Genomic DNA, 61,459 nt, shown 5'->3' with positions numbered 1-61,459 from the left:
CAGAACAAGAGCCCCGAGTGCTGATGAGAAGTTTTCTTCTGCATTTACAGCTCTCTATGCCTATAGAAAACTGCCAGGCAGAGAGAGAGAGGAAAACAAAAACCATCACACACGATGGGCACTTAGACTCACATTACAAAATATGTGAGAAAATCCAACACCTTGAAGAATGGCTACCATCCCAACATGTGGAAGAATTTACACCCAAGGAAGCTGAAACAGTTACATCCTAACAGGCTTTTAAAATGAGTGTTTGTTTTATTACCACAGAGATAAAAGAGGGACTGAGCCCCATGTCTCAGGAACAGGGATTAGGCACGAGGAAGATCTGTTTAGAAATCTTGGAAACAAAGAATGTTTATGAAAATAAGCAGCACACACACACACACACACACACACACACACACACACTCAGCAACTCACTGGAGGAACTAAATAATAACAAAGGAATTGATAAATTGGAAGGGAAAGCTGAAGCTCCAAAAGGTGGCAGAGAGAGAGAAAGAAGAGAGAGAGGGCGGGTTGAGAACCTTGACATACTGCTCGATGGCCTTTAGTGGGCAGGAGATGGAGAAAAGAAACCTGGAGACAGAAGGTACTTGAAGAAGGAATGGCTGACCACGTCTGTTTCTGGCATCACAGTAGAATAGTTGCCTGAACTGATCCTCCCTTTGCAAACAGCTAAAAACACTAGGTAAATAAGTCATTACAACAAATACTTTTTAAATGCATCACTGATCTGGCAAGAAAGTCAGGAACACTCAAGCAAGAAGGTAAGAGAAGCAGCAGAATGCTGAAGCCTGACCTTTGCCTTGAAGATACGTAACAAACCAGGTAAAACCAGTCTTGGTTTTTGGGGTCCTCGGTGCCTGGGGCTAAGATGACGCAATGCCTGTGCATAATGAGGGGCCTGGTAGGAGAGCCCTCCAGAAAGCTGGGGCCCCCAAGGGCAGCTCCCTCTGTGAACGAATAATAAATCTGCTGTCTTGGCATCCCAAAGGAAAACTGAACCTTGCCACTGACTGAACTGAAGAAAGGTCTCCCTTGAGAATTGAGCTGGCCCTCGTGTGGGTTTGCTCATGAGAAACCTCCAGCAAAGAATATAAATGGCTCCAGAATGTGGTGGTCTCAGATGCTTGATAGAAATGCAAATCCTACCTGAATGAACCTTGATTCATTGCAGTCCTTAACGAACGCCTGTTGATAAAGTTCAGGAAAAGTGAGCAGCTTCTGGAAAAGGTCACCCACCAAATCTACTAGGCAACAAGGCACAAGAAGCAAAGGACATGGGCAGGGATGTGGTAGAATCAGACTTGCAAAGGATTCATACATTAGAATGACCAGGTAGATGATTTAAATGTTTAAAAATGATGCAAGAATTAAAAGACAGGCTTGAAAATAGGAACTGATTTGCCAAAAACCAAAGTGATGTTCTGGAAATAAAAATTATTATAGCAGTTAAAAGCCCTGCATCTGTGAATTAGAACTAAGGAAGCGGTTCATGTACAGGAAGCTAGGCCTGAAGAGGTCTTCCAGAATGTAGCAGGATAAACAGATTGATAAAACCTAAAACAAGAAGCTAAGAGAGATGGAGGACAGAGTAGGAAGAGCCGACATGATGTGTGATCGGAGTCCCAGGAGAGGAAAAAAATACAAAAATGGAGTGGAGGAAACACTTTTTTTAAATGACTGTGAACTTTTCAAAATCACCAGTCCACGGATTCAGCGAGGCCAGCAAATCTCAAGCAGGGCAGAAAAAAGAAACCAACACTGAGATGTCCCATCTCTTGATGTGGATGGTGATTAATTAGGTATATTCACTTTATGACTATTCGTCGAACCACACACATATGATCTGTATGCTTTTTGTATGTGTGTTAAAGCTCAGTAGGCAAGTTTACTTAAAATGTTTTCTTGGACCAATCCTCCATCACTGTATACAAATTACAATCAAAACCCAGTGGCTTGAAACAAACCTTTACTACTGGATGGTTTCTGTGGGTCTGGAATGCAGGAGTAGCTCACCTGGGTAGTTCCAGCTTGGGGTCTCTTTAAGGTTGCAGTCAAGACATCCCCCAGAGCTGTAGCCACCCAAAAGTTTGGCCGAGGCTGGGGGGTGTGCTTTCGTGATGGCTTCCACTCCCAGGAAGGCTCATGGAAGCATGCCGTGTGCACAGGTCCTTGCCACATGGATCTCTCTGGCAGGCTTGCCTGCGTGTTTGCGTGCTGTGGCAACTGGTTTTCCCCAGAGTGAGCGAGCCAAGACAGAGGCAAGTGGAAGCTTTAGAGCCTTTTTTGACCTGGTCTTGGAAGTGATGTGCTGCCACATTATATTGTGAGGAGCAAGTCACTACATCCAGACCACACTCAAAGGAGAATTAGTTCTACCTCTGGAAGGGAGGTCTAAGGATCTGTGGATGTATTTTAAAACCACTGCATGGGGCGCCTGGGTGGCGCAGTCAGTTAAGCGTCCGACTTCAGCCAGGTCACGATCTCACGGTCCGTGAGTTCGAGCCCCGCGTCAGGCTCTGGGCTGATGGCTCAGAGCCTGGAGCCTGTTTCCGATTCTGTGTCTCCCTCTCTCTCTGCCCCTCCCCCGTTCATGCTCTGTCTCTCTCTGTCCCAAAAATAAATAAACGTTGAAAAAAAAAGAAAAATTTAAAACCACTGCATACCCAGACACAGTGCAATAAGTTGGCAGAATGAAAAGAGCAGAAATGATGTTAAAATTAGAAAAGATTTACTCCCTTTTAATGAGCAAGACAGCAGATGTCTCAACCACAACCAGTGTTAACTGGGGAGATACCTTCTGGTATCAGTGTTAACTGGACGAAAAGAAATTGTCAACTTAAAATTCTATACCCAGAGAAAATATCTTACAAGTACAAGATAGTTTCAGACAAGCAAGCCCAGAGCATCTATTACCAGCAGACCCTCATGAAAAAAAAATCGATTTTGGGGGTAGTGAAAATATTCTACAGTGGATTATGGTGGTTGCACACATCTGGAAATACGCTAACAGCCATTGAATTATACACTATCAATGGGCAAATTGTATGAGGTGTATATTATATCTCAGGCTGTTGTTAAAAAATTAAATAGGGGTGCCTGAGCAGCTCAGGCAGTTAATCGTCCAACTTCAGCTCAGGTCATGATTTCATGGTCTGTGAGTTTGAGCCCCATGTTGGGCTTTATGCTGACATATCAGAGCCTGGAGCCTGCTTCTGATTCTGGGTGTCCCACTCTCTCTGCCCCTCCCCTGCTCATGCTCTGTCTCTCTCTCAAAAATGAATAAATGTTAAAAAAAAAAAAACTAAAAATGAAATAAATAAGCATTCTTAAAAAAAAAAAAAAGTTCTACAGGATGTCTTCAGATTGAAATGGGACTGGATCCCAGATGGAAAATCTGAGCTAGAAGTAGGAACAAAGAGAAAGAAGGTGGAACTCTAAATAGGTTATAAAATGAGAATGTTCCATGGAGTGAAAGTAAGACAAGGGCTACGAGAACATGTAACAGCAGTGGTAGGTACATACTCTTGATTGGAATTACAGCTCTCTACGAAGCTCACGGGTGAAGAGACAAAAGACTCAGACTCTGCTACACAGGCAGGCTGACACTTCTGCAGTGACCCTAACGATAGAAAAAGAGTGTACCACTTCCAAAGCAGTTGTTAAAAAAAAAAAAAAAAGAAAGAAAACTACCCAAAAGAAGGCAAAGAGAGAAAAGTGGGACAAGTAAATTAATCCAAAATACATCAGTGTACTAAACCACCTTATTTTTTTTAAACTCAGTCTGATGCTGTTTAAAAAAAAAAAAAGCTTAAACCCAAACCTAAACTCAAAGAAAGATGGAAAGTGAAGGGATTAGAAAAGCTCTATCAAGCCCAGAACCAACAAAGGTAGCTGGGGTAACCTCAGACGGGGAGACGTTCAGACAGAAGTGGTATTAGCTATGTGAATGTGCTGTGCAGCACTGGGGGGCTGTCACTTGCCGCCCAAAAGGTGTGACCACTTTGGAGAAGCGGAACACGTGTACAAGCTGTGAGCAGCAATTCCAGAAGTAGTGTCCTGGGGGACCTTGGCACGGGTGTGACGCTTGCAAGAGCGTCATTCATCACAGCGCATGTGCACACATCCACCACATTGAAACACACTTGTAATAAGCTGTGATTCGTCCGGCGGAAGACTCTGGCAGTGAAGTGAGCTACAGCCACATGCGATGTCATGTCCCAGAAGAAAGGGAGTATGAGCCACTTCTGTGGTGTTACATAGCAGGCAGTGAAAACAATATACTCTCTAAGGATACACGTATGGAGGGTAAAGTGGGTGCAGAAAAGCAAGGTGACAGTCCTCAACACTAGGCCTGCAGTTCACTCCGGGAAGGAGCCCTCTGAGGTATTGATAATGTTCTTTAACTTGGCTTGAGTGGCAGGAATTCGTTTTATTCTCTATCCGTTCATTTTATATACTTTCTTGGTATATATTCTGTATGTCACATGCATACTTGTTTAAGGAGAGAGGTCTCCAGAATTCACAACCAAATTACTCGCTAAGTGTGAAATTTTTTTTTTTTTTTTTTTTTTTTTTTTACTGTTTATTTTTTGAGAGAGAGAGAGGGACAGAGTGTGATCAGAGGAGGGGCAGAGGGAGAGGGAGACACAGAATCGGAAGCAGGCTCCAGGTTCTGAGCTGTCAGCACAGAGCCAGATGCGGGGCTTGAACTCGTGAACTGCAAGATCAGTCAGACGCTTAACCGACTGAGTCACCCAGGCACCCCAATTTTTTTTCTTTTTTAAAGTAGGCTCCATGTCCAGCTTGGAGCCCAGTCAGGGGCTTGAACTCCCCCTGAGATCAAGACCTGAGCTGATATCAAGGGTCGAACGCTCAACCACCTGAGCCACGCAGGCACCCCTGAAGTGCAATTTTTTAATGACCATGTCTGCAATTTCACTACAATGGTCTGGGTTAGAACACTGGGGGTAAAGAGAAAAATCATACAAGCACACGGAAGATAAAACAACCTATGAATGAATGCATTCTGTTTTCATCAGTAGTAGATACTACAAGACAAGATTTTCCTGAGTGCTGAGGAAACAAATGTCCACCTGCTTAATTATCGGACATAGCACCAGACAGACATTTTCGGGCTTCCGATACCAAGTGTTTACTCTGCACAGATCTTTGCTGGAAGAACTCGAAAGGAACGCTCTGTAGTGAGAGGAAGCATGGTAGGAGCTGGGAGAGCAGGAGAGAATCGGGACTACATCTGGTGGACACTCAGAAACAGGATCTTCAACCAGGAGGCTTTGCTGTTCTTGTGTTAAGTCCATGGGGATGCGGTGGCTCCAGGGACATGGTTCCCCGTTGTCTCCCCAGCTGCCGTCCTTAGCTCCCCTAGGAGTCTTTGCACCACCGGGTTGCAACTACGGGCAGGAGGGGGAAGGGCAAGGGGCAAGCCAACTAAGGAAACTGTGGCTTCAAGCCCAGTCCACCAGGCTCGCCTTCACATCCACCAGCCATTACCATGTCCGATCCAGCCCGAGCTGCAGACATGTGGGGAGTAAGGGTATTTTAAGCTGGGCACATTGCCACCGTGATTGGAATTGAGGTTCCATGAGAAAAGAAGAAGGGTAGAAAGAGTCCTGGGAAGGCAGCCAGCAGTGCCTGCCACAGGATGCAGGAAGAAGTGGTAAGCAAAGAAACTGGTAAACATTGCAAAAATCAATAATTGACTAACCTCCAGCAAGACTGACAAAGACACAAGTTACGAATATTCAGAAGGCAGCAAGGCTGTCACTACCGACCCCATAGACCTCAAAGAGACAATAAGGGGATACTGTAAATATCCACATCAATTTGAAAAGTTGCTGAAATGGACCAATTCCTTGAAAAGCACAAACTACCACAGCTCACCCAAGACGAAATAATTTGCATAGCTCTATACTAAGGATATTGAATTCCTGACTTAAAAAAACCCTGTAATCAAGATGGTGGTGTTGGTGGAAAGATAGGCACAGAGAACAGTGGGAAAGAGTAGGGAACTCAAGTAGCCCCAAACAAGTAACAGCCGACTGATTTGCTTTTTTTTTTTGTTTACTTATTTTGAGAGAGCATGTGTGCTCGGGGGAGGGGCAGAAAGAGAGGGAGAGAGAGAATCCCAAGCAGGCTCTGCACTGTCAGCATGGAGCCCCACATGGGGCTCGAACCCAGGAACCGTGAGATCATGACCCGAGCCGAAGTCAGATGCTTAACCAGCTGAGCCACCCAGATGCCCCACTAATTTTTAACAGAGGTGCAAAACGAGCTCAATAGAGGCAAGATACTCTTCAGCAAATGGTGCTGGAGCGATTGGATCCCCACATGCCGAAGAAAGCCCCAACCTAAAGCCCAGTGGTTATTCTTAAAAACGTAAATTCCAAAACTTAAAGAGGATCATAGGTGTAAACATAAAATGTAAAACTATGAAAGCTTTTAGGAGAAAATATTCAGGACCTAGAGCTCGGTGAAGAGTTCTTAGACACGAGACCCAGAAGCGCATTCATGAAGAAAAAAAATCGAAATTTGATTTAACTGAAACAGAAAGCTTTTATTTCAACAAAATCTGTTAAGGGGTGCCTGCGTGGCTCAGTCGGTTAAGCATCCGACTCCAGGTCAGGTCATGATCTCATGGATTGTGGGGTCGAGCCCTGCGTCGGGCTCTGTGCTGACAGCTCAGAGCCCGGAGCCTGCTTCACATTCTGTGTCTCCCTCTCTCTCTGCCCCTCTGTCCTTGTGCTCTCTTTCTCCCTCTCTCTCTCAAAAATAAATAAAAACTTTAAAAAAAATGTTAAGAGAATGAAAGGCTACAGACTAAATTGCAGACCCTGTATCTGCTAAAGGACTCCTATCTAGAATATATAAGGAACTCTCACAACAGAAGGAAGGAAGAGGGTATATAAATTGCAGATAAGCACAGGAGAGCATCATTGGCCATTAAGGAAAAATGCAAATGAAGGCCATGATGAGCCATCATCACACACCTATTAGGATAGCTTAACTAAAAAAGAGTGCTGGGGCGCCTGGGTGGCTCAGCCGGATAAGCGTCCGACTCTTGGTTTCACTCAGGTCATGATCCCAGAGTTGTGTGACTGAGCCCTGCATCAGCAAGGTTCCAAAAAGAGTGCTGACACCAAATGCTGACAAGGCTGTAGAGAAGCTGAATCTTTCGTACATTGGTGGTGGCACTGTAAATGGTACAGTTACTCTGGAAAACAGTTTGGCAGTTTCTTAAGAAACTAACATACACTTCCTGTGTAACCCAGTAACCACGCTCCGCCTGGGCATTTATTCCAGAGAAATAAAGCCTGTCCACACAAATGTTCATAACAGCTTTATTTATAATCACCGAAAGCTAGAAAAAAGCCAAATCTCACAAGTATTATTGGCTTATTGAATGCTAGATCATTTGAATTTGTTGTCCATCCAGGATATGTCACTTAAAAACAACAACAACAACAAAAAACAGCCCAGATCTCCAGTTTAATGGAGGTTTCCAAGTCATCAGATGAAGATCAAGGTCTTAGTATAATTCCCCATCCTTCATTTTGGAATTAAAATATTACACAAAAATGGGTGAAATAAGGATATGTGGTAATACATTTCTGACCTACGGCAGTGGAAGAAGGCATTACTTCACTTGGTCCTGTATTTCGGGGAGTAACGGAATGGAAAATTAAGTAAGCTTTTATTCTATGAAAAAAACAAATTAAACAACCACAAAATGTCCTGGTGCCTGGTTTAACTGGTGCATCCCATACCATGGAATACTACTCAGCAGTAAAAAAAGGAACAACAAACTTGATAAAAGTGAGTGGCTTGGATGAATCTCGGGGGCATTAATGCTGAGTGAAATTTACATATATGCATCTATCTTATACATATAAAAATCACATGCTGTACAATTCCCTATCTATAATATTCTTGAAGTGACAAAATCCTACACATAGGGAACAGATTTGTGGGTGCAAGTGTTTAGGAATGGTAAGGGGCAAGCATGGCTGTATATGACAGGGTAGCTTGAGAGTGCCTAGTGGTGATAGAATAGTTCTTGGTCGCACTGGTGATTATGCAAATCTATATATGTGGTAAAATGGGATGGAACTGTACACACACGTGCCAATGTCAGATTCCTGGTTTTGGTTTTGACATTATGCTATAGTTTCAGAAGATGTAGCCATCAGGGGAGACCGGGTGAACAGTACACAGGACTGTGGTGTACTATCTTTTTTTAACTTCCTCTGAATTTCTATTCTGTCGAAAAGTTTTAAGATGTCTTTAGTGGTGAACAAAGAAAATGGTAACACATGTTAATAAATTGTGTGATTTTTTTTTTAAGAAGCACTTTAAAAATAAGACACAAGTTTTCTGGATCCACAGACTTGGTCATAGTGAATCTTGGCCTTGGTTGGAGGGGCAGGTTGGGGGCTCTCGGGCCCCAGCAGCCCCTGTATCACAGAACTGAGGGAATGACAGGTGGCAGTGCCCACCTCTGTGGATGGAGGGAGCTCTGGTGTGCCCCTTGCTGCCCAGCTCATCAGGTACCTCCCCAGGACAGCCCTGACTGCCCTCCCAACACTTCATGCCCCTCCTGCTTGCAATCCTTGAGGACATCTGGCCGCTGGGTCATCTCTGGAGAGGTTATCGGGCCTGAGCTGCAACACCCCTTCCCCAGCAGAGGACAGGGGGATGAGGCCTGCTGGCCCAGAGACCCAGGCTTGGTGCCTCTAGGTAGGAAGGGCAGCAAGAGGATTAGGAGGAAGTTGGACCTGGGATTGCAGGGATGGGTCCCCGGGGGCTGGTACAGGGCCTATACCACAGTGAGGAATAGCCGACGGGGTCAGAGGGAGGCACAGCCCCTCAAGTTACGAGGGAAGATTCTGCCTAGCCCAGCAGGCTGCAGTCAAGAGTGTGAAGGCACCCAGTTTGGGCAAATCTAGTTCCGCGGAGTTAGCCTGGCCTTGCGGCCAAATCCCCTGTTGGGGTTCCACACTGCTGCTCACCAGCACTGCTAGTGTTCACACTGCTGGGCTCTAGTGTGAGATGTCTGCTCACCTTCATCCAGGCATCCTCTCTGCGGGGCTCTGAGCCATGTCCAGGACCTGCTGCAAGGCCGCCCACCCTATAGGACCTGGGGATTCAGATCTGCTCCCTGAGTACCCACCTGGTGCTGGGCACTATTTCAGGGGCTGATTGTATGGCTGTGAATCCAATGATACCCCGTCCTCTAGGAGCTGACCTTCCTCCGGTGGTGGGAGCCAAACTCCCTCCCTTAGACCCGTCTGAAATTCCTCGCTTCCCCCAGAGCCCTCTGGCTAGGCATTAGTGGGGCATCGTAAGTGGTGAGATCTGGGGCTTCAAGGGCCCCGCAAGTCCACTCAGCCTGGAGACTGCGTGGACAAGTCTCCGGGCAGCCTTTATTTCCCCATCTTCACATGGCCACTGGGGGGCAGCAGAAGACATCAACCTGGGGCCCCTGAGAGGGAGTGTGGGTCAGCTCAGCCTGTTTTCCTGCTGCTCTGTGGGTCTTGTGTAATGCACATCTCGCCACCAGGGAAAGCAGTCCTTCCTTTCCCACAGGGCATATGTCATTTAAGTGACTGATGTCCAAGATGGTCCCAAGAGTGGTGCTCTGTTGACCTGAAGCCCAGAACTGTGGGGGCCCGCTAGGAGAACAGCACCCCAGGCCCCCAGTCCACACCAGCCTTACTCAGGTTCCAGGCACCAGGCACCACAGCTCTAGGGGCAGCACCAGCCCTGTCAGGTCTCAGGCAGCCTCATTCCTCCTGGGGAAGGGTCTGCACCCGTGTGAGGCCCATATGTACAGAATACCCAGGGATGTGGACCCTGTATAGTCTGGCTGGGAAAGGGACTCGCCTGGAAGGAAGGTCAGGGTCCCTTAGCCCCTGGGCCAGACCTCACATGGCATCATCTGCCATCCTCTGAGCCGGTCCTGAGCATCTCTTGTTTGAAGCCAAGTTCCCAAGATGCCTGTCTTTGTCCCAGGGGCCATCCGGGCAGCACAGCCCTCACCTGATGGGCCTGGGTGGGCAGAAGTGGGCAACCCACAGAACGGGGTGCGTGTGCGTGCTAGGTCCTAAGGCTGCTTCCCTCCCCAGCTCAGGCCTGGCCTCAGGGCCTCTGGCAGCTGTGGGCTGGGCAGGGGTGTCCAGGCAGAGTTTCCCGGCCAGCCTGCCCCTTCTCTATGTACTTACTGGTTTTCTTTAAATGTTCCCATTACTCAGGCCTCTGGTCGGCACTGAGACAGAAATAAATCCCACAAGGCAGCCCAGCCAGAAGCTGGGAATCCAATTCCCCATCAAAGGCCGGAAGAGGCCCCTATGCAGAGCATGCCAGACCACAGTGGCCCACACACTCCACATGGCCACGAACACAGCCACGCACACCCCCCCATGCACACACACGTGCGTGCATTCACACACATATACCCCCACATGCACACGCAGGCACCCGCATGTCCCCCGTGCACTCAGATTGGCCTGATGCACACACTCATGCCTTCACACTTACCCTATTCACACAGACTGACCTCACACACACATATGCATTCACATGTACAGCCCCACATTGCAGACTCAGTCCAGGTACGTGCTCCCTGACAGCTGGGCTCACACTCAGTTGTGACCACATACTCTGGGGTCACAAACTGAGTCATCCTCAAGGTGCCGGTAGGCAGGTAAGTGGGGAGGGTGCGGAGGACAGGAGGATGGGCACCCGTGTGTGGCGCTGGAGGAGAGCAGCCTCATGGGAGCACAGGCCCAAGGCTGCCAGGGCTTCTGAATTTTTAAGAGAAACTGAAAAGCTGAATTTTTATGTGAAATATCCTGATTTTTAAATGTTGGCTCAAGACGTTGAAAATATTGTAGGGGCCAAACCAAACACGTCTCTGGGCCAAATTCCACCCACAGGCGGCGTTCTCAGACCACAGGTCCACACAGACACACACACACAAACAGACACACACGTATACACAGACATACACACAAATACAAATAGACACATAATACAGCCACGCAAATGGACACACACACACACACACACACACACACAGATAGGTATCGTTTATATACAGATAGAACCACAAATTGACAATACAATTAAGACACAGCAGACATATATGGCTAGGCACATATATGAACAGGCACACATGTTTATAAATACACATACATAAATACTAATAAATACACAGACACATACTAATATGCACACACAAATACAAATAAACATAGACCCACACAAATATGTACACACATAACAGCCCCACAGCATATCCCTCTATCACTGATGGTGAGCTCGTTGGGGGCACCCAGCTGGCCAGTGTGGCCTCTGGGCGGGGCCAGAGTATGGTTCCCATCAAGGCTGTCCCCGGACTGATACATGCTGGGGTTGGACGGTTCCCAGGAGGGACCAGCTGCCTTGGGCTGCCAGGAGAGCACAGCGTGGGGAGCGGGAGGAGCAGGGGAAGGGCCTCGAATGCCAGCACCTGAAGCGTTTGCAGCCACAGGTGCTGGGTGGCCCCAGGCCAGCCCTCCCATGCCCGGAAGCCCATCCTCCCAGCCTCGCCTCGTCCCCTCCTCCTCCCCATTGGGAAGCAAAGCCAGCAGGAGCCCATGGGGGCTGCTCATCTGCACAGCTCCCCACCCCACCCCAGCGGTTCCCTGGGAAGCTCACCTCTCTACCCCTCAAAGACTGCTGGGGGCCGGGGGGCCTGAACAGGAGGCACATAATTAATGCAGCTGCCTCCCTTCCCCCCACAGATGGAGAGCTGAGGCCAGAAGGGAAGGTTGGAATCTGGTCTTCTGCCTCTTTTGCCTCTTTTGCCTCTGAGACCCTGGCCCCCTTCCCCTCACCGCTCCCCCGGCCCTCAGACAGGAGGAGCTGCCCACAATCCACACCCACCATCTCTTGGCCCCCACTGCCTGCAGGACTGTGATATACCAAAGGAGGGAACCAGTCACTGGGGATATCCTGGCCTTATGTCCTGGGGGCCCACTGAGGAGTGGGACTACTGAATCCACACAGGCCTGGAGACCTGGACAGGGGCCTGACCACAGAAGAGAAGCTGAGGCTCAGAGAGGGAAGGCAGCTTGCCCGGGATCACACAGCACACACCAGGAGCCAGCCAGGGTCCAGGCCCCTGCCTGGCTCTGGAGTCCCCTCCTCTGCCCGAGAGGAGGCTCTTCCGCCCCAGCCAAGGCTTGTTTCAGTTGGCCACGGTAGCCTCAGGCGGGGATCATTCTCCTGGAATTGGCTGAGGAGGCATGAGGTACAGGCAGCTGGACCCAGCCCAGCCTGTGTGCCGGAGCTGAGCGGCAAGCCCCACTGCTCCTGCCCCCCCCCCCCGACGGACCCCCACAGCCAGACCTCTTCCATGAACCAAGGCAGAGGAGGACCTTGTCAGACCCCCGGGCAGGGTCACGGCCCCTCACACGCCATCAGAGCAGGGCTGTGTCCCCTTAAGACCCTCTAGGGCAGGGTCGTGTCCCTTCTGAACTTCCAGAGAACTCAGTCCCCTTTCCCCTGCGTCTGTTCTGCCCCCTCCCACCTTCCCAGGGTGAGAGCAGAAGGATGTGGGCTCTCCCAGCCTGCCCGCTCCAGGTGGGCATGGGGGGCCCGCTCCATCCTGGTTCTTAACAGGCTTGCAGGCTGAGGGTGAGCGGGGCCATCTCTTTGGTGCCCCTGGACCCCTAGGCCCCACTCTGAGCCGGGAGCTATGGTCTCACCCAGCCTAGAGGCCTGGCCTTGTGTTCCAGGGGGCCCTAAGAGGGTACCTTCCAATGGTCTTCGGAGGTCCCTGTCCCAGTCTGGGCCGAAGGAACACAGGCCAGAGAGGGCAGGGCCTCTCCACACGCCCAGGACAGGTGGGAGCTGCAGGCAGCCTCGCTGGCCCAGCTCACAGTTGATGGCAGCCCATGAGGTGCCAGCCGCTGTGGCCAAGGAGGCTGCGGAGCCGGGGTCTCAGTGCCCTCCCTGCCTGCCTGCTCCCGGCTCGCCTGCTGTTTACGTGTTCCCTGCGGCTTGGCTGCGCTGGGAGGCCTTGAAGGGAGAAGTGACCACCTGGCTCCAGCCCCTGCTCAAGGCAAACAGGGTCCTGACTGCCTGCCAGGCCCACTGAGGGCTCCCACTTCCTCTGCCAACACCTGGATGGCCCAGGCGCTACTCAAGGGCCTCTCTGAGTGGGAAGCCCGGCCCTGGCCCAGGGGCTTTGGGTCTGAGAGAGGAGGGTCCTGGCCTAGGGGCTTGGACTGGTATAAGGTCCAGTCCGGTCCTGGACATCCCAGGAATGGTTCCCAGTCTAAAGGGGAAGGCCTGGCTCTGTCCTGGGGTAGGGGTGTGGGGTATATAGTCTGAGGAGCACAGCCCTGTCCTGTGGGTATCTCACGTGAAGGGTGAGCACAGCCTTGTCCTGGGGTGGAGGTCCCTGGTCTGTAGGAAGAGACTAAACCCTGTCCTAGAGGGAATCCAATCTGAAAGAGGAGGCTCAGCTCTGTTCTGGGGCATGCCTAGTCTGAGGGGGAAGACACAGCCCTGGCCTAGGGATACCCAGTCTGAATGTTTCAGGGTGAGTGGGCCTCATGGACTCTATTTCAGAAACCTCCCCGGGAGGAGTCTGGGCTAGACGGTGGGGCCCCAGGGCCCAGCCCACTAGAGGCCTCAGTGCCTGCCTGCGGGGTGGGTGGGACAAGTTTCCCAGAAAGCCCAGTGGTCCAGAGGTCCCATAGCTCTGAGCCCTGAAGAGGGGCATCACACGGACACCCCTGGGAAGGGGATGGGGGTTCTCTTCTGCTCGGGCCTCCTCCCAGCCAGCACCTCATCCAGGGTGCTTCTGGCCTGCCACCTGCCTCCCACAAGGCTGCCTGTCCCCTGACCCCTAACTTCCTCTGGCCTCTCCACTGATGCAAGGACTCTTCTAAATGTGGCTCAGACCTTGTTGCTCTCCCTGTATGATTTCCAGTGGCGCCCGGTGTTCACGGGAGTCCTCGATGCTTAAAGTGGCTCAGGTCCTGGCCCGTGCGTCTCACGCCCTTCCAAGCACATGACACCACATGGTGCTCCAGGCGTGTGCCAGGCCTTGGGCAGTTGTTTGCCCTGCCCACCATCTAGAAGGACAGGCAGGGCCGGGCCTGAGGCTGCCCAGAGCACACCTGTGCCACCCGCTGCCCAAGTGAGTTTGCGGTCCCTCCCCCATGACCCCTCACCCAGCCCCCCGTGGTGGCGGCGCTGTTAGAGATGGGAGCGCCTTCCAGACGCTGAGTCCATGGAGCAGAACAAACGGGTGGCGCTGGGCTGAAGGAAGGGCCAGGCAGGGGTGCTGGCCTGTGTAAGCCCAGAGTCGGGCAGGGCTGCCTTCGGAATGGAGAAAGAAGCTTGTGCTGGTCAGAGCAAGGGATGGACACTCAGCTGGGTCAGTTCTCAAGGAGGTCATTCTGGGGCCCAGGACTGGGCAGTGCAGGGGCCAAGGGGGCAAGGAATGTAGTGGGTGGGTGACGGAGGGGGAGGCTCAGCGACAGCCTTGGATGCACAGGGAGTGGACATGCCGAGTCCTGCACGTCCTCAGCCCAGCCAGACCTGTGGGCTGTCCCCAGGCTCCCCCACAGCTCCCAGGCCAGAGCAGAGGCCGCAGCCCACCCTTCACTTGATGGCCTCGGCACGTTCCCCGCACCCTCACCCTCAGTCTGATTCCCAGGAGTGTGTCACATCTGGGGTGGGGGCTGGGACCATGTATGGAGGGCTCCCTGCGTACCCCAGCCTCCAAGGGGCCCAGTATGGCCACCAGAGGGGCAGGAAGGGGCCCGGAGCAGGGCCAGGGACCTAGGGATCTGCGGTTGGCCCTTGGTGGACAGTGACTGGGGCAGCAGGTGGAGAGCTGGCCCAGAGGAGCCTGGGTCCCCCCGGGGGCCTTGGTCCAACCAGAAGCATCCAAGGGTGGCAGGGAAAGGTTGGGGCCCGCCCCTGCATGGCTCCGCCGGGTCCCTGTGTGACCCCAGCAAACTCCAGCCACTGTAGGCCTCTCCCAGGTCTTTCCTGCTCCACTGTGCCTGTGGCCCCCAGAGTCCCTCCTGAGGTGACACCCATGAACTTCTCCGATGCTCCTGCCCCTCCCCTCCCAAGTCCCCAGTTCAGACCACAGGAAGCTACACGCTGCTTCCTTTTTCCCTTTTTTTTTTTTTTCCTGTTTTGTCTTCCCAGCCCCAGCCCTGAGTGGGCAACCGTCCAACCACCCGTCTCTTGGTCCGTCTGTCGGCCCTCATGTCCATGGGTCCCACCCTCAGGTCCCCCGTCACATGACTGTCTCCCACTCCTCCTGCAGCAGGGCAGGCGGCCGCTCCGGCGCAGAGGCCTCCTCGTCCATCCCCGAACAGGAGCCATTGAGGAACCCATCGTCCTTGGGAGCAGCCACGGCAGGTGGTGTGGTCTGGAGGGCCGGGGCCCCCGGTTTGGTGTGGCCGGGGAGCGGGGGGTGGCCGTTGGTGGTGGCGGCGGGCAGCAGGCGGGGGCTGAGGGGCAGGCCGAGTCCCGTGCGGGGGCCTACGTTGGTCACACTCGTGTGAGACACCATCGGGCCGTAGCTGTAGCTGCTGCTTCCGCTGCGTGCCTTCCGCTTGAAGTCCAGTGCCAGTGTCCAGCGGCTCCAGGATTTCTTGATCTCAGCCTGTACCTGGGGTGGCGGGAGGAGGGCAGGCCGTCAGGTAACCCCTCTGCCACATGTGCCCCCCCACCAGGCCCAGCCGTGCCCTCCTCCCTGCCTCTACAACACTCAGCACTGAATAGAACTGAAGGCACGGGATATCACTGGAAAATTCCAAGGCCAAGTAAAATCCCGTCATCCTCAGAACATGGTGCCTGGCTTCAGGCAGCTGACACGCCCAGAGTCTACAAGGCTCAAATGGCCCCAAGGGTGGCTGAGTTGTTCAGTCTGGATTACGGAGATTCAACTGTGGGCTTGGGAAGACACTGGCTATGCCAGAGATCGAAGAGCCCACAAATCCTAGGACGTCCCAAGCCTGAATCATCTGGAAAGACTCTGCTTTCACAAATGTCCTCAGGGATGTTCTTGGAGGAATATAGGAGGAGCCGAACAGAAGAACGGAAGGACAGGACTTGGGGGGCCCCTGGCGCTTTCGCGTCCTCCCTGCCTCGTACCAACGTTGCCCACCGCTTACCTCGCCGTTGCAGAAACAGTATATGATGGCGACAAAAAATCCCTGTGGAGAGAGGCACGTGGGGTCAGGGCCCGGAGGCCGCGTCCAGGGAGGGTGGGAGTGGACCCCCCTCCGCTGCCCTCCCCACCTTCGGCCGGGCCTTGGGCAGGGCCTGCGCACCTGGAAGGAGTTGAAGAGCATCTCGTAGTGCATCTGGACTTGCCAGAGCGTCCCTGAGACCTCGGTGTACGGCGTGGCCATGAAGACGATGTAGTGGACGCCAAAGAGCGGCATGAGCACCAGCGTGGATTTGAGCAGCTTCCTGGGCCGGCAGGGCGCGCAGGTCAGGAACAAGCCCCTTCCCCTCAGTAGACATGGTGCCGTCCCCACCCGCCAGCCCTAGGCTCCAGGCTTCGGGAGCCACTACGGGACCTGAGGCTCAGGCCAGGGCGGAGGACAATCCAGTTAACCTGGGACAACCACCCTTCGCTGTCTTGGCAGAGTGTTAATAGGGCCCTTTGGTGCTTGCACCTGCCGGTCCCCCTACTGGCACACACTCATCCCATCCCCCCTGCCCCCCCCCCCCCCCGCCTTCCTTCTTCTTCATCCCACGGCCCGTTCCTCAGGTCTTAGCTGAGCCACTGCCCTCTTGAAGCCACCCACGGCCCTCAGGCCCCTCAGACTTGAACGATCAGCTCTTTAAGGAGAGGTCTGGGTTTGTCTCACCCTTGCAGACCCCAGCTCTAGGGCAGGGCCTAGCACCGATTGGCCCAGGTTGGCTCTGGGGTGAGATCCCTGGGGCCAGCCAGGGAGTCAGGAGCTGGGTTCTCCCCCTGACACAGGCTCACTCCTGGGGCCTCTGTCTTTGCTTTTTCACATGGTGCCGGGGTCTGATGACCGCTGAGCTCTGAGGAGCCGGGGTCTGCCGGGCACAGCTCACCGGTACTGCTGCCGCGTGTCGCACCGGCCGGCATTGGTCTCCCGCAGCTTGGTGGCCAGCACCCGGACGATGTTGATAAAGAGGATGAAGTTGAGCTGTGGGAGGGAGGGAGGGCTGCATCTCGAGCTGCACCCCAGCCGGGGGTGGGGGCAAGGGTCCCGGGGCACGCGGCCCTGCCCGGACTCTGCTCTGCCACTGCGTCCCCAGGTGGGCCCTTGGTTTCCCCAGCGGACTGGGGTGGGGGGCAGCTGCTTCTCAGGCCTGTGGCTCCAGTCCTGGGGTCCGGGGAAGCCTCGAGTCCCCGTCACGGGCTGGGCACTGGGGCCTGTGGCACATACCCCCACCCGGGCCTGTTGCCACCCCTGCTCACCACGATGGAGGCCAGGATGGGCACCTGGATGATCCACTTCTTGTTCCCGGAGCTCAAGTCCCAGCACCTGGGGGAGGCCGAGGCATCAGCTCCCACCCTCCCTGTTCCCACCCTGAGCCTGCCCACAGATGGCCCCAGAGCTGGTCTGCTCTGACAGAGGACAGCCGACTGTTGGGGGTGGCCAGGCCTAAGGCCACCCTCACACGCTTCTTTTGCAGCAGCCTCTTGTGACCCTGAGGGAGCACCTGACTCAACGCTGGATACAAAACTGAAGCGGGGCCCACTCAGGGCCAGGGTACAGGAAGCCCCCTCACATACCGCACAGAGGAAGAGGGCTCCAGGGGTATTTCTGGCCTGTGTCGGAACCCCCCCGCCCCCGCTGGCCCCCTTCTCCACCTGGACCTACCCGGTGTTGGCCAGGCTGGCTCTCACACTGACCCACACGGCCACGAAGATGGCGGGCAGACCTGTGGGTGCAGAGCGGGCAGCGTGTGAGGAACCGTAGGTGCTGCCCACAATGTCTCCCCGCTCAGCCCTCCTCGCCAGACCCCTCTCATCCTTGAGGACCCCTAGCTTACCCAGTCACCGTCCCTGACCCCCCTCACCCTGGAGCCACGGGCTGCTTGGCGACAGAGCCACAGGCTGGCATGTGCCACTCTGCTTCCCCAACAGCCTCCTCTGAAGGCTCTAGTGCCCAGCGCCCAGTTCAGCCCTCTGCCCTCATCTTGGCTCTGCGTCTCCTACCCACACATGCAGACCTGCCAGGCACAGGGTAAAATAAGGCATCGCTGACTTCCCCGTGCCCAGCCCATTCCCCCCTGCTCTCCTCTCAAGGGCAGTGATCCGCACGGGGCGCTCTTGTGGGGAGGGGGCCCAGTGCCAGCATTCTTCTGTCCCAGCACGCCCCCCTCCCCAACACCCAGCGTGAAAGGCCCTAGCCCCCACGGATGAGACTGGATGGAGTGACAACCGTCTTTCCAGGCTGAGTAAAGTCCACAGGGGAACCTTGGTGTTCCCAGGCCCGAGTCAGCTCAGAATGCACATGGTACCTCTCAGTGAGCTCTGCCTCTAGAAGGGAGCCCAGGTTCCCACCCTCCAGACCCTCACACTTCATTCTAGGCCAGGTGAACTCTTGGGAGGGGCAGGGTGCGACCTGGGTTTATGGTGGGAAAAAGAGCTGTGACATTCTTGTGTCATGAAGCTCTGTGTGCTCCCAATCTGTGTGTTTCCTGCCCACCCTGACACCCTCTAGCCCCAGAGCCCATGTCAGTTCCTGGAACCAGGCCCAGATCTCCCCCAGCTCTGGGGCTTGCTGTGGGTGAGGACAAGGTCAGGGTGTGGCAAGGGGCTGTGGCTGTTGACCTGAGAGCTTCTGGGTGCTGAGTGCAGGGAGGAGGGCTTCAGCCACCGGGCCTACCCCTTTGCAGTCTGGCCAGTCGCCCCAGTCTGGCCAGTTGCCCCGGAGCCCAGCCAAGCTCGGGAGCTGCCAACAATAATGGACAATTATCGGTAACTCAATCCCAGAGCCCGTGGGGGAGCCGTGCAGAGCCCCAGCAACCCACTCTGCAGAGGGGCTGCTGAAGCTCAGATGATGCCGAGAGCCCGCCCTGGGGCTCTGGGTCATGGATCCTGCAGGCAGTGAGGGGGATCGGTAGGGAAACAGGGCTCAGGGTGGAGGGGGCATCCCAGATCCCAACCTTGGCCCTAGTGTGATCTCTGACCCGAGATCCCACTCTGATCCTGACCTGAATCTTAACTTGAGAGGACCCCCTCCTTCTCTTGGGCTGAGCCTCAAGGCCAAGTGAACCGCAACCCCGGGCTGAGCCAATCCCAGGTGAACCCTGACCCCTGGCCAAGGCTTGTTGCCTGAATCTGGGATGGGGTCAGACTCACAGAAGGGTGGATGGGATGGCGTATGCTGTGTGGGCACCTGACCCTTTGACCCTGCTGCCCATGGCCCCACCCTTGCCCCAGCCCCCGCTGTCCCCCACGCCTGCCTACCCCAGCCGAAGACCGTGAAGCCCCACAGATACTTCTTCTCTGAGAAGAAGGCCATGAAGATGAGGCTATGCAGGTACAGCCCCTCCACCAGAATCCAGTAGTAGTTGGTGGCCAGGAAGTAAAGGAAGAAGGTCACAGCTACCCTGCAGCCCGCCTAGGAGAGCAGTGGTGTTAGCCAGAAGGCAGGCCTGCATGTGCAGAAGTTGGAGATGGGCTGAGGGCTGCTCATAACATAGGACGAGTGGTGCTGGTCACGAGGGCAGGAAGGGCCAGGCTCTGGTCAAGGGCAGAGCTGGGGGTGCAGGGAGAGGGGGAAAGCCGTCGCCAGGGGCAGGAGGGCACTCAGGACAGTGGCAGGGGGCAATGTGAAGAGATGGGGTGGGTGGGCGTGCTGGGCTGAGGCAGGAGTGTTGAGGAAAGTGCCGGGTGGGAGACAGTCACAAAGCCCACGGCAGCAGGGGCTGGAAGCGGGATCGAGGGTGCCGGGTGGCTGTGCGTGGCTCACTCCAGTGGCATGGCAGGAGGAGACGGGCAGAGGGGAGGGCCTAGCGGCAGGTGGAGGTGCCGGGCGAGGGACGGCAGGGTGGGTCTCCCGCGAAGCCAGAGGTGGGGAGGTGGGGAGGGGGGCGCGGGCCGCCGGTGAGAGGGAGGGGCACTCACGTAGCCGGCGGCGGCGGCGGCGGGCGGCGGGGGCGCCTGGGCGATGGCGCGCAGCTCTTCCTCGGTGAGGCGCTCGGCCTCATCGAGCGTGGCCCCCGAGTAGAGCACCGCGTCCTTGACGAAGATGCTCACGGCGCGAAGCATGAAGGACAGGAATAGGTGCATGTGGATGTAGTTGCGCGTGCAGTGCAGCCTCCTGCGGGGCGCGCGACAACACCGTGGGTGAGGGCACGGGGGCGCGCGCGGCGGGGCGGGGGGGTGGCCGGGAAGCCAGGCTGTGCGCGGCCGGCAGGGACGCCCCGCCCGGGTAAGGGGAAGGGAGGCACCGGACCTCGGCCCCACCCACGCCCACGCCCACCGAGCGCGGCCCCGCCCCTCGCCCCGCCCACCTGAAGTATGCCAAGATGAGCACAGCCACGGTGAGGGAGGCCAGGGAGACAGAGTAGCCCACGGTGTAGATCATGCCCAGGCGGTCAAACACCTCCTGTGCCGGTGGGGACACACCGTTAGAGCCCTGGGACTCAGGTGAAGGGTAAAAGGCCAGGGAAGGTTGCCGGAGGAGTCAGGCCTAGCTCAGGGGTCACCAATGGGGAAGGGTGACCTTATCCAGGTCAGGTTGGGGAGGGGGAAAGCTCGCACCCGTTCACGAGTCTCATTGGTCAGGAACTTGACACACTCGCTGTAGTTGGCCCATGTCCGGTTGTGCCCAGGCACCAGTTCCCAGCTGCCATTGCGGTCACAGCGACGGTACGCATGGCCTGCGGGTCCATGGGGAGGGTCAGGGCAGGCAGAGAGGTCTGGAGCCCTGAGCTCCAAGTCCTGGCACCCCTGTGGTCCCCACCCTACTCCAGCCTGCCTTACCTTTGTGATTGAAGTCATAAATGTAGTCGGGACAGGGCACGGCCACCACCTCACCTGGTGCCCCCAGCGGCCAGCAAAGGATGTGGTCCCACTCGGGCAGGCAGGGGCGCCCTGTGCCCACAGAGACAGACAGACAAGGTGGGGGACACCAGTCAAGTCCATGGTTAGTGACCCAGAAGAATGAACACACCTGTGGTCGCTGGCTCCCTCAGGGACAGGTGTGCCCCAGGACTGGAGAACTCAGGCCTGGAGCGTTCTGGAGAGAATGTATTGAGCCTTACTACCTACTGTGCCCTGCACCCACCTGGCCTCATAGAATTCACCCACAGCCCCTGTATGCAGGTACTGGCATGGCCCTATTTTCTAGATTGACTGGTGGAGGCCAAGAGAGACAAGTGATCTGCTGAAGTCATACAGCCTAGGGCCCTGCCCTCCTCAGGGACTCAGCCCCTGGCCAGGCCTTTCTCTTTTTCCTCTACTCTTGGTCCCACCTCCAGGTGTCCCTGGAGAAGGGGAAGTTCCCAGACTAATTCCCTCAGCTGAGAATGCTTTCCGTGTGATCGTTGCCCAGGGACCATGGACAGGAGGCAGGAGGACTAGCTTCCAGTGCCAGCTGACCTCATGCAGATGTCCACCCTCTTTGTATTCCAGCTTCTTCACCGGGTAGCTGGGACTGACCGTATCAGCCTGTGCTTCCACCCCATCCCAGACCCACCCTGAGCACCTGCTACAAGACTCCAATGACCATTCGTAGGGAAGGTATCATCCCCCCAAATCTAAGTGCTATCTGTGGGATTCTACCCTACTTTAGGCCTCCAGCCTCACAGCAGAGCTACTAAGTGACCTTGGAGGGTCCCCGGCCTCTCAATCTTCTACTTTCCACCCCCCAGCTCCCTTCTTTCCCTCTGCAGGGCTCCAGCCACAGGACTCTCCAGCCATCCTGGAAGGCTGCCTTGATGGCTGGACCCACCCCAGCCTGGTGAAAGGCTCTCTGTCCTGGGCACCATATTCCCAGCCCCGCCTGGCTAGGCCCACAATTCCCTCTGGTCCCTGGGGAGCCACAGGGTGACCACAGCCTCCCAGATGTGGCCCATCTGGAATCTGCTGCCCACCCAGCCGGTTCAAACCGGCCCTGTGGCTGCAGCCTGGGCTCTGCGTTTGTCTCTCCTTACCTTCCTGAGGGACAACACTGCCCTGCATCTTCCTCCCTCTCTTTTCTTCTCCCCTCCTTGTCTCACTCTCTCTGGCCCCACTCCTCCGTGGCTACCATCCTCTCCTGCTCTGTGTCTATGGCCCAGGATACTGTTTCTGACGGACCCTCCTCTGACAGAGTCCCAGTCCCAGTTTGTGCCTCCCGGTCCCCTGTCTGTCTCTCCCTGTCTTTGTATCTGTCCCTGCCCGTCTCCCCGGTTCTCTGTCATCTCTCTCCATGGGAGGGGCCATAGCCCTGGGGCCACCGCTGGGGTAACGTGGGGCAAGTTCTCTGCCCAAATCTCCTGGGTGTCCGGGCCCATCCAGCTGCCGGCCCCCTCCACACCATACCTCCTGGGCTCTGTCTCCTCCCAGCCCCTCCCCTGCTTTCCTAAGGGAGGGGGCCACAGCCTCTTCTTTTCCACAAGAGCTGAAGAGCATGAGCTCACTTGCCGGGGATCGAGCGGCGGGGTGGGTGGGTCCTAGGTGGTCTCCCATGGATGCATGGAAGCACAGACATACCTCGGCGCCTGCTGCCAGTGGGCGCCTCCTTGTCCTCCTCGGACTCAGGGTAGAGCTTCCCAGATGGCTTGTCTTTCTTAGGCTTCCCTGATGTGGATGCAGATGCCCATCCTTTGTCTGATTCCATTATGTCAGCTGGAGAAATCAGGGCAGTCATGGCTATCAATTGTCCTACGGCAGGAGACCCAGGGCACACTCCTGCCTCAGACTCCCCCTTTGTGCATTGTGGGTTCATCCCTGTCCTGCTGACAGCCCAGGCCATTGAAAGAGCTGAGGTAACAGGTGAGGAAGCGCTTTACAAACTGTAAAGTACTTGCCAGGTGCAAAGTAAGCAGAGGGTATAGAGACTGTCAACAGGAGGTTCAAATGGGAACGAACACCACGCGGGCGTGGGATCAACTAGCCGGCCGAGCAGTAAACGTGGGCAACGCACGGGCAGAGGCGGTGTCCTCCGACCCAGGAGTCAGAGCCAGAGCCTGTGCAGGAGGACGAGGCCCCACCAGGGGGCGCAGGACAAAAGCGGACGGTAGGGGTGATGTCCACAGAGAGGTTAAACTGTGAAAACGCAGCCTGGCCAGAGCATTGTGCAGCTCAGGAAGCTGGCAGTGTGGACAACAGCAAGAGTGTGCAGCTGTCAAGGGTGTTCAGGTAAGTCTACCTACCCGTCCGTCCCCTGCCCTGAGATACTTGAGTTAAGGGTTCACAGGGTCCACAGAGGGACTCCGGAGACTGAGTTGGGCTGGCCTTTCTCTCCAGTAGAGAGATGTTCAAGATCTCTCTCCCTCGCTGAAAAGTCTCCCTCATTCTCTGACTTGTGTCCCTTCAGTGACAGCCTGAGCAGGACCCCCGGCCCTCCCGTGTCAGGGTCTGTGGCAGCAATGGGAAGCTGAGGGCAGACGCCCCAACTGGGATGGAATGGCTGTGCCTGATCCTTGGGGCATCAGCAGGGAGGGGGTAGCAAGATGGGGTAGAGCAGGAAGAGAGGGGCTCCATCAGGATGGGGCGGGCTGGGGCGGGGCAAGGTGCCTCCAGGCTTCCACAACTAGGAAGAGCGCTGGGACCCAAAGAGAGGGGGCCCACCTGACCCCCAAACCCTGAAGTCACCGGGGCAGGGAACCAAGGAGTCACCAGTGGGGCCAGTGTGGACAGGGCTGTGACCAAAGAGACCATGTGAATCCCTGTGACTGTGAGCAAAGTCCACGTGCTATAAAGTGTGTCACTGTGTGTTTGGGTCCCCGGCAGTCTGAGAGCCAGCTCCAGACAGGAAACTGTTCTTGACAGCCAGTCGGGGGGGGGGGGGGGGGGGGGGAGGGTGGGTCTGGGCTTCTTCCAGGTCCATGAGACTGATCAGACAGGCGGCAGAGGCCCGGGTGGGTGCTAATGAGCTCCCATCTTCGCTTCCAGGAAATGGACTCAGGGCAAGATAGGGCAGGAGGCAGGAAGGAAGGGGAGTGCCCCCCCTTCACCTTAGCACAGGTCCCTGGAGAGGCCGCACTGGTGGGCAGCAGCCCTCCCTACCTCAGATCAAACACCCTCTCCCGGACAGTAACTATGACTCAAGAGTCCCAGGTACCCATCCCTATCCCTCTGTCATCCTCCCCGTCCAGCCCCATGCACCCCAATTCTCCTGACCCTGGACACCTCAGCCTCGTCTTCTGACCAGGTGGCCCTCTTCAAAGATCTACTTATCCTTCTGGACCTTCCTTGGATACCTCCTCCTCCAGGAAGCTGTCCCAGCACACCCCAGTGGGATTTGGCACCCTAGTCAGTGCCCCTGATCCTGGTGTGCCTTGCCAGATCTAAGCCTGTGGGGATGATTTGGACTGTGGCTGCCTTCATACCGCCCTAACCCTGCCACGGGAGGGAAGGCTTAGTGCATTTCAGTCTGCTGACTTTGATGACACCTGACCCACCCCACTTTGGCCTGACCTCCCCTTCCAGCCCCCCCCCCCCCCTTCCCTGGTGCCACTTGGTTCCGCATCCTAGGCTCTCATCTTCATTTGGACCCTCCCTCCCTCGGACCTCGCTTCCAGACCCTCCTTCTTTGGCCCCGCCTCCCTCCGGCTCCGCCCCCACCTGGCCTCTGCAGGACTTCTTTGAGCCGCTTCTGGCATTGGGCCTGGGCACGGTGCAGCAGGAAGATCTGCTCCTCTTTGGTCATGACGTCATCTGCATCCACCTACCAAGTTGAACGTCAGACTGCAGGCAGGACTTACCAGCTCAGAGGCAGGTCCTACAACCATCCCAACCTCCCTGAGGGATTCCCGCACCCCCCCCCCCCAACCCTTTCCAAAGGCCCTGAGTCTAGAATTTGGGAGCTCTGCCTTACAAAGCTCCCATTTTACAGATGGGAATCTGCAGCTCCAAAGGGTAGGGCCTGTCCCACCAGAAGGATAAAAGAGGGAGGGGAATGTCCCCTGCCTGTCCGCTAGTGACCCTGTAGGCTGCAGCCACTGATACTCTCTGTGCAGTCTGTTCCCTAAGGGTACATGGGAAAGGGATGGAATGTCCCAGGATGGATCCTCACAGGATCCTGTCTGTTGGGGACCTGGTAGGGAGAGGGGGTGGATAAGGAGTGATGAACTCTGGGGAAATAAACCAGCCCTGGATTCTTTCAAGCCCTAGTGCCCTGGGGGACCTCCGGAGTCACCAATTTCCATCCTGGCCCTCTCCCCAGTCACTGCTCTCTGCAGTGAATGGTGAGTGCCTCAGCCGCTCCCACCCTTGTGGTCCCAGAAGCTAGAGGACTGAGGAATTGCTGGCCAGTGGTCTGGTTGGGCGGACACTCCCCTGCGGGCTGTGGGTGGGAGTCACCCACATCCCACTGCGTATCTGGAGGCTCCTTCCACCCAAGCCGACCCTGTGTTTTTTTCTTTTTTTAAGTGTACTTATTTTGGGAGAGAGAGCGGGAGACAAAGAGCCAATCCCAAGCACCTCTGCTCTATCAGCGCAGAGCCCGACACGGGGCTTGAACTCACGCACCGTGAGAGCATGATCTGAGCTGAAATCTCAAGAGTCAGATGCTAAACCGACTGAGCCACCCAGGTGCCCGACTGACCCTGTATTTTGACGGTGCCAACAAGAGAGTATCAGTTCCCACTGTTTCCTCTGGAATATACTTCCTTCTTTTCCTTCCAACCTGTGCACCCTGGGCACTCGCTGCCACCCACTGGGGTTCCCTGGAATCATTTTGAGGAGGAGAACAAGATCATCACGGGCATCGGGGTGTGGTCGCACCCTGAAGTTGTGTCCCCCCCGACAGGGTTGGAAGCGGGTCAGAGTAAAGGCAGCATGTTGCCCTGGGGACGGCTTAGTGTGACCAAGTCTAGCCACTTCCACGAGTGGGACCCACAGAGGTTAATACATTCCCCTCGCATCCCCCTCTCCCCCCCCAAGTTGGAGCCAGGTCCCCTCAGACACCAGGACAGGGTCATGTCTGTCCCCTTAGACCCCCTCAGCCCCAAGAGCAGGGCTGTGTCCCCTCACACTCCACAGGGCAGAGCCTGGCTCCCTCAGCCTCTCAACAGGCAGAGCTGCTGCCCCTCAGCAAACGCATGGCGGGCCGGTCCCTTGTCAGAGGGGAGCTTTGCAGGGCGGAGAGCCAGGGGGAGGCAGGGGAGGAAGGAGGCGGGCTGGGGAAAGGGCGGGCTGGCCGGGCGGGGCGGGTCAGGGAGCCCGGCTGCTGGGAGAAGTTAATTGACCGCGTCTCTCGGTGGCAGCAGCAACGGCTTCCAGGGCCAAGGAGTCTCCAATTGGCTCGGCCGGACTTGGGTTCCGCTGGTTTTACTTAGCGGAGCGCGTGCGCGTCTGTGCGCGTTCGCGTGAGGGGCGGCGCGGCGTCCAGCGGCCGCGCACCCACTGCGGGCCGGCTCGCGAGCTCGTGTGCGCCCTTGTCTCTTTGCGTTCTCACGTGGGGACTGTCCCGCATGCATCTGGGACGTGAGCCTCGGGTGTCTGGGAACATGCATGTGTACATGTGTTCCCGGGCAAAGGTCCGCGTGTGCGCCCCTGCAAGTGTGTCATGCGGCGGTTCCTTACGGTGGGGTGGGGTGGGGGGGGTTGTCTATCAGATGCCCGTGCTCCGTCTCTGCAGTCTGAGTTGGACCCTGAGATCTCAGCTGGATCCAGTGCCCAGGGCACCCCAGGAAGGGCTGGGGCAGATTGTCATGTGCTCCCTAGTGGCCCCCACACCTCCTGTTTCCTCCCGGCTCTACACGCTCCTCCCTGAGCTGCAGCGGAGCAGGATGGGGCTTGAGGGAGGACAACTGGGCCTGCCCTAGTTCACGGGGCTCCAAGGTTAACCAGAAGTTCTCTTTGTGCCTCTGGCATTGGGGGTCCAGGCTCCTGAGGGGTCTGATCCCTGCATAGCTGAGCTGCTCACCCCAACCCATGAGAGCACCCCTTCACTACCATTTCCATCATTACAACTGGCACCCCCATCAATAAACGCCACCACCATCACCACCACCAACCATCATCACCTTGACCGACAACGCCTACACAAACCATCACCACCCCCATCACCACCGCCACCTGCACCAGCACCATTACCACCACGAGCACTAATTATTACCAGCAGTGTGACCGCCATGACCACCATGAGCACCATCTCGACCAGTAGAGCATCATTACCATCACCGCTGTCACTATCCCCACCAAAGGCAACAGTAGCACCACCACTGCCATCACCATTATTGCCACCAGCCCCATAACCACTGTTGGTACCACCTCTACCATTGTCTTATCCTTACCCCCTCACCGTACCCCCCTCCCCACCCCTTCTTCTGCCCATCTCCATCTCTCTCAAGACAAACAGATAATGCCCCATCTTTTCGCCAGCTGATGGAAAGCTCCTGAGTGACTGAAGCTCCTACCAGTCCCCAAAGGCTGGCACACCAGCCCTCCTAATAGACAGACTAGCCCACTGATGTGAGCAGTCATGGGTTGAAAACTGCCCATTTGGCAAAGCGTGCTGGCTGGGTGATGACCGGGAACTAACCACACGCTCCCTCACAGGCCCAAGGCGTCCGCTCAGCCTCCACTTACTGCTGCTGCTTTATCCTCTCCATGGCCAAGGGGAGGCGCCCCTCTTTTCTGGAGTCTGGCTTCCACGGTGGGGCTGGGGACGCTCAGGAGAAGGGAGGCACCTCATGGCCCCCAAACTTCTCCATTTATCCACAGGGATGGTGGCCCCACCTCTGACCTCCCTGAAGTTGTAGGACCCATTGCCACTCAGGACTGCCACTGCAGCAAGAACCCAAGCCAGAATCAAGGAAGCACTTTCCCAAGGAAAAGAGGACAGTTCCATGCCAAGTTCATTCCCACTGCCCTTGAGTACAGCTCCCCTGCCCGCAGTGCCCCCATTCGTCCTTCCCTCCAGCTGTGCCCTCTCCTCATCCAGGGACATTCTGCTGGCCACCACTGGACCTTGAATCCCACCTCCACCACTGATGGGCTCTGTGTCTAGGGAAGTTGCTTAACCCTTGTGCCTCAGACCTGTGCGAACAGGGGGATGATAGGGCTGTCGCGAGCATTCAGTGAGGTACTGCATGGACAGCCTGGACAGGGGTTGGGTCGGGGCCGAGCTGGTCGCTATAACCGCTCCCGTTAGCGGCGCCACCACCGCCAAGTCGTGGCTCTCCCACTTGCTATGGGCTCCCCTGCTGCTGGGCACTGCAGGTGGCTCCAGGCTGGGGACCTAGAATGGCAGAGGGAGACGGGGTAGATGACTAAGTCCAGGGACCCACAGTGAGGGGTGGATGGGAGGCGGGACTCCAGAAGGCGGGGGAGGAGGGAGTCCAGGAGGGCCTGCTGGGTGAAGTGTGCCTGGTGAGTTTTTGGGGCGATCCAAGCTGGATTCCCAGTACGATTGCAAGTCACTGCAAGGCCCCCCAGGCTTGGGCTTGGCGGGTAACAGGGTCCTTCATCTGCCTCTGCCCTGACTGAGGAGGCCTTATCTCCCGAGTGTGATGGGGAAAGCGAAGGCAGCTCGGTTTCCCCTCCTGGCCTGTTGACTCTGTCTGCTCCTCCCTCCCCGGACCTAACCAGTCCTTCTTCCCCTTTCCCAGCAGAGTTCAGGCCTTTCTGGCCCAGCTCCTGGTGCGGGGGACTCACGCTGGTTCAGTTTAAATAAACTGAGTGGGGACTCAGTTTAGATCTAGAGTACTGACAGATCTTGGGTGTCAGGGGTGAGGACTGAGGGACCCAGGGATGGATCATAGCCAGGGGTCACCCACCAATGAGGGGGCCACCCAGCCCCAGCACCAGGTGCCCCAAATCCCCCCTCCCACATCCCTCTTATGGTCTGGAGTCAGGGCTGACTTCTCCTGACCTAACCGATATACGGCTTGGCTTCAGTGCCCCTTGCTGTAGCACACTCCCCATGGTGGACCCCCCAACACAGAGCCTTCCTCTGTGCACATGTGTGCACGGTGTGCAGTTTGTGAACACGCAAGGGGTGGGGTGATGCCCTGACTTCAGCCCTGAGCTGGAGGAATAGGGAGAGGGCAGCCTGGGAGCAATGAGCTGGTGTCTGTGGGGCTCCAGGCAGGGTGCAGGTGGAGGCTGGAAGCCAGTATGTTATTTACAAACATAGAAGCTGCTGTCCCAGGGAGAGACTAGTGTGTGGTCAAGAGGCCCGGATGTGTTTCTCATTTCCTGAGTTCAGAAGCCCAGACGAAGAGAAAAGGCCATCTGCTCATTGCCCCTCCCCTGGGGCGGGGACGGGGGGGGGGGTGGGGGGAGCAGTTCCTTCTACCTGAGCTCCCAGAGAAGTCCCACTGAGGACAGTCTCCCAGTTGGGGATGAGCGTCCTCGTGTGGTGGCAGTGGGGGTGGAGGTGAGGACGGGGAGGCCAGGGGTGGTGATGGAGGTGTGACGGTGACAGCGGTGGTGGAGAGAGCCAGTTCCACGCCACTGACCAAATGAGGGCCACTCCTCTCAGCTCCTCTCCTAACTGCCAAATTCCACACATTTGCTGTCTGTGATCCCAGACATGCCTACACTCTCCTCCAGGCAAAACTAAGAAGGAAATACAAGGGCTGCTTCTTCAGCTGCCGACACCCCTGCCTTTGGGAAAGGGGCTTCTTCCACTGAGTGGTGTCAGACTCGAGATGTCCTCTTGGGTCATCTCACCCATCCCTCTGCCAGGGTTCGCCCTGGTCCCGTGGGGGAAGGCGGCTGTCGGCTTCCTCATCACCTCTAGAGAAAGCAGACCTGCCTGGCATCTGTCTAGCCCCTCTGCCTATTGGCACCCACCCCGTTGCCCGTGGAGCTTTAGCTACATCTCCTTTATCTTCCACCACATCCCCATCTGACACATGGGGACACTGAGGCCGAGAGTCACAGTTAAAAAGAAGAGGGCCAGTCTGCTTGAGGAAGCACCAGGCCCCATGGATCCTCTAGTGCAAGCCTCAATTCCGGCTTTCCAGAGTCCTTCTGGATTCCACCTCTTGCTGCAGCAGGCAAGAGCCTCCCAGCAGAGGCTCCGAGGCAGAAAGGTAATTCAGGGGTGGGGGCAGACAGAGGCGACCACACGGCGATGGCGTTGGTGATGGCATCTTGTGCTCGGCTCTAATGGGACAGAGGACAGTTGCGCCCTGGTGTTCGGAGCGAGGAGAGCTGTACCTCCACAAAAGCCAGGAGGGGAAAACCTTGGCTCACAGGAGACCCCCTCGTGACCTCCTGGCCTTCTTGCACCTCTACTCCAGGTTCCACTACTGGGACCTGTGCTGGCACCCCTCGATGTCTCCCGTGCCAGCTGGCTAGGGACTGCTCCCCGCCCCTTGCTGCCCTCTGTCTGTCCGGCTGGCCCGAGCAGGCTGGGACGGGCTCCCTGCCGGGGACACTCCTGCCCCGCCACCGCTGACAAGTGCTGACTTTTCCTCCCCCTCTCCAGGCCTTCCTGAACAGGCTGCCTGTGTTCAGGGCTGGGAGGGGCCGGGGGGGGGGGGGAGGCACTGTGACGCCTCTCATCCTGGCCAGCGTGGACGCCTTCAGGGCAGGAGGTGGGATGGAACCCGGGATGGCGGAGTTGGCTGCTGGACCCGGTGGATCTTCACAGGCGGCCTCTACCTGGCCCGGAGGACCAAGGCCCAGAAGGATAGCACAGCCTAACTTAACCGTACGCCTGGTCAGCAGAATAGGATCCACCAGCTCTCACCTCCGCACAGGCCGGTCCCAGAGTTGGGGGTCTTTAGGGTTTGGAGGTTTCTGGTGCCTTTGCGAATCTGAGGGAGGCTTTGCACCCTCTCTCAGTCACACCATATTTTGCAGACAATTTCAGGGGTCTGCAAAAACCCCACCCCACCCTTTCTTTTTCCTAGGAACTCTCTCTCTGAAAGAGCTGCTTTCCTGATGCGGTGGCTGGACCAGGGAGTGTCCCCAGAAGGCCCACAACAGGAATCTGGGGGAGGCCACTTGACGCCTCATTAAAACATTCCGAAGAAAACCCAAGTTCCCGGGAGGGCTCGGCTCCCCTCCTCCTGCTCTGTCCACAGGCCGTTCCCAGAGCTGGGGTGTGTGTGTTGGGGGGGGGGGAGGTGTTTAAGGGCAGGTGATATAAAAAGCTTGAACAAATCAATACAAAAAAGACAAATGAGCTATGGAAAGAGGAGTGAGTAATGGCTCTGTGCAAGCTCTTAGAAGAGGGACAATAGACCAACATAAAGTCCTAAAGCTTATGGGTAATTGGCAAATTAAAATGACAAGATGCACCATTTTTCACCTATCAGAATGGCAAAGGTGAAAATCCTCATGCTTCCCCCGTGAGACAGAGGGTGTTGGGGAGAGACCCTCCTGATCCCTCCTGGTATTGTGAGTATAAACTTGCACAAGCTTTCTAGAAGCCAGTTTGGCCATGTCTATTAAGATAAAAAAACGTGAATGTTCTCAGACCCAGCAATGACAAAATCTAGAAATACCCTGCGGAGAAATGATCACACGGGGCCACGGGAGGGCGTTTCAAGGAGCTCCTCTGCCCCCCATCTGGAATCTTACACACACACACACACACACACACACCCCTATGCAGAAAAGATCTAAATATACATTTTTTGGGACTCCTTAATGCATCCCAGATTTTGGAATACTATGCACCATTAAAAAATAGATTTATGGGGGCGCCTGGGTGGCTCAGTCGGTTAAGTGGCCGACTTCAGCTCAGGTCATGATCTCACGGTCTGTGAGTTCGAGCCCCGCGTCGGGCTCTGTGCTGACAGCTCAGAGCCTGGAGCCTGCTTCAGATTCTCTGTCCCCCCCTCTCTCTGCCCCTTCCCTGCTCATGCTCTGTCTCTCTCTGTGTCAAAAATAAATAAAAACATTAAAAAAAATAGATTTATGTTTCCTGGCAAGAAGATCTCTAAGACATACTTTTATGCAAAAAAAAAAAAAAAAATGCACATAGCAGAGCTTTACCTACAAACAGACACCATTCATTTGACAACAAGCAGAAAACGACAGAACAAAACTGTCTGCTTTATGTGTACACAAAAAAGTACCTTTTGGAAATATACAGGAAAAGGTCTGGGAGGACACCCACGGACCCAGACTGTTAAAAATGATCTTCTCTAGAGGGGGCCCTGGGGCTTGGGAGCCATCAAGGGTGAATTCTGTTTACTCTGTACTATGTGACTCTTTTATAAGAAAGAACATATTCAAGTATCAGTTGTTCAATAAAAAAATTTTTAAAAAGTAAAATAACAAGGATTTTATGGAAGGAAGGAAGGAAGGAAGGAAAGAGGGAGAAGGAAGGGAGGGAGGGAGGAAGGGAGAAAAAAAGAAAGAAAGAAAGAAAGAAAGAAAGAAAGAAAGAAAGAAAGAAAGAAAAGGGAAAGAGGGAAAAAAAGAAGGAAAAGAAGGAAGGAAGGAAGGAAGGAAGGAAAATTAAATAACCCACAGTGGGACGTGGGGATCTTGCTTTGGAGGAAGAAGCTTGGTGCAAGAGTCTGAAGATGTGGGTTCAAGACCCACCTCTGCCACAGATTCACTGCCTGAACCTCAGGGCCCTTTCCCATAAAATGGGCTGGTGAAAGGATGGAATGAGAAAACATTTGTGACAGTTTCTAGCTCTGAATCTGAGGACAGCCATTGTTCAACACGTGGTGGTTCCTTCCTGTCTTTAAAAGAGGGTCCATGGCCACACTGGCTCTGGAGCAGGCTAGGAGGGCTCACCTGTACTCCCACCCACCACAGCCCCTCCTGGGTCTGACCCTGAGGTCGCATCACATCTCTGCACTCAAGGCCTGCCCCCCATACCGACCTGCAGTTTCTCGTTCACATGTCCTCAGGATGAGGCATCCCCAAGGATGCTTTTGCCCCCTACTCACAATCTGTGGGTCCGTCCCTTCCTCCAAAATCCACTCCACCTGACCCCCAGCTCACGGCTACTATTCCCCGTAAGGCACAAGATGGACCAGCTGAGTCTGGCCATAGCCGATGTCCTCACAGTGGGGCGCTTTCTGGCCCCCCCAAACCTGAGGTCCCTGGGAGCCCACTTCTGGGACTGGCTAGGCAGGCAGCATGCAGGTTTGGTGACAGGAACTATTCGCGGAGTTTGGCGGGCTTAGTGGGTCACAGCACAGATCTGGGTGAGAACGGTCACCCCGGGGTTCAGAAGAAGAAACTGGCAGGCTGTCAGTCTCTCGCTGGCTCCAGCTGAGCCCAGGGGGCCTACAGGGTATTGGGTGACGCTTGGGCCACATCCTCTAGACCTAAAACCTAGAAGGTCTTCGGGAAGGTCCAGGGTATACACAGTCTGAGTATCCCGCCACTGCTGTCCCGACAAGGTCTCAGGGCAGACCCAGCCAGGGCATCCCTCCTCCTGCCCTACCCTCAGAACTGCACCGGGGCTAAGCCAGGCCAGTTCTCTGCATGTGCCTCAACTTCCCCAGAAAGCAGTGAGGGGCCCTGGGGACCCATTACCCCCTCCCCACAGAGACACAGGGCTTGGCACCAGGTTGGCATGCAATAAAAAATGGTCATATTGATTGCGTGATTCAGATTACTTTAAAAATGGGAACAATAACAGAACCTTTTTTAGAGGGTTGTTGGAAAGATTAAAGTAGTTAATATTGTAAAGTGCTTAGAACAGTGTCTGGCAAGAAGAGAGTGCTACAAAAGCATCTATTAAATAGAAATAAGAAACAATAGACCTGGGTGCACATGTGCTCACAAAAGCACATGCACATATATGCACAACCACGTCCCTGCAAGTGATGTGCAGACCCAGCTTCAGACACATGTGAGTTGACACGCGTCTCAGACACACACTCACGGGGACCCGGAGAACAGCACGCCCCGAGTCTGGCTCAGCCCTGCTCTGACACACAGACATGCTCTCAGGACACTCACACCCACCCTCCTGTCTACCCCATATATGTGCACACAGGCCGCGGGCTGGCTCTGCACACAGCCTGGAAGGGGCCCTGGGGACCGTGAGCCTGGCCCAAGGGGGGTGTGGGGAAACAGCTCTGGGTCCTTGCATTTGCCTCCGCACAAGTCTCTGAGCCTCGATTTCCCCCATCTGCAAGTCCTCCTGTGGGGTGAGGTCTCTGGCTTTGGGGAGCCAGAGTTAAGAGGGCACGGACACCGGGGAATGGAACGTGCTGAGGCCCCCAGAGGAGAAGAGAGCCTCAGATCAGGGGATTCTTAGCCAAATAGTTCTTGCTGTTTTTTTACAGATGGGGAAACTGAGGTGTGGAGGATGGCCAAGGTCACATGGGCATTAGGCAGCTGGAGGAATCTCAGAGCTCTTGCTTTCCCGATGAAGGTTCTGCCTGGGTAGGGAGCTGGTCAGGGGGGAGGCAGCTGCCTGCCTGCCTGCTTGTCTCTCTAGAAGGCAGATGCCCCCACCCGGGAGGTACCAGGGAGGCAGCAGGGGCCTTGAAGTGGGACACACAGGCGGACAGTCTCCTCAGCAATGAGCTAGTCTCCCGGGACAGGGCTGCTGAGGGATCTGACCGACTCCCCGGGACCTGGCACCCAGACTCTGGCCCCGGACGATGATGCTTCCCTCCTTGTCTCCGGCTCTTGGCCTCCACCAGTGCCTGCTTTTCTGTGCTATTGTTGGTCTGTCTGCTGCTTCTGCTCTGGGGAGCCCTCATCCCCACCCCATCTGTCTCTCTTGCCCATCTCCCAGCCTGTTTCTTCTTCTCCCTCTGGTCCCCTCTTGGCCTCTGCTCTGTCCCTCACTCACCAGAGTCCCCCTCCAGCACGTTTCTCCTGGAGAAGTGTTCTGTGAGGTCGGTCTCCTTCAGGGGACCTCCATCCTTCCTCCATGCCACACACACCGCCTCCCTGGGCAAGAGCGTACGCGGTGTGTGCACGCATGTGATTGTGAGAGCTGGAGAGGACCCCTAAATCCTACCCCCTGCCTGGTTGGTTCTGACCTCAGACTCACAGCCCCGTGTGCTGGATTGCAAACAACATTTGCAGAAAACAGAGGCCCTGGAACAAAGTCTGTGGGACCCTACCTTAGGGCCAAAGCCCGGTCTACAGCTAGATCACATTGTCATCTCTGAGGGAGACACAGCCACGGGAGTGGTGCTCGCAGAAGCAGAAGATAGGGGAACCCCAACCATAGATTTCCAGACTTGGGACCCCAAACCCAGCCTTCAGAAATTAGGAGACCTTAGGCATCTGGCACCATGTCCAGACACCCCAGAGACAGCAGGCACCCAGGATCTCGGGTCAGAGAGGACGCTCACCTAGAGTTCAGATTACTCAGGGAACCTAAGACTCTGCGCCCCGGTCGGACCCACCCCAGGGACCGCAGAGCAAGCCCGCAGCCTGTCCTGGAGTGCGGGTGAGAGACTTACCAGTGCGTATGCGGAGCTGAGCACCGGGCAGCAGAGCAGGAGCGCCAGGCCGGGCGCGATCCGGGCGGCCCCCATCGCCACCGCCTAGGGCCCCGTCCCTCGGGGCAGCCGCCGCCGCCGGCCCTGGTGGTGGTGGTGGTGGGGTACAGAGCTGCGTCAGGCCGGGCTGCCCCGCCCGCGCCCGGGCCTAGGGGACCCCGGAGGCCCGGCGGCCCGAGGCCCCGGGGCCCGGCGCGGGGCCCATGCGCCGAGGGCTAGCAAGCGAGCGCAAAGGAGAAAGAGAGGGAGGGAGGAAGGGAGGCAGCCGGGGGCCGGGCGGGCGGCGGGCGGGCGCCGAGCGCTGCGGAGCTGCCCGTCTGCCTCGGAGCGGAGAAATCACATCCATATGGCCGGGCCCCCCGCCCCCGGCCCGCCCCCCGTCCCCCCCACCCCACCCCGCGCCGCCTTTTCTTTCTTTCTTTTTTTTTTTTTTTTTCTTTTGGGGAACTAGGAGCTGTGGCTTCGCCCCACGCCCAGTGGGGGAGGGGTCGGGGGAGGGGTTGGGGTCGCGGTCTGCGGGGGGCGAACCGGGCTGTTATTTTTAGCTCCGCGGGCAGCGCAAGGAGGGGAGGTGGGGCGGGGCGGGGGGCGCGTTTCGAGCCGCTCCGGGGCGTGCAGCTTAGGGACGCGATCCCAACTTTGCAACCACATTTTGAGCCCTTCGGCGATCGGGCCGCCGGCTCCCTGCCCCTCAGCCCCCTCGGATCCCCATCCTGTCCGCCGCCGCCTCCCGCACCCTCTCCCCATCCTGGGCCGGAGCCCCGCCTGCGCCCGCGCGGCTGAAGCACGCCTGCGGCCGGGACGCTCTGCCTGTCGGCCTGTCAGTCCGTCTCTAGCTCCCCCAGCCTTGGCCTCCGTTCTTCCAGCATCCCCGAGCTCCGTTTCGGTCACTCCCTCGCTCCCTCCCTCCCCTCCCCCTTCCCTCTCTCTACGAAAACATTTGCAAGTTTCCAAAAAAGCCACCGAGCCGAGCGGCGCGGGGCCGCCGGCTCCACCGGGCTCCGAGGAGGCGCCGCCGACTGACACCGAGACGGACCAGCCCGCCCGCCCCGGCCAGGCCCGGCGTCACCCCTACCCAACGCCGGCCCCCCTCCCCGAGGCGCCGGCCCCCGACCCCGACTTACTCCGAGCGCGCCGCCGCGGCCCGCGCCTAGCCATGGATGTCGGGGACCCCCCGACAGCCTCCCCAGGACAGCGCCCCGTCCGCGGCCCCGGGGGCACCTCATGGGGCTCTCGGGATCCCCTCTGGCCGGCCTGGCCTCCAGCGCCCCCCGCCCGGCCGCCGCTCGGAGCCGCCGCCCGCCGCGCGCGTCCCTCGCCTCGGCGTCTGCCGCTCCCCCTCCCCCCCGCGGCCGGGCGCCTCTTCCCTCCCCCGCGCCCTCCCTGGGCCTCTCCCGCCCCCGCCCCCCCGCCCCCCCGCGCCGCCTCCGCCACGGGTGTGCGGAGCTGCCGAGCCGAGCCCGCTGCCCCTGCCCCGGGACGTCTCTCTAGAGGCCGCGCCCCGGGTCGCCAGCGGCGGGATGTGAGTGTGGAGGGGACGGGGCCAAGGGAGCCCTGACATCGGGGCCCGGGAACGTAGCCCGCGACGCTGCCGCCGCTTCATTCTCTTCTCCGGGAGGCACAGACGTTATTTTTTCTGATCGGCCTGCCCGGGCCCGTGAATAGGGACCCTCAGCCGCGAAGCAGGACCTCTTCACGGGAGGTACCCCGCGCGCCCCCGGCCGCGGCGCTGTCTGTTCGCCCGCGGGACTCCCGCTCGGGCTGCACCGGGGTCCCTGGGGAGGCTGCCGGGCCGCCAGCCCCGAGCCTGGCTCGGCCGCCACGGCCCTCCCGCCCCGCCCCGCCCTCGCCTGGACCCCCGGCCTCGGGAACTCCCTAGTGGGTAGGTCCGCTGTGCTCTAGACCCGCCCCCGCCCCTGCCCGCGTCTCGGGGCTCACGTCCCTCTCCCACTCTCCCCGGTCTCTCCCCGGGTCCGGGTCTCTCAGAGTCTCGACCCTTCCAGACGCCGGCCCGGCCTCCACCCCTCCAGCTCCGCCCCTGACTCCACCCCGGGAGGCTCCAGGCCGCGAGACCCGGGGCTCGGCCGGGACCCCCACTCCGGAGCCCCGCGTCCCTCTCCACCCCTTCACATCTCCAAACACTCCAGGCGGGCTCTGGTCCACTGGGGACCCCCAACTTGGGGGAAGAGCGGGATGAGTCTGTGGGGGCGGGGTTACGAGCTCATGCCCGGGAGGGGACGCTGTAGCGCCGAGAGGAAGGCATCTCGGACCCCAAGCCTGCCACCTTTCAGCATCTGGCAGGGAAGCCGAGGTGCTGGGGAGGGCCTGGGACGCCTGGAGCGAATGGCTTTAGGGATGGCTTGGGGGAAGCTGCCCTGGGAAATACCTGAGTGGAGTGGCAGTCCCTGCTTACCCACTCACCTGTTGTATATCCTGCGCAGGACGACTTCCTGCTGTCTGGGCCTCAGTTGCCTCATCTGTAAACCGAGGATTTGACCAGCTGATTCAAAGGGCACTTTTAACTTTACTGTTTTCGTGCTGCAGAGGGTGGGTGGCCAGACCCATGGGGTCTGTAAGCTTCCCAGACTCAGCCTGTGGAAATTGAGCTCCTCAGAGCCCCCAAACCAGCCCTCTCCCCCGCCCCAACATTTCAGGGATGGCCCCTCCCCCCATGTGAATGGATCTGCCAGCCTAAACCCTCAGACTACTGGAATCCAGCTGCAACCAGCCTTTCTGTCAGCCCACCCTTCTTCAGGCCCAAACCCACCCATCTCCCATACTGTGTGCACAGCTGTCTTCATAGGAGTCTGTGGCCACATCCTCCTCTGTATCCCACTACCCTCAAATTTCTTGTCCTGGTGATTAAGGACTATGCTGTTGGAGGCAGTTTCCTCCAGAGGTGACTTTCCCCAACAAGTACTGTCCCCTAGACTCCTGGCCTTCTCATGCTCACTCCCCAGCCCTCGGCCTTTGTAGTTTACTGTGCTAGGATCATGCTATGCCTGGTGTAGAGAACGTCCCTCCCTCCTTGTGACACCATCTTCTCCATTACTGGGGGGCCGGTGGGGGGAGGGGCTGTGATTTGGGAGCTGCCCCCTATGGTGTGTGGGTTACTTAGGAACAGGGACAGAGAGGCCCAGGTGCCCAGAGTGGGTACCTAAGGAACATTTGTGCTTCTTCAGGGTTATATTTTGATAGTCTCACTGTTAAGTCTCTGTTCCTAAACCATTCTATTACGTTTTATGGTTCTATGGCTGACCACCCCTGCCCTGTGATAGGAAAAGAACATTCATGGAGGGATTGCAGGAATTAGGGGCTGATGTAGGGAGGCCTTAGATCTGACACCAGAAAGCTTGAGATTGGAAAACAAACAATATTTGTACTCGGGAGGACCGGGGTGGGCTGTGGGTAGGGCTGCAGAGAGAGGTCTGACGGGCGGTGGGCCCCCTTAAGGGCGTTCCTCTAGCCATAACTCCTGTGCCTCACCCCAGAAGCCCTTGCTGGATATTCCACCAGTGTGGGTGAGGCTGATCCCCTAAGTCACCTCTAGGCCTCTGGTTAAAGTACCACCATGGGGATTGGGTGTCACACATTAACTGGTAGCACCCGCCTGCCTGACAGAGCCAGCCTGCCCTTTTTGATAGGCAAGCCCCAGGGCCCCAGGGTCAGTTTCTGGTCAGTTTCAGTGGTTTGAAAAGGTCTGGTTGGGGGGGGTAGGGAGCTGCCTTTAGGGATTCCTGCCTCTGATGGGGAAGAGCCAAGATGGTTACTGGAGCTCAGAACTGGAGCAGAGACTGGACTCCGGCCCAGTGACCCTAAACTGGATTCTGCTGCTGCCCTTGCTGATGTGAGTAGGGCTCTGGCCAAGCTACACAGACCCTAGGGCCACGGTGGGCACCAGACTCAGGAAGGAAAGACAGAGGCTCAGCTCTTAGCTCTTCAGCCTGGCCTCACTCCCTCAGAAAACCCCTTGTCCCATTCTGGGAGCTCTGTGGGAAAACTGGCCTGCAGACCCTCAACACTTCATCCCCCAATCCTAGCTCCAAAGTCAGCTTGAGAATCCCTATCTCAACCCTGATCCCGGACTGAGCTTTATCCCCCACACGGAGTCTTTATCCCAGTCTGACCTCTGACCCCTAGCTGAACCCTGACCCCAGGCTGAGCCTCCACCACGCCTCAGACCTCTCCCTGGTTCCAGGCCCCTCTGGAAGTTTTTCAAGGCAAGGGGCTGGTGGGGGTGGGGATGGCCAGGCCATAAGTGAACCGAGGTGCCACTTTTACAGCCATTTTGCCTGCTCATAAACACCCCCCACCCGGATGAGTCACTGGAGGCTCCCACGGCAGCTGCTCGGGCAGCCCCCTCCCCTTGCAGCAGGAAGCCTGGTTTTCTCACCTCTCAGGAAGGCGAAGGGAGGGAAGCTGGGGGCAGAGGGGCTGGGAGGCTCTGCCCCAGGCGGGGAGCACTCCTGGGGCGCCTGGAGGAGGGGGGGGGCCTCCTGTCAGAGACCCCCTCCTGCAGTAACGCCAGATCCACAGACATCTCCACGCAGGCACGCCTTGTCTGCCCCACAGCACGACACAGGCACACACATGTACACACGCACGCAAACACATGTGCTAACGCAATGGGGCACAACAGCCTTGCCGCTCCCAGCTGTGCTCGGGTCCCAGGGTTGCCTTGGACCCCACTCACCTGGAGCCCACAAGGTCTTCCGGGTAGGGCCTGGAAACACAGAGCAGACTCAGGTCGGCCATGGAGAGGCCATGGATAGGTCTGAGCTGCCTCTGCTTCAGACCTAAGCAAGGATGTTGCTGCTGGGGACAGGAAAAGGCTTAAGTGAGAGCTTTCGCTTGAAAAGAAAAATTAATTATTTTTTACCAAGCCCTGCACCAGCCCAGGACTTTGTCCCAGACGCCTGGTGGGGGAGCAGAGGGAGGTCCAAGTGTACCTGTGTTCCGTGCCCTGAACTGGGCCCTCCCCCACCTCCATGGGTGTGACACAGGCCAGCCCAGCCCTTCAGGTGTGGATGTGACACGGTGGTCCTCTCCTTGCCCTTCCGAGCCTCTCTCTGGCTAACTCTTCTTCCGTCTGTTCTGGTGTCCCTGTCTGCCTCTCCCGGCCTTTTCCATGTCTCAGAAATTTCAGGCCACCTTGAGGTATGAGCAGAGCCCCTCTGAGTGACTTCGTTAAAGTCTTTGGCACCTGAAGGAATCAGATGGAGGCTACAGGTAGTTTATACCTAGCTCACAGGCAGAAAAACAGACCTGAGAAGGCCTCGCCTCTCAGCACTGGGTGCTCAGTGTTCTTCAGGCAGGTGACACGTGGGGACACTCATTCCACCCAGCCCTTGTCCTAATCCTGCAGCCCCATAGCCGCTCCGTATCTGACTCCTTGCCCACTGGAATGTGGGTTCTTGGCATGAAACCAGCCAGTGCCACTCAGGCTCAGGGTCTGCATATGCTGTTCCAGAGGCAGGGTTGTGGACAGGATGACCTTCCTCTGTGGTTCTGTGGAGTGAGCTGTGACGGAACCAGGGCTGGGTCACGACACCGAGAGCGAGGACGTGGACAGATGGGGTGGAAGAGGCCATGCAAGACCCTGGAGCCTCGCTCCTGCACCCGGAGACCCTGGCTGGAGGCTGCCTTTCTGCCTGAGCCCAGCCTGAGCTGGTTTGTGTCTGGAAGTCCCAGGCTGAGCCTGACGAGGTGTAATGATTCACGTGGCTGCTGCCTCTCAGCACATTCCAGCAGTAGCCCCCAGCGCCTGGCACGTGAGGTGGCTGGCCCCAGACCAACCCCAGCAGCTGGGGCGCGTTCCTGGGGCCCCCATCCTCAGGGGAGACCCTTCCCCAGGTCTTCCAGGCTCCTGGGGAGGACACCACAACTTACAGTTTCCAGAGCACTTTCTAGTTCACAGGCTGGAGAGGGAGGTAGAGAGCTTGTCCATACCTGGCCTCCGGGTGGGGGAAATGAGGCTGAGGGGGTAGACCAGGATGGCCAGGGGCCTGGAGTGAGACGATGACAAATTAGTGTTTTGGGGGCTCCTGCCCCCCGGTGCTGGGCTGCTCCTAGGAGCACAGCACCAAGGGGGATCCCTGGGTGCACAATGGGGACCAGATTTCAGCTTTGCAGGTCAGTTTTCCTCTGCCCTCTGTCAAGCTTGCTGCTGCCTGACTCTCCGCTCACGGAGCCTCTCCCTCCTCTGAGCCCCACACGCCCCTCTGCTCTTCCTGCCGTTCCCACTCTCTCTGGCCAGGGGAGTGGGAGGCTGGGGCCTGTTCTGCCCTGACCTGTGGGTCCCCTTCCTGCCTTGGTTTCCTGATCTGTCATTCACAGGCCAGTTCAAGGCTTGAAGGGGCTCCACAAAGTGTGCAGGCGCTCAGGGCTTGGAATCTATGAATCTGAAAACCTGAAGACCTCTCTCCCCTTGGGGGCCGCCTGTGCAGGCCTGGCTGTGCTCCTCCAGTGAGCCCCAGTCCAGGGCTCTGAGGGGCGAGTCTGGCCCTCAGCTCCGGGGACAGGAAGTTGTATTTTGGTCCTGGGTCCTCGGGAAGGAGGCAAGGGAGAATGGCAGCTCAGACCCAGTCATGTTTACTCGGGCCCGGCCCCCTCTGAGCTCAACAGGCCCATTCATCGGGAGCCCCATAAACCCTTTGGGGCTCCCTGAGGTTCAGAGCGCCTGGACGCCAGGACTGGCTACCGCCCCCGGACCTGCTGGGGGCCATGGGCAGCAGGTGGGGCGTGAGTGAGGCAGGCCTGGGGGTGGCCTCGGACAAGCCTCAGTTTCCTGACCTGTACGTTGGAGTAATGGTTCCTGCCCATGAGTGTTGCAGAGCAGTTGAGAAAATCGAGGGGGCTTTGGAGGCTGTGTCCCATCATGCCAGGCTTCTGAGAGCATGTCCTCAAAGCCTATGGCCTTCAAGGCAAACCCGAGACCCCACACCTGGCCTTGGGGTGGGCATGGGTGCACAGCCTACAGCGGTGGAGGGGGACCCTTGTTCTCTCCAGCACACAGGTCCTCATCTGTTCAACAGAGGGTCTCCATCAGAAGTAGAAACGTGAGGATTGGTTAGGGCGTTAAGGAATGAGGCTCCAGGGTCTGTCCACCCCCAGGTGAGGACAGGGATAGCTCATGCCTCACACTGTCTTCAGGCTTCCAACTCTGCTTTAGTCGGATGGGGTCAAATATTGTCCCCTGGTCCCTTGAAATGGAAGGGAGGCAGCAGCAGTATTTGTTAGGTGGGAAGAACTGTGGCTTGGGGGTCTAAATTCCACCCAGCTGCCGTGTGACCTTGGAATAGTCCCTTCCTCACTCCAGGCTTACCAGCTCTCACCCCCTCCGCACCCCTGCCATCATTGGCTGGGGTTAAGCCCTTAGGGTTCCCATGCTGGGCATCTGGGTGGGGACCTGGTGATGGAAAGGGCAGGGTAGGAGCAAGCCCTCCCACCCCAGATGCCTTTCAACAGCGTCCTCACATGCCTGGGCAACCTGGCCAAACTTCTGGGACCCTGGTGGGGGAGGCGGGACTAGAATGGAGTCTCCTTTCCCAGACGCCTTCCGGGTGGGGTGTGACTTCCCACTCCAGTGGTTGTAAAATCCCCTGAAGCTTGGTGGGTCCCTGGAGAGGGGGGGGTGTCTGTGCCTCGGAATACCCCCCTCCCAGGCGTGTTTGACACGTGTTTCCGCCTCTCCCAGCATGGGCTCCCGCTGCTGCTATTTATAACTTTTAAGAGCTCCTGCCGACTGCAAAGTTTTCTTAAACTCAAAATATCACCGAGGTCCTGGGCACGCGTTCCAGAGGCCGGCTGGGCCCTGCGGTTTGAAGGGACAGGGGGCCAGGAAGGAAGACACAGAAAGAAGGGGGTTAGCTCAGACACGGGGTCCTGGCTGGGGGTTATGGTGGGGAGATCTAGGGTCGGGGACCCCTAGGTCTTGATACTGGGCCCTGCTTGGACTGGAGGGGTGCTCTCTGTGGGTGGTCCTTGGTCAGGCTGGGCCATTTGAGGACGGCGGGGCCATCTCTCTGGGCCTCAGTTTCCTCTCCTGCCTCGGAGAACACTAGCCGGGTGAAGCAATGAGCTGGCAATGACACTGGGAACATCTTGGGCTGGGACCAGTCTGTGTCTGTCCGGCCATCCAGCACCCGGCACAGAGCCTGGCCCAGAGGCGCCGTGGACGTTGGCTGAACTGGCCAGAAAGAGGAAGCACTTGGGGAAGTTTATAAAACCGTGTGTGGGAGAACGATGTCCAGAGAGGGGCAATGGCGTGCCAGAGGTCATCAAACTCATTCAGACCAAGTACCCAGGTCTTCCCAACACCCAGGACCCCGCTGGCTGTGGGAGAGGCTGAAGGGTCCTGACTGGGGACCAGTGGGTCTCCACCTCGGAGGAGATTCCAGAGATAACAGGAGAGTGACTGTGCACACTTCAGAAACTTCCCCAGAGCTGGAAGGGCTCCAGCAGCTGCTTGGACCCAGGGAGGGCTGCTCAAAGTCACATACGGAGCCCCTGCCTGCTCCGGCCCACTGCTCTATCTCTGGGGCACCTCTGCCTCTTCTGGAGTGAACGAAAAGCTCAAGCCTCACTTCCCAGGTGGAAAGCAGAGGTCCTGGACCCCCACTGCACCCCTTTCCTTCCCGCCTTCCTGAGCCGTATCGGGGATGCAGAGGCAGGGAGCAGGCATGCTGACCCCTGGGCCGTCCAGCATGTCCTGTCCCCGCTCGAAACCCCAGGAGCCATTCCTGGCCTAGTGAGCTGAGCTGGGCCCCACGTGGAGGGAAGCCCTGCCTCTCCCACTCAGTGCTCCACACTGCTGTTCTGATTCAAGCATAACCACACGGGGCTATTGAGGGGCCCAGGGGGATAAGGGAGTGATGACCTAGCAAAGAAAGAAGTTGGAGGAGAGAGAAAGGAATTGTTCTGTAAGCTCAGCCCTGATGGGGCCACTCCTCTGCTCAAATGCCTTCCTGTGGCCTCCTGGATCAGATCACTCAGTCCCCAACACTTGAGAGCTTACTGTGTGTTCGGCTGGGCCCCCAGATGTGGAGGCTTTGCTTTGCTTCCAGGAGCTACTTCCCTGTTAACCCCCCTGGACTGGGGTTCCCGTTGCCTGAACCCTCAGTGAGCTCTCACCTTGGCCCCTGCTTCTTCCAGTCTGACTTGCCCTCCCTTCTCGGCTGGGAGGCTCTCCTATGCTCTTCTGATGTCCCTTCTTCTCCGAGGTCTTCCTGGATCTGCCCCCGCCCCCCCACTCCCCAGCAGAATGGGACCTCACTCTCCTGATTCTTGCCATATCCTAAGAGACAGTGAGCCCATGAGGGCAGGGACTGGGTCATCTCTGTCCCTGCTGCGTCCTCCGTGGTAGAAAAACCATCATCTTGTCCTGTATCTCTGCAGGAAGGGGGTTAGTGGCTGGACCTTTAGACTTTGAACCCTGTGCTCCTTCTTGTCCCCTCTCATCTCTCATCTGCTATGGGGAAGGCCTTCCCTTCCTGATCCTCAGTTTCCCCACAGGGAGGAAGGGAATCCCAGGATCTCAGAGGGGTCCTCCTCTGGCCCCTGGACAAGTCCCTGTCATGCAGTGTTAGAAAGTTCTCCTCCAGGGAGCCTTATGAAACTGAACCCGTCCAATGGAGAGTTCTTAGCAAATCAGGGAGCAGCCCAAGCATCAAGCTGGAGGTGAGTGGAGCCCGAAACCCAAAGGGGAGACTGAAACCTGGGAGGCTGGGGGACTGCAGGGAGGGGCCGCCCCAGTCCTCCAGTGCAGGCCAACCCGGCTGTCTCTGTGGCTGCTGTCCTCAGTGGGGTGATGGGGGTGGGGAGACTGGCATGCCCTCTCTCTGGACCCCAAGGTCAGGCAAGCGGGAGCCGGAGGTGGCGAGTGCTCTTGGCAGCCGCAATCAATGAGTCTCTTCGTGGTTGTTGACCCCAGACTGCTGCAGCCAGTAGAGGCCAGGCCGGGGAGAGAGCGTGCTGATGGGGGTGGGCTGTGGGAGCGGCCTGCTTATCCCCTCTGACCAGAACTCCTGAAGGCAGAACCCCTCTTCAGAGGGGCGGGGTTTGCCATCAGGCAAGGCTCTCTGAGGGCAGGGGGCGCAGGAAGTCCCCAGTGCCTCTCGCTTATCTGCAGCCTTGGACGAGCCCTATAGTTGTGCAGAATTCCAGCTGATTGTTCCCTTGATGACTTGGCTCGAGCTCTAAGCTCCAGCAGAGAAGCCTCAGCCTTCTGCTAGGGACTGAGACCTGTGCAGGGGGGTGGGGGGTGGGGGTGGGTGGGTGGGCAGAAGTTGGTGCAAGTGGGAAACGGAGGAGACTCGGGCCGAGCATGCCCCGATCTGACTATGCTGGGGACACTGCTTGCCTTTTGAGCTGACCCAAGACCCTGCCCCATCCTGCCAGTGTGTACCCAGAGGTCCCTGGAGGGAAGAGGCTCCAGGAGTCAGTGATGACACCAGGAGCAGATAACTAATCCCAGGACCAACACCTCATCATCTGCTTTGGATGGGGCATGATGCTTTCGTGTCCCCTAACATCCCAACCATCTCCCCAAAATAGCTTTTCCATTAGCCCTGGCTCCAAACCTCATGAAGCCCCCTGGAGCAGAGGGGCTCAAGTCCCGCCGCTGCAGAGAGCTGGGTGCCTGGCATTGCCCCTCTCCTTGTGCTCCGGCTGTGCACTTGGGCATCCCTGGGCTGGTTTGAAGGGTCACTCCACATTCCTGGGCATCTGTGAGTGTCTGAACCTGCTGTGTTCTCCCACCCTGGCCCTCAAGGCCAGCCTGATGAGGACTTGCCTGTCCCTCGGCCATTGCTCTTTCCCTTTGCCCTCACCCCTGCCTGCTCTGGGGTCCAGGTTCTGGGAAAGGAATGGGTCGGGAGACTTCCAGAGAGTCCTTTCCCACGAGAGCCGAGCTCTGACCCCCGTGCTTATCTGGCCTGGGTTTGCCAAGAATAACACAGATGCTAAGGCCTGAGAACCCCAAACCTGGGGACGCTGACCTCCCCAGGCCCAGCTGCTGTGCTCTGGCCTCTATTTTCCCTCTGTGAACAGGGGTGGGGGTGGGGGCCAAGGAGGAGGCAGTGAAAAGGTCCCAAACACCTGGACGCGCACACACACACACACACACACACACACACACTCACACTCATGTGTGCTCACATGATCTCCCAGACCTCATCAGGCAGGCCTGCTGTGGTTCCCCGATTTCCCTGATCTCTCCTCCTTCTCGCTGCTCCTAATTCCCACCCAGAACTCTTTCTGTTCCAGTGAGCTCAGAGGTGTGATGTGCTAGGTGTGCGTGTATGCGGAGGCACACGAGTGTGTGTGCATATGCGTGCGACAGGCATATGTGTGGGTGCATGTGTGCGCACAGGCATGTACACATGTGTATAAACATTTGTGCAAACGCACCTATATTGTGTGAGGATTTATGTTTACAGGTGTGCGCATGGGAGCGTGGTTGCTCTTGGTGCAAGCCCCCGTGGACGGGGCGTGTGTGCGTGTGTGCGCATACACGCTTCCGTGTGATTCCTGTTGGCCCTGGCGTTGGTGGAAAGGGACCAGGTGGTGTGGGGAGTGTCTAGGGCCCAGTGAGTATTTCCAGACAGACAGGGACTCACAGCAAGAGCAGGTTAGCCTGACTACGGTATTTCTGAGTGTGTGTGTGTGTGTGTGTGTGTGTGTGTGAGTGAGTTGTGTTTTAGACAGGGTAGGTGGGGCGGATATATAAATATCTGCAGAGGCAGGTACCGGAATTGACCCTAACTATTCCTGGCTGGGGGCTTGGGCCATTTTTATGCAGTTCCACACCCTGGGCCACAGAGGGTGTTTGTGTGGCCACTGGAGGCACAAGGACACAGCTGGTGCTGGGTGGAGTGTGTGGGTCTGGTGGGGCCACCACAACTAGGTGGTGTGTGCAAGGGGACGGGGAGGGAGGCCCTCCCAGTCACCATTGCCTCTTCTGCCATCACCACCATCACCCCCTAGTCACCCTCCTACCGTCACCTCCGCCACTGCCATCGCTGAACCCTGCGCTGCCTATATTCCCGCCACCACCCCCGCTGTCACGGCCGCCCGTGGCCGCGCTCTCTTCCCGCACCCTGGTCTGGGGCCCCTTTCCTGTCCACTCTGGGCTGCTCGCGGGTGAGTCCGAACCTGCCGTATCCCGGCTCCCAGCTGAGGGCCCGGTGCGCGCGCACCTCGTCTGGTGGCCCTGGGAAGCTGCTCCCACCCTGGGTTCTCTCTTTGTCTCTGGCTTGCCTCACAACCCTCCCTGCCCTGTCTCTGAATCCGTCCCCATCTCTGTCTCAGTCCCCGTGTCACGTCTCTGCTGCGGTCGGTGGGGGTCCCCGCCTCCAGTTTCCCCCCATGCCTGCATGGGCACGGAGTGGGGGGGGGGCCCGTTCCCCCTCCCAGCCAGCAGGGACTGTTTGCCTGAGACAGTCGGTCCATCCAGTCAAACAACCGCCCAATTCAGACTCCTCGTCTGACTGACGGGTTTTTTTTTTTTTCCCCTGCTAAATTTACTCTCATTTTTGACTGAATTGGCCATTCAACAGAGGTTGTGTCCACATGCCCCCACCCTGCCCCGTGCCAGCAGATGAACAGGCTCACAGAGGGACGCCCCCAGACACGCTCATACACGCGTGTGGTCACGGCCTCTCGCGACACGCGTGAGCACACGAGATGGCACACATCTGCACGCACGTGTTCACACTTCCTGCCACGGTGACAGTGTCTGTCCACCCTCAGACCTGTTCTGGGGAAGCCTTGAGGAAATGGGCCTGGGCAAAGCCCCCACCCCGCAGCCCGGGGCAGCCACGACCCCTGTCCTCCGAGGCCAGCCTCCGTGCCGGGCTCCTTCCACCCTCAGCCTGTCTAGGTGGGGCCTCTGGTCATCTGGGGCCGCCACCGAGCCCCTGCAAGCCTCAGTACCAGTTCCCAGACCCTGATCCTAAAAGGGGACTCTTTTTTTTTCTTCCAAGGACAATAAATATTTGCTCTTTGGGAAACTGCTGGTGGGAGGGTACAGGGTTTGGCCCAGCGGCGGGAACGTCCAGGGCAGTTCAGGGAGGCCGCAGGCCATGCTGGCGAGGGACTGGGCGGCACCTGGCCCCGTTCCTTCGGACCCCTGCCTCGGGCCTTGCTTTCTCCATTCCTTGGCTCGGCTCAGGGGTACCCCTCCTCCCGTCCCTTCCATCTGAGACCCCTCTAGCCCCAAACTCACCCCCGGAGAGCCTTCCCACTCCCATTCACCCTTGTCAGCCCCTACCCCTTTCCCACACACTCAGGATGCCCGGCCCCAACTTGCAGTCTGACTCTTTGGACTAAATAAGGGGTTCGGTATTCTCGGACCCATTTCCAATCTACCTCCTCGGACCAGTTGCAGAGGGCAAGACCGATGCCCTCCAGGCCAGGCCTCTGAGAGCAGAGCACGCCCCTCACACCGGACCCCTAAAGTCAGGGCTCTGCCCTCCTTCTGTAACGGACCAAGCCTGGCCAACAGTCCCCCAGTCTGTCCTCCCACGAGGCGCTGGTCCCTGGAGGCTCCTGCCTGCCCACCCCTCCCTCATGCTCAATTGGGCTCCCAAATATAGCGGCTGTGGCCACAGCCGGCCAGGACACCACAGCCCCAAGCGTCAGTCCTGGGCAGGGATCAGAGGGGCAGGAGCTGATTATAGGTCCCTGGGCCAAACCCAGGGCTTGCCTGCCAGCCCGCTGGGTCCTGCCACCCCCACCCCAGAACCACAAGGTTGGAGCATCTGGTCCCCGTCAGCACAGTGGGCAGAGGGAGGGGCCTGAGGGTTGTGTTTGGCCTGCCGAGGACAGAGTTGTCTGTGTGTGGTGTGGGGGTGGTGAGGATGGACTGGGACTCTGGGGCAGTGACTGTCACCTCGCCCCACCATGGCCATTGTACAGATGGGGGAAACTGAGGCCCAGAGAAGCCAGGACCAGCCTGGGTCACAAGAGCGTACAGAGTCTCCTGCTTCCCCCTTGGCCACTCCTTCCCGTCTTTCAAGGCCTGGGGCTATGCTCCGGGAAGCAGGCCACATCCTGTTGGTGGCATAGCAGCCCTGCTGGGAAGTCCTCTTTGGAGTCAGACTTTCACCCAAGGCTCCAGGGCCATGGAATGGTGCAGAAATTCCTGTCCTCCTGGTCCTCGTGTCTGCCTCGTGCCACCTCTGGCCAGAGTTGCTGGGCAGCTGCTGCCCCTCTGGGGGGGGCCTCAGTGCCCCCATCTGTGCAGCTGGGCAGGGACCGGGGGCCCTGCGTGGGGTCTGTGCTTATGGGCACCCAACACGTGGTGGTGGGTTCACGTCTATGTGGATACACACGGGTGCCCTGGTGGGTGAGCTGCTGCCCGTGGGCTTGCCCACGCCTGGACGGGGTCCCCAGGACCTGCTGCACAGCAACATTTGACCTACTTCTAAGGCTCTGGGTCTGGCCCAGGCCGCGTTCTCGACTCCTCCGGGAAGTGTGGGCCTGCGTCCCAGCCCAGAGGCCTCAGGCCAGGAGGGGCGGGCTGGGGCGGGCCAGGACGGCCTGTGGAGCCTGCGGCCAGGGGGACAAGAGCCCGACCCTCCTTCCCTGCCTCTGGCTCCTGAGCCCAAAAGACAGCCAGGCCTTGTCCATCCCTCCCTCCCGTCACCCTCCACCACCCTCTCCACGTGGCCACCATATTCTGAGCTCCCCGAATTGGCTCTGACAGGATGAGGGACATTCCTCATGCCCCTCTGAACATTACAGGAAGGTCTGCCAAGCACTCACCCCTGCTGTTTGCCAAGTGTTTACCCTCCCCCCTTCCCCGCCCTTGTCTACACAGAGATGTCGGCAGTGCCACTCCGGGGAGCCAGCAAGCCCCTGTCCTGGGTCCTGGGTCCTGGGTCCTGGGTCCTGGGTCCGGGGTCTGGGTTGACAGTCCTGGGTCCTGGGTCTTGAGTCCTGGGTCTGGACTCTGGGGTTGAGAGTCCTGCTCCTTGGCCTGGGGTCTTGGGTCTGGAGTCTGGATTGAGGGTCTGGGTTTGGCATGCCGGGTTTTAAAGTCTGGGTCTCCGCAGTGGGGTCAGGTCCTGGGCTCTGGGTTCCAGGTTCTAGTTTTGGGGTTCAGATCCTGAGATTTGAAACCGGAGTCGGGGCTTGGGGTTCCAGGTTGCAGTTCTGGATTCTGGGTTCTGGTTCGGGATCCTGGGTCCTGGGGGTTGGCTGGTTTCTATCCCTTTTACGCCCCCTGCTGGCTGGTCTTCATGGTCAAGTCACTGCCTATAGCACGGGGTCACAGTGTTTCTTCAGGCTAGTGACCGGAGTCCCAGCCAGCGGGTGGGAGTGGCAGACGGCGCAGGCCTGGGCTGAGGCGGCCGCAGCTGCTGACTGTGCTCCTGTCCTGGGGTGCCCCTTGCAGCGACCCAGGCTCCTACCAGTCTTCCAGCCAATCCCCCTCCTCAATCTCCCCTGACACCACCCCATGGGTGGAGTTTAGCAATAGGTCCCAGTCCCCGTGTGCGAAATGGGTAAAACTGAGATGTTTTGGGACATTTGCTCATCCGACATTTATTGAGTGCCTACTGTGTACCAGGCTCTGTTGTAGACTCTGGGAATATACAGATGTGAAAGAACAAAATTTCCTCCGTGCCAGCTGACCCTCATGGGATGGGGGGGGAGGGTGGGAATCCACATAAGAGACAAAACAACAAAGAAACAGGCTCGTTTTAGGGTGCACCGCGATGGGGAGTCTGAGTGAGAGACAAGGAAGAAGGAGCAGGTCCAGGGTAGTCTGAGAAGGCTTCGCAGAGGAGGTGACATATCACTGAGATCAGGGGATGACAAGGAGCAAGCCATGGCCAGGGTCCCAGACGAGGGGAGGCAACAGCTTATGCAAAAGGTATGCGGGCTGGAAATAACCGAGAAGGAGGCCAGTGTGGCCTGAGGTCTTCTGCCTCTATCCATCGGCCCCTCAGAAGTTAGGGCCCATATCTTCTCCAGCATTCCCCTTGGCTGGAGAGAGAGGGGGGCAAGGTAGTTGCCCCCAGAAGGCTCTGGACTGTAGTACCTGTGAGTCTGCATCAGACCGGTCACCACTCAGACACCGGGGCTGGGGGCACTGGAGGGGTAAGAGCCAGGCTCTCCAGACCCCACAGGCCCTGCCAGGATCTTGCCTGCAGGCTGTCCTTCCTAAGGGACACAGAGCTCAGGCTGGGACCTGGGAGAGAGATTGGAGAGCCAAACCTTAGAGTGGCCCTCCTTACTGCTCACCTGCCTGCCCACCAGCCCACCCCCTGCCTTGCTTCTGGCCTCAACAGCCTGTCCTGCTGGCAATGGAGGAAGCTGATCCCTGCAGAGCCCCTGCTGGGGGCTGGGCATTAGCTTGAGGTTGAGAGAGGTCCCGCAGGGTGAGCCCTGGGGATGCTGTGGCTCCCAGGAACCAGAGCTCAGCAGTCAAAGACCTGGCCCCTGCCTCCGTCTAAGCCCTCGGGAGGCAGTGGAAGGTGGCGCTGTGCACAATGTTCCCACTGCAGGACCGCACCTGCCCTGTGCATGAGGGAAGGGGACAGAGGCCCCCCTCCCCTCTGACGTTCTCCCAAGCAGAGGACGTGGTGCAGTGTAGCTCCGGCTGGCTGCATCAGCCTGTCCCACCCCGTAGCACGGACCTGGCAGCTGCCGGTCAGGAGCCCTATGTCACTCACCTACCCCTGTTCAAGCTGGTGTCGAGTGGTTTCTGAGAGATGGCAGTCATGTGTGGACGAAAGGAACGAGATCAGAAGTCTGGGTGACCCTGAGTGTGTCCTCTGCCCTGGGTCTTGGTTTCACCCATCATGAGTGAAAGGGGACTGGGTAGTGTCTCACTGGTTGTGCCTGTGGGTGGCTGGAGTCCCCGTGGGACATCCAGAGTCAGTTGTCTTGAGGGCCATCGGGCCTGGGCAGTGGGGCCGCCCAAGAGCCTCTCTCTCTGTGTGTCCTCCTCTGGCTGTCTTCTCTTGTGGTATTTCTGGCTTGTCTCTGTGGACCCTCCCCCTACCCCTTTTTTTCTCAATACTTTTGCCAAACATCTGGAAGGAAAGTGAAAAACTTGCCCCCCCCCCCAGCACCGGATGTTGTCAGATTTCCAGATGTGGGGTGTTCTGTCCTCCAGATGAGGGGAGGCATTTCCTGTGTTCCAGCTGGGGGGGGGGGGACCCGGCCCCGTCTGTCCCACTGCTCTCCCCCTCTTGGTGAGGACGAGTGACAGGATCAGAGCGACCTGGGCTCAGCAGGTAGACGGTGGGGGTACCCCAGGTGGAGGCCCCTGTGAATCCTTCCCCCGCCCCCCAGGCTCCAGCCCCAGCCCCTCTCCACACCCAGGAATCCCCCCTGGGGTCTGGATGGGTGAGGCATTGCCTCTGAAGTTTCTATCAAAGGCTCTGGGCACTTAAAAATAACAAGGAGCACCTCCTTCCCACCCCCGGCACAGAGGGAGGGAGCCCAATGTGCTCACAAGATGTCCCCACTCTCACAGTTCTGGGCCCGGAGGGACCTCATGCCAGCTCAGCCTTCCCACCTCCCCCGCTTTCCCAAGTGGTGGCCTGGCCAGGCTGCCCTCTGTCACTGCCCTCTGGTGAGACCTGGGCACGGGGTGGGTGCCGGGGCGGGGGGGGGGGGTTGCAAATCTCGCTTGGCTCCCTGAGGTCCCTCAGAGGCATAAAGTGGTCCACAGGCAGAGGGCGGTGGGGGGAGAGGAGATGGGAAATGAGGTGAAACAGGAGCTGGCGAGGGGCCAGCCGGGTGCCAAGGAAGGAGGCAGTGGGGGCCGCTGGGCTGCTGAACTGTGCTTGAGGGAGCAGCACATTCCGTTGCCACTAGGGGCCTTCCCGGAGCACCCCCCCCCCCCCCGCCCCGCCCGGGGCCGCAGCTGCCTGCGAGCCTTGAGCAGACACACACAGATACTTAGAAACACCCAGACACAAACACACGGAAGTGACACTCACAGACACGCTCACAGAGATACACACAGACATGTGCGTACGTATAAACACCCCGACAGACCCGCAGAGCCAACACGGAGATGGGCACGGGCCGTTCCCCACGAGACACAGAGGCGCACATGAGGACCTCCCCCGCCAAACATGAAGACACCTGGACAGCACACACAGATACACGCCTCCCACCGTAGACAGACAGACATACACAAACAGCCACGCGCGCGCGCACACACACACACACACACACACACGGGAATTTGGTGCGCAGATGGGAAATTTAACTCAAGAGGCGCCCTTAGGTGATCACAGCCCTTCTGTTCCCGACACAACACGCTCCGGTCCAGCCTTCGGGTCCTGTTCAGCGTATTGACTTGCCAAGGGGCATCAGGGCTGCTGTGCCTATGGGTGCGTGTGCATTTGAGGGTGAGTGGTGTGTGTTGAGCAGTGGCTTCAGTCCTCTCCTCCCCCTCCCTCTCCCCAACAGGTGATTGGGAGGAAGGGAGGGCCCTCCCTCTTCCCCACCCATTCCTGAGCCCGAACAATGCCCTCCCCAGGCCCCGAAATAGCCCCTGAGCTTAGCCAATGTCCTTTTATGGCCCTGTCCCTATTGTGCACTGTGGGGGTGGGGGGGACTGGGGTCAGGAGGTGTCCGGACAGGATAAAGGCCAGGCCTGGGAGCCTCACCTACCCTGCTCTCTGCTTGCCATCTCTCCACATCCCTCTCTGTGCTTACAGCTCCCATGGCCCCCAAAAAGCCAGACCCCAAGAAGGATGATGCCAAAGCAGCCAAGGCGGCTCCCGCGCCAGCGCCCGCACCTGCACCCGAGCCCGAGCGCCCCAAGGAAGTGGAGTTTGATGCCTCCAAAATCAAGGTGGGTGTGGGAGCTGGGTTTCAGCAGGAAGGACGGGGCAAGTCAGTGGATCCCAGAGTGGACCTACTCAGTGGCAGGCCAGACTCTAGAAAGTGAGCACTGAGCTGATCCTGGAAGCCTCCACGCAGAGGTCAGACCGGCCCTGGGGGCTTTCAGGCACCCGGAGGGCTGCAGCAGGAGGGATGGTTGTCAGACATCAGGCAGGACTCCCCCAGTGCCGCTGAAGGGCAAGTCTTTTGGTGGCTCTGGAAAATGTCTCTTGCCCTTGTCCCTGGACCTCACATCCTTGGGGAATCCCGGAGCTGCCTGGACCCAACCCCTGTGGCCAAGTAGGGATCTTCCTTGTCTAGCAGCGGGGTCTCACGTCCACGCCAAGTCCCCCAGGGTGGCCTGGGGGGAGAGGATGAGGAGGTGAGGCCCCTGCCCAGGCTGGGTCACACTCACCCTACCAGAGTGGCCGAGCCCCAGACTTAGTCAAGCCTCAGCTTTTAGGTAGGGAAGTTGAGGCACAGGCTGAGTAGATCATGTAGGAAATTGGTCTTGGAGCCGTGACCAGTGGAACCAGAGATTCTTTCTCAGGGTCTAAACTTGGAGGGAGAGCCATGACTCCCACCTGTGGTATTTGCATAGTGGCACATCCCCCGCGTCCTGCCTGTCCCCTGTTCGTGGCTGGCCACCGGTCACTGCCACCCTGCCCTGTGGAGCTCTCCCAGCCCTACACACCTCCTGCCTGTCCAGCCAGACCTGTGGCCCAGCTGCACAGAACCGTCTCCCGTTCGTGAGCCCTTCCCGGGGCGCCTACCTTGTCCCTCAAGACCCGGGTTCAAATCCCAACATTGTTCCCTCCTGTTCACTGCTCTGGTGCTCGGTTTCCCCAGATGTGAAATGGGGTAATAAACCTTCCTTGCAGGCTACCAGGAACTGTTCACAGAAAGTGCTCTTTGGAGTTGGCTCCCTGAGCCCCAGCCACCCCCTGTGTCCACACTCGTGTCCCACAGGTCCCCTGCTGGGGTCCGACCACTCCAGGCCCAAGGTGGTGTTGTCCAGTCTCCCCGGATCTGGGGTGGGCACAGACTCCCCTCCGAGAGGAGGGTGTAGGGAGCCCCTCGGACTGGCCAGTGAAGGGCAGGAGGCTTTGCCAGGAGGCCAGGCAGCCTAATGTCAGCAGGCTTCCTGGTGCTGAGGGAGCTCGCAGGGGGCCGGGAGCAACAACTTCTTCTTCCCAGCACTGGGTGGGGACAAGCACGACAAGGTGGCAGGGTTCCTCTGCACTGATGTGTGCCGTGGAGGTGGAGGTCGGTGGGGCTCCCAGGGAGCAGCAGTGGAAGAGGTGCCAGTCACGCCCCCTCCCCCAAGCTCCTTTCCCTCCTGCGACCTTGACCTTGGGGCGAGTGACTGCCGTGATAAAAATAGACCTGGTATCGGGTGAGGAGGGGGAAACCAGGTCCCAGGAGGCCTCCTGACCTCAGGTGGCTCTGATGTGGCCTCAGCAAACACTCACCCACACCCCCCTGGCCCCATGCTCTGCTTTGGCGGGGGTGGCCTCGGGCTTATGGAAGGGGTGGGTAAGACCCCATTGTAGAGCGGGGCCACGTGAGTGGCAGTGCCTAGCCTTGAGGGCCCTGTGCGGGACAGGTGCATGTAAACACTTGCAGATGTAAACACGTGTGTGAATATACACACGTGCATCTCTCTCACACACACGCGTGCATTCCTGTGGATATGCTCTCATGCTGACAGAAACGATCTGGCCTGTACCTTCCCCCTTCCCCCTCCTGTCACCCTCCACAAGGAGATGGGGCCTCCCGTCTCTCTCCTGTGGATGGTCCTGCCCGTTGGGCCCCCAGGCCTGCCGGGGGTGGGCGCAAAGCCAGTCTGATCAAATCTTGTGGCTTCAGACACCTCTGTCCAGGACCAAGGGTGACAGGTAAGGCCTAGGCTGAGCTGGGGACTCAGGGCACCGGGCCAGCCTTCTCACCTCTTCCCCAGATGCGGCCCCCCCGCCGCCTCCCCTCACCGTGCTCAGGGTCTGAGCACATGCAGACTGAAGGCCCTCGTTCTAACAGGTCAGGAGGGGGAAGGAGGCAGGAAGGTGCCAGGGTCGATGGCAGGAGGTTGTGGGTGCTGGAACGGGGACAAGTCGGGTAGCCAAGAGGCTGAGGCCTGGGTTGTGCCCCTGGAAGTGCCTGGGAGGAAGCCTGGTCCCACCCTCTGAGCCAGGCACTCAGAATCTTTGGGGTCTCCTTTCAGATCGAGTTTACACCGGAGCAGATTGAAGGTGAGTGAGGGTCTTGAGCCCGAGGGCGGCAGGGTGGGGCCCAGGGTCCCCAGCCTGAGAGTCCTGCCAGCGCGGGTGAGTGGGGTGGGCTGACTCTGGGCGTGTCCCCGGTTCACGCCCTCTCCTGGCAGAGTTCAAGGAAGCCTTCATGCTGTTCGACCGCACACCCAAGTGTGAGATGAAGATCACATACGGGCAGTGCGGGGATGTCCTGCGGGCGCTGGGCCAGAACCCTACACAGGCCGAGGTGCTCCGCGTCCTGGGGAGACCGAAGCAAGAAGGTTGGTATGCGTGAGTGCCAGGCCCCAGGAGGCTGCATGTGGTGGGACAACATGGGACCCTCCCTGCTCTGCGCTCTCCTGACATCTTCCCATTGTCTGGATGAGGACACTGAGCTGGTCTCAGGCGATGCCCACGGGGCAACAAGCAGTGAGTTTGCTGGGCCATCTGGCCCCATGCTGATTCACCAGATAGGAAACTGACAGTGCAAATGAGCTGCAGTGGCTGGTGTGAGGGCGGCCGGCGGGCGGGGGGCGGGGGGGGCACCCAGCCTTGGCCACCCTCTGCTCCGTGGCCCTTCCTTGTCTCCTCCACATCTCTCTGGGGCTCCGGGCCCCAGATTCCCTCACCGTTTTTGCCAGAGAGGTTTGCCTACTTTGCCCCCAGGAAGAGTGAGACTTAAGCCCTCTCCCCAGGTTCAAAAGTCCCAGGGAAGGTCTCTGATTGGCCCCTGGCCAATCTGCTGGCCAATCACAGGTTGTGGGGAGGGTGGGGTCTATTAGAAAATGACACTATCTAGGAGGGTTTCCCCAAAGGAGAGCAGAGGCGCTAGACAAGCACTGCAGCCAACCGTCCTTGTGGACAGCAAAGGATTATGTAAACAATGCATTTCTCCATTGACTGTGAAGTGCCCCGTGATGGTGAAGTGCTTTGTGAATGGCTAACGGGTGTAGAGAGTGCTTTGGGACTGTGTGAGGGCCACAGCCCTTCACCATAAGGCACAGCGGAAGGGTGTGCCCATCCCACCCCACAGAGCGTGGGACCAAGGACCATCTCTCCACAGAGCTTAACACCAAGATGATGGACTTTGACACCTTCCTGCCCATGCTCCAGCACATTGCCAAGAACAAGGACACAGGCACCTATGAGGACTTTGTGGAGGGGCTGCGGGTCTTTGACAAAGAGGGCAATGGCACTGTCATGGGTGCCGAGCTCCGCCACGTGCTGGCCACTCTAGGTAAGGGCCGCGTCCTCCTCACCCCCACTCCTCCCTCGCGGGGCATCCTGGGAGAAACCACTCGTCACCAGGCGAGCCTGTGTCTCATGTCTGAAATGGAGAAAGTGACAGTCAAGAAGCCTCTATGGCAGGCGACAGCAATGTGGGGAATTTAGAGACTTAGGTAGGGAGGAAGAGAATGTGTTGGTGCAGCTCACAAAACCCCAGGGGACTGAGGACAGCTCGGGGGACAGGGTAGGGCAGTGTGGCGTATCCAGCAGGATCAACTCAGTCCCGGTGTTCATTGTCTTGAGGTCACATTCCAGGGACACGGCGACTAAGTGGCCCAGTAGGTTAGGCACCTGCCTCTTGGACATCCAGGCCCCCATCATGTGGCTGGCAGGGGCACCCCCTTCTCAAAGAAGCTTTTTTGTACAGCAAATGTTTATTGAGCACCTACTATGTCTGCTCAAAGCAGCTTTTCCCCGTACCAAACGTTGACTGAACTCCTACTGCGTGCTTAGCCCTGTGCTGGTCTCTGGGTTGTGTGTGTGGCTGGGGGTAGGAGGTCGCCCCCACCGCAGTGAGGGAACCCACACAGCACACAAAACCCAGAGGCAGGAGCGTGGCAGACTTGTCTGGAGAACAGAGATGTTGTCTCTTGGTCTCCTCCCCCATCACCCCTCAAGGCCCTCAGCTTCACCCCACGGGCCCTTCCTCGAGCCTCAAGAGGCCACCCTGGGGAACTGCTTCAGGGGACATGGTGGGGCTGGCCTCCTCGTGATGGGAAGACCCCCAGCAGCCCGTCGAAAAAAGAGGACAGTGGGTGCTGGTGACTTGAAGGCCAAGCTGGCTTTTTAAGGACAGAGTCCAGGCTTGGAGGGGGCACCAGGCCTGCACCCCAGGTTCCACCGTTTTTGACTTGTCACTGATTCCCCTGGACTCAGAAATGGGGGTGATGGCCGAGGCCTTGTGAGCCGGGATGGCCGTGCCAAAGTGAGGTGTGGGAGCACTAGGGAGGCAGACCCACCACCCAGAGGGGCTCAGGGGGTCCCCGCACCCTTCGCACCTTCCGGGGGTGCTGACTCAGACTCCCGCCCCGCCAGGTGAGAGGCTGACGGAAGATGAGGTGGAGAAATTGATGGCGGGGCAGGAAGACTCCAATGGCTGCATCAACTACGAAGGTGCTGCTCAGCAGGCCAGGAGCCGGTGGGGGGTCGGGGGTGGGGACTGGGGCCCTAGGCTCCCGCCCTTGGCTACCCAGTGCTTGAGCCCTGCCACTCACTCTCCCCTTCCTTCCAGCATTCGTGAAGCACATCATGGCCAGCTGAACCTCCCATCGCAGGTGAGACCCCCCACTTCTTTCCAAACCAGCTGCGGCCTCTGCTGAGAGCAGAGATGGCCTCACGCGCTGTCATCCGGATCCCTTATCGCCACCTCCCCATCCCCACCAACTCCAGCTCTCAGTTGGCATCCTGCTGCCTCGCTCCACCCTGTCCTCTGTAACCAGTGACCGCCTTTGCTCTCAGGGAGCCCAGGGAGGCCATGCTGGGGACCGCTCATCCCCCACTCTCAGCGCTGACACCAGTGGCCTGGAGTTGTGGGGAGCAAGGGAGGGCATCGAGGCTCCTACACCAGCTCCCTCCGCACCGCCCTGCAGATCTCCGTATGCCTGTCATCTCCCTGTAGAGCTGTGCCTCTCTGTCTTCACCCCAGGGGCCTCATGAATAAACGGCTTCTGTCCTTCCTTTCTTCCTCATTCATTCCTTTCTTCCTTCCCTCTCTCTCTCCTTCCTTCTTTCCCCTCTGTGGTCCTTTGGTTGACTTCTGTAATATGTATGAGCCCCACATGGTTAGCCCTGGACAAAATGAGGGCAGTCATGCTGAGATCCTGCCTCCTTTCTCCCCTTCAAACTATCCTGTCCGGTATGCCCAAATCCTCTGTGCCTGCGTCCAGGGACACGGGTAGGAGTAGGGCTGAGCTGGAAGAGGTGCCCCCCTCCCTTGCTCTTGTCCTCTCCTCCTCCCCCTCTCCCCTCTGGAGGTGGGAGCTGTGCTGTAGCCCCCAACACAGGGATGCCACTGGGGTGTCTGAACTGTGTCCTCCCACCACCAGTAATCGGGGACTCACGGGGCATGGGCCCAGGGCCGCCCATGTCGCAGGTGGGGAAACTGAGGCCCAGAGCAGTCACACTGAGTCACATTGGGAATGAATGGCAGGGCAGGAGCTAACTTTGTTTCCAGGCTATCAGAATGGAAGGGGCCTTAGACTCCTGCCTGACTCAGATGGGGAAACTGAGGCACTCTGCCTGTGTTGTGGCTGTAGGCCAGAGGAAGAGGCCTTACTGGGGCAGTATCCGGGGTCCCTGGTGGGTTCCCCAGCCCTGGGCTTCTCAGCAGCAGATAAGTGTACAGTCCCTGAAATGACAGGGGGAGGTACATACACGGCCTGCAAACCCCGTCCCGTTGCCCACACCCTGCTTGGGGCCAGGGCTCCTCCCCTCCCCTTGGAGTTCAGTGGGGAGTGTGAGGGGAGACTTCCTGGAGGAGGTGATCCACATGGTTTTGATCGGGAGGAAAAGCAATGCCCTGCAGAGAGGCTGGGGGTCCTAGAGACTGGGGGTGTGGGGGAGATCAGGGGCTCAGAGTGAGGAGTGGGCCACACAGGGTAGGAAACAGCCCGCAGGCCAGGAGGACCCAGGAGGTCAGGGCAGCGCCATCAGGGTGCATTTGCATGGCCTCCTGTGCATGTGAGTGCGTCAGCATGTGAGGTGAGCCTGTGGCTGTGTGAGTCGCTGTGTGAGGGTGTGGTGTGGTGGGGGTCCTGTCTGCAAGTGCGCTGGGGTTGTCAGTGTAAGCGCGTGTGGGGAGTGCGCCCGCAGCGCGTGTGAGACAGTATGTATGAGGGGGTGAGTGTGCGGGAGCCCCACTCATCTTCCTTTCATTTTCTCAGAGTTTATTGAGCACCGACTGTTTGCCAGGCTCTCGCCTAGGCCCCGGGAACACCGTTGTGGAGAAAGTGTCAAAACCTCTGCCCCGTGGAGCTCACAAAGTCACCAACCATCAAGTGTGTCAACACGTGATAAAGGCTGAGGAGGGACCCAAAGTGGGGAAGAGGCTTTGCGGTGCGTGTGTATGTGTGTGTGTGTGTGCATGTGCGCGCACATGTGTAAGAGCTAGGAGGGGGTTGACATGTCAAATAATGAGGCCGGTGATGATCGGAGAAGGTAATAGTTGGACAACGACTTAAAAAAAGAGGAGATAATACCCAGAATATATAAAGGATCTCTACGACTCAACAGCAAAATAATTAATAACCTGCCTCAACGATGGGCAAGACTTGGGGCGCCTGGGTGGCTCCGTCGGTTGAGCGTCTGACTCTTGATTTCGGCTCAGGTCGTGATCCCAGGGTCTTGGGATGGGGCCCCAAAGGTTCTCTCTCTCCCTCTGCCCTTCTTTCCCACACGGGCACTCTTTCTCTCTAAAATTAAAAAACAAAACAAAACAGGGCAAGACTTGAATAGACATTCCTCCAAAGAACGTC

General features: G+C 57.9%; 2 protein-coding genes across 9 annotated transcripts; one reads left to right on the top strand and one right to left on the bottom strand.

Annotated features, from left to right (window-relative positions):
- Nucleotides 1–15,207: 15,207 nt before the first annotated feature.
- On the bottom strand, nt 15,208–38,036 carry PTH1R (parathyroid hormone 1 receptor). Of its 7 annotated transcripts, none has more exons than XM_045492676.1 (15): nt 38,020–38,036; nt 35,560–35,682; nt 24,821–24,923; nt 22,745–22,879; nt 21,032–21,142; nt 20,810–20,928; nt 20,560–20,654; nt 20,171–20,366; nt 19,511–19,664; nt 17,916–17,976; nt 17,510–17,576; nt 17,140–17,234; nt 16,380–16,521; nt 16,221–16,262; nt 15,208–15,715 (listed from the first exon to the last, which is right to left on the bottom strand). In XM_045492676.1, the coding sequence occupies exons 2-15, from the start codon at nt 35,632–35,634 to the stop codon at nt 15,338–15,340; spliced, it is 1,773 nt and encodes a 590-aa protein (XP_045348632.1). In that variant the 5' UTR covers nt 35,635–35,682; nt 38,020–38,036; the 3' UTR covers nt 15,208–15,337. The 7 variants fall into 7 exon arrangements, with proteins under 7 accessions (XP_045348632.1, XP_045348631.1, XP_045348633.1 ...); XM_045492675.1 differs by lacking the exon at nt 38,020–38,036 and adding an exon at nt 36,723–36,929; XM_045492677.1 differs by lacking the exons at nt 35,560–35,682; nt 38,020–38,036 and adding exons at nt 25,803–25,923; nt 26,446–26,567.
- A 16,177-nt stretch (nt 38,037–54,213) lies between these two features.
- Nucleotides 54,214–59,662, top strand: MYL3 (myosin light chain 3). 2 transcript variants are annotated; one of them, XM_045492671.1, is made up of 7 exons: nt 54,214–54,421; nt 56,672–56,699; nt 56,831–56,980; nt 57,763–57,936; nt 59,022–59,099; nt 59,218–59,260; nt 59,376–59,662. In XM_045492671.1, the coding sequence occupies exons 1-6, from the start codon at nt 54,290–54,292 to the stop codon at nt 59,244–59,246; spliced, it is 591 nt and encodes a 196-aa protein (XP_045348627.1). In that variant the 5' UTR covers nt 54,214–54,289; the 3' UTR covers nt 59,247–59,260; nt 59,376–59,662. The 2 variants fall into 2 exon arrangements, with proteins under 2 accessions (XP_045348627.1, XP_045348626.1); XM_045492670.1 differs by having other exon boundaries at nt 54,216–54,421; nt 59,445–59,662.
- The last annotated feature ends 1,797 nt before the right edge of the window (nt 59,663–61,459 follow it).

This window comes from Leopardus geoffroyi, chromosome A2 (assembly GCF_018350155.1).
Source record: "Leopardus geoffroyi isolate Oge1 chromosome A2, O.geoffroyi_Oge1_pat1.0, whole genome shotgun sequence".
Taxonomy (NCBI): domain Eukaryota; kingdom Metazoa; phylum Chordata; class Mammalia; order Carnivora; family Felidae; genus Leopardus; species Leopardus geoffroyi.
This window is presented reverse-complemented; position numbering and strand designations above follow the sequence as displayed.

What these genes read in the sequence shown, in the direction of transcription:
- PTH1R (XM_045492674.1), bottom strand. An exon ending in CTCATCTTGGCATACTTCAG is followed by an intron (nt 20,367 to 20,559) that starts GTGGGCGGGGCG and finishes CGCGCCCCGCAG; the next exon opens with GAGGCTGCACTGCACGCGCA. An exon ending in GCCAGCCTGGCCAACACCGG is followed by an intron (nt 17,577 to 17,915) that starts GTAGGTCCAGGT and finishes GGCCTCCCCCAG; the next exon opens with GTGCTGGGACTTGAGCTCCG.
- MYL3 (XM_045492671.1), top strand. Translation starts at nt 54,290, where the DNA reads ATGGCCCCCAAAAAGCCAGACCCCAAGAAGGATGATGCCAAAGCAGCC. An exon ending in TTGATGCCTCCAAAATCAAG is followed by an intron (nt 54,422 to 56,671) that starts GTGGGTGTGGGA and finishes GTCTCCTTTCAG; the next exon opens with ATCGAGTTTACACCGGAGCA. An exon ending in CCACGTGCTGGCCACTCTAG is followed by an intron (nt 57,937 to 59,021) that starts GTAAGGGCCGCG and finishes CCGCCCCGCCAG; the next exon opens with GTGAGAGGCTGACGGAAGAT.